A 72,089-nucleotide genomic window follows, 5' to 3' on the forward strand; every position below is an offset into this window, starting at 1 on the left:
CCATTTGATTATATGCACTGTGTATGCATTGGTGTTATGAAGAAACTACTTTTGTTTTGGACTGGGTCACCAAAACATGTACAGACACTGCCATCAAATTTAATCACTTTGCTAGATGAAAGATTCAATAAGTTAACTGAATTCACACCCGACAAATTTCAAAGAAAATTCCAAGAAAATAGTCGGCGTCAACCCTTACGAGATGCTAGTCGATGGAAGGCATCAGAATTAAGACAGTGTTTATTATATTTAGGTTGTGTGGTTTTTAGAGACATTTTAAGTGATGAGGCTTTTAATAATTTCTTAGAACTATTTGTTGCAATTCGAATACTTGTAAAAGATAATTGCTCTGAAGAATATAATAACTATGCAAATCAACTTCTTCGTCATTTTGTTTCTTCATTCAAGACAATTTATGGTAAAATTTATATGTCACATAATATACATGCACTTATTCATGTAGCTGAAGATTCAAAAAGTTTGGATCATTAAATTCTTTTTCTGCTTTCCCCTTTGAGAACTTTATGCAACCATTGAAAAAACAAATTAAAACTGGTGTGAAACCTCTACAACAATTAGCATTACGATATGCTGAAATACGTGCACACAACCACTATCTACATGACAACCTTTCATCTTTAAACAAAAATGGTCCATTTAATATAAGAAATAAATTAGAAAATAGACCTATGTTACAAGTTTTCTATTAAACTGAACAAGGCTAATAATCATGTAAAAATGATTAATGGTGATATTTTTAAGATAGAAAATATTGCAACCATAAAAATTTGAAAAAACTTGCTGAATGTTTAATGTGTGTACCAGTTTCAACGGCCACTGCGGAGCGCTCTTTCAGTACAAAGAATAGGATTATGAACAAAATTAGAAATAGAATGGGACAAGAAACTTTGCAATCCTGCATGAAAATTAGCACAGAAGGACCCTCGATGAAGATACTGTAAATGAGGTGATTGATTAGTATGCACATCAAAAGCAGCGCCGGATTCGTTTAATTTAATTTAATAAACATAATAAATATTAAAATGTATATTACTTAAGCTCATATTGGTGTATTATTAATAATATAGTATAATGTATAAGTAATGTATGTATAGTAAATGTGTGTCAATTGTGTTATATTTTTTTTTTCCATATAATTAATCAAAATTAGATTATTAATAATTTATGTATTCTTAGAAAAAAAATAATACCTTAATAACTTGTAAATTAGGAGTTTAGTTTTAATGTGTGTGTATTTGTTGTTATTGCAAAAAGTTTTTAACAGGCGCAGCCATAGGTTTAAATTTTGTCTTTTAGATCTAAGGTGGGGAGCCCAGGTAAGTCTGCGATCAAGTGTGAGTCCTAGATATTTGACTGTAGAAGAAGTAGGAATTTGAGTGACATAAATAGATACTTCAGGGCAAGGAGAGAGACGAAGTGTGAATGTTGTGTGGATAGACTTAGACTGGTTAATTTTGGTGGAGACTCATTTGCGTACATCTTAAAATATTTTTTAAATTTACGACAACTCATTTGCGCACAAAATAGTAAACAGTGAAAACCAGCTTTTAGGTACAGTTTTGGGTGTACAGGGTGTCTTAATCTGTCCAACACGTTACACGTTCAATATTATTGATATCAATGATCACCCGTTATTGGAGTATCTTCAATATAGCCTTATATAGTCTTAAAGCATAACGTGATTTCACATCAGATCTTATCTATCAAAAATGGCATTAATACTCGCCAAGTACACGAGTCGTGTGAGACAAGCTTTCATCTTTATTATTGATATTATTGCTATATCTTACCCTATTTTTGTTAAACGTTTCCGGTGATAACTGATAAACCTTATAACAAATCTCTTCTATACATTTTAGTTTAGTCTCTGGTGTAATAACAATGGACGCTATTTGTTTAACACGGAGAGAAAAACGTTGTGAAATATTGAACAAATTCAAATTTCGAGAGTATAGGGAATTAAAAAATGGAAATTTAAATTATCGGTGTACTAATAAATTTTGTAATGCTAGTATTATTGTAAATAATAATAACGAAATTGTGTATCAATCTAACGTGGACCATAACATGATGCATATTCAGATTAGGTTATTTCAAGAGAAATTGTAAGGAGCTCACTGAAAAGAAAGGCAGTACATGATCTCCATACCCGTCCAAACAAATTAATACGACAAGAACTAAAAAATACCGATATTGCTGAGAACATGGAACATGGTGACTTGAAATTAATCCGTCGTTCAATATATTATGTACGAAAAAAGCATTTTCCCACGCTACCATCAAACTTTGACGAGTCGTTAAAACAACTTTTAGAGATGAAACAAACGTTGTTGCATAAAGGTAAGCAATTTTGATTTTCAAGTGACGAAAATTCTGTTATTTTATTTAATTGTAAGAATAATTTGTAAGTGCTTTGTAATAATGAACACGTATTTGGTGACGGGACTTTTACGTATGCACCAAAACATTTCATGCAATTGTATACAATTCATGTTTACACAAATTATTATTATTTACCTTTAGTATATTGTTTTTTAAAAAATAAACAAGTATCAACATATGTGTCCATGTGGAAAACGATATTGAACTTGTCAATGCAATTAATAGGAAAAAACTTAAATGTAAAAATATTTCATGCAGATTTCGAAAAAGCTGCACATATTGCAGTTCTTCAGAGTTTTCCACAGTGTAAAATAATATGTTGTACATTCCATTTAGGACAAAGTTGGTTCAGGCGTTTGAAAAAAAATAAAATATTACTAAAAGAAAACTCAAAAAATGATTCGGAAATCGGAAGGTGGCTTAAATATTTTTTTGGTTAATCTTATCTAAACTCTGATGAAGTTCCGGATGCATTTACGGAGCTAATCTCAATAGCTCCTAGTAATATAAGTATGGATTTTCCGAACTATATTTTAAAAAATTATATTGATTTTGATGCTGATTTTGGGCCAGAATTATGGGCAAGTGCACCAGACGATAGCCCTAGAACAACAAACGGAGCTAAAAACTTTCATATGCACTTTAATAGCCAGTTTTATACCCCCCACCCTCACATTCACCAAATCATACAAATACTCATGGAAATTCAAGTCGACACCGATTTAAAAATAAACTCATTATAAAAAAATAATGAAAATACACGTAGGACAGAAATATTAAAAAAACAAAATTTTTTGAAAAAAATATATTCAGATTAAAAATCTAAAAAAATTGATCTTTAACCTATTTGATGCAAACTTTCTTCTAAATTTCTTGCTGGTAATAGCTGCATGAACGGAGATGGCAAATTTGGTACTGGCATAGCTAATGCACGCATTTGACAATCAGACATTAATATTTTTTCTAAAAGTTTTGCATTGCTGTGGACAGCTGATGTTAGTCTTGATAAAGATTCATTTATCATTATTAAATGAGTCATTATTTTTTCATCACGTGTCTTATAATATTGTACTTGGTTATATTGAATTGTATTAATTTCATCGATTTTATTTTCTATAGTTTTTAAATAATTTAAAACTAAATAATATCATATAATATAGGTTAGTTATCATATTTCAATGAGTATTATTTTATAAAAAGTATAAATATTTCAATATCTTCATGTTAAGTTTTAATTTAATAAAACTTATTAATTCATAAAATATAAGTGATACTATGTTAACTGGTTACAATTGTAATTATATAAATCAATATGCCATATTAGTTCTGCGATAGCAGTCGTCCGTTGCACACGCACTTTGCGTACGTTACGCTCCCATGCGGTTAGTTATAGCTACCTTTAACATCGTGTTCTTGGTAAATGGTGCGCAATATTAATTTTATACGATTGTTTTCACTTATAATATCTTAAGTTTAATTGTTTTTACACATGTTCCATCGCTCAAATCAAAAATTATATTTATATTCAACAACCGGCTAGTGCGTTATACTTTCGTTTACGTCGTCGCTCATCGTAGGTCGCCACGGCGACGTTGATACCATTATTGCTACACAACACCCACCGTCGCGCTATCGCTGCCTTCCAGGTCGGGTTCTGTTACCTATCTTATCTTAAAACGAATAACCGTCAGCATAGTTATTTACAATACCAATTAAAATGGTTAATCACAATAATCAAAATAAAAATAACAACACTGCTGCTATCAAAAATAAGACGGTCAGCCCGATTATACTCAATAAAATCACAACAAACTCCCCTCCAAGTGAGGAATGGTCTATACAGAGCGGTAACAAAAACAAAAGGAATCATTCTGACTCCTCTAACCCCACCTCACCTCAAGCATCGGGTAATAAAGTACATAAAAAATTATTTTCGTCTTCAAATCGATTCGAAGTTCTTTCCCAAACCTCAAACCTAGACAATAATCCTAAGGCTGGCCCGGACGTTAATCTGGGCACTATCTCTAATCACGAAGATGACCAAATGGATTCTCTTACAATTAAACCTCCTCCTCCAATTTTTGTGCGTGGAGTTGAGGACTTTCCTGAAGTATGCAAATGCCTAGTCGAAACTATCGGCGTCGATAATTTTGTCTGCAAGTCTTCCGCTGACCGTTTAAAAATCCAAACCAGCACTCCTGACGCCTACAGATCACTTATCCACTTTCTGAGAGAAAGGAAGGTAGAATATCATGCCTATCAGTTACAACAAGACAAGCCAATTCGTGTAGTAATTCGGAATCTACATCCAACAACTCCAATCAGTCTCGTAAAATCTGACCTAGAATTCCTTGAGTTTGAAGTAAGATCTGTGACCAATGTTCTTCACAAAACAAATAAATACCCTCTTCCACTCTTTTTCATTGATCTGGAACCTGTCCCCCATTCAAACATTCAAATGACATATTCAAGCTGTCGTCTCTGCTACATACTAAAATTAAAGTTGAGGAACCTTTTAAGACGAAAACAATAAGTCAATGTGTGAATTGTCAGGAATATGGTCACACAAGATCATACTGTGGCTATCCGTCACGTTCCGTTCGTTGCGGTGCCTTTCATTTCTCTTCTGACTGTCCAAATCCACCTGGTACTCCGTCGAAGTGCGCGCTCTGCCAAGGCTCTCATCCGGCTAGCTACAAAGGGCTGTTCAGTGTACAAGGACCTCCAACGTCGCCAAAAACCCACAAGTAACTTTCAATTTAATAATGTTAAGAGATAAGTCACGCGTTGTTCAAGATAGCCACCCATCAAATCGTACACATACCCATGAACCCACTTACGCGCAGGCCACATCAGGTCAAAATAATAACCCCCCTCCCCCTGCAGCTCCAGATACTAACAACTCAATGTCCAGCTTCCTGCAAGAATTCAAAGCTCTAATTAATCCTCTAATAGCCCTTCTTACCAAAGTAATATCCTGTCTTCTCGATAAAAAAAATGACTAACAACACTTTCACAAACCAATCACTCACAATATTTTTTTTTAACGCTAATGGTATAAAAAAATCATGTAAATGAGCTCCAACTCGTGCTTCACAATAAACGTATTGACATTGCGCTCATTACGGAAACACAATTTACACAACATTCATATATCTACATTCCTGGTTATAAGCTGGTGAGGGCTGATCATCCTGACACTACTGCTCACGGTGGTGTCGCCATTCTCATCAAATTTACTATAATATTTCAAACTCTTCCAAAATACTCTTACGACTACTTACAATCGTACGCTGTACTAATTTACTTAAATAGTATTCCTGTGACAAAAGCAGCCTTATACTCCCCTCCAAAACACAAGGTTTTAAATTTAAACTTCCATAATTACTTTAGTTCCCTTGGCAATAATTTCATTGTGGGAGGCGACTATAATGTCAAGCATCAAAGTTGGGGTTGTCGCTCAAATAATCCACGTGGCTGCGTTCTTCACTCTTATGCAAGTGCGAAAAACCTTAATGTACTTGCCCCTCCAGACCCTACCTATTGGCCATCTTCCCCACGGAAAAATCCTGATATACTCGATATTTTTGTCACGAAAATTCCCTCTAGTCTACACTCTTCTGCTGTTAACCTCCTGGATCTTAACTCTGACCACTCATCAGTTCTTTTCACACTCAATACCATCCCGCTAATTCGCTCTGAGCCACCTAAGCTATTTAACAACTCTACCGACCATTTAAAATTTCATAAACTTGTTAATCAGGCCATTACACTAAATGTTTAACTAAAATCTACCAACAACATTGATTTAGCTATAAATAATTTTAACAATTTGATCCAGTCTGCGGCCGGGTCATCCAATTCACACACTCATCATCCTCCAAATCAGACTTCAGTTCCATTTGATATTCGTTTTTTAATTGCAGATAAGAGGAGGGCTAGAGCCCTTTTTCAACGTAATCGCCTTCCCTCTCTTAAACTTAACTATAATAAACTTTCTAATCTCCTTAAAAAAATGTTGGCCAAACATAAAGCATTATATTATCTGTTAATTATTTAAGTGTGATAGACGATAGACGAATATTCTTATTAAACAAAAATAAAAGTTCCATTGTTTTTACCTTGGAAAATTAACCTTTAAATAAAATTAATAGAAAATATACTTAGTTAAACTTTTAAAATAATACAAAATGATTAATTTTTATAATTTGACTGACTTGGAATAAGCATTTAGTTAAATGCATTTAACTAAATGTCTAGGCGAATAGTGATATTGCATAGAATAGATATTAAATTTTTTGATTATTTGTCTAGGCATTTAGTAAAATGCCTGATTTTACTATATACCTACGACAGATATATTCCAAAAGGTTTAACTAATATACCTTGGTTTGTGTATTAAGCCATTCTTCTACTTTTCTAATGGAAGTATATTGAAAAGTTGAAAACTAATAGAAAAAAAATTTAATTAGCAGTTTAGTAGGTGATATTGAGAACATATTTTATATTATTTTAGGTCAAAGATAATCGAACGTTGTGACTTAATAAATTTGCAAATTTGTACTTACTGTGTTATTTGTTGCTTTATCCGCCATACGCTTGGCTCGCTTTGATTGCAACATATCTTCTAATTGCTCTAACTTCTAATATTATTTTTACAACTTAGGAGTTAGTAATATACTAATATCCACGAAAAATTAACATAATTAATAATTATTATTATATAAATTTTAAGTTTTTGTCAAGGAAATATGGGATTGTGAATATTAAAACGATAACACAGCTTTTAGTATTATCATAAAGAAGCCAAGAGCAGCTATCATGAAGTTTGGCGGGAAATTACAATCATGTGGTTATAGATAGGCTTATCATATAATTTTTTTTTTTTTACTTGCATATTATTTTTCTATTTATAATTATTGTTGGTTTTGTACTAAACCACATCATATTTTAATGCAAATTAATGAAATAATTTTAATTTTAAAGGAGTCAACGATTCTGGTACTAGCACCTTTTGAATTAAATGTAGTTTAATTGCTATATTAATAACATGTGTAATAACACGTTTTGATGTAAAACGGAAATAACACGTTATGACTAAAATTATGGATATACTACGTTTTGGAAAAAAATGAGAAATATGTCCTATGATTTAGTACAGGAAAAAGCACGTTTTGGAGGAAAGTGGACATAGTACGTTTTAGAAAATAAATCAATTGGAAATAACACGTTTTGAAAAAAAAGTAATAGTTTAAGCATGATTTCAGCTGGAAAATAGTACGTTTTGACAAAAAATAACGGTTTTAATCGATTTCTCGCCATTTTTTCAATTTGAATCGATGTATAACTCGATTTTATTAAAAATGGAGATAACACGTTTTGCATAGAAACACCTCAATTGTTCTCTATAGGTTGTAACGAAATAAAATAACAACCGGTACTTAAGTTTGCCGTGATATGAATCGACGGACTACTATTAACAAAATCAGTTACGTATGGTATGGGGGCACAAAAATAGTGCTGGCCAGCAAGTGGAAATAATAATAAATATCTAACACAAAATTAATACTAAAAACTAATAAGATAAAACAAACATAGGAAACTATAAATAGGTATAAAATAATTGTATATAAAACCGTGATGGCGACTGCTGGTTTTGGACGCTGAACGGGATTGTTGAACAAGACGGTGAAGTGTTCCACGGGGTGACGGTTTCCACGAGGTGACGGTGTCGGTACGCACTACACAAAAATCTGGTATCGGTGCCACGGTCAAAAATGGATCTACTATTAGGTCGGTATTCGGTACATTCGATCGCGGACTTGGTCGCGTCTGTTGTTCACGGCACACACACTACGTGGTACAGCAAAGTTGCGAGAGAGAGTATGTGTTACGGCGATTATTGGAACTCGGAAGCCCTATCAAACCGTGATAACAGTGTGTGACGACGTCGTCGTCTAAAAAGTCAGTTTTTATTATATAATACAAGCTTAGCCCCCCTAGTTTTAATTAAGCCCCCTAAGTTTTTAAATATATTCATTTTTAAATCAACCTAATACAAAAATTATGCGGGTCTGTATTGATTTTATAAATTTAGCCCCCCCCCCCCACCCCAAATCAATTCTCCAAATTGCGCCTATGTGTACGCCACTGCACCATAGTATGGTTACAATTTTAACTGTAGCACCGGGTGTGAATAAAACGGGGCACTATATAGTACAGGTTAGTAAATGTAACCCATGCACGGTTTTTGAACTGACAACTGAACTTATTAAACACGGTAAATAAGAGCACCCATGCAGGGTTTCTGAACTGACAACTGAATTGATTAAACACGGTAAATAAGAGCACCCTTGCAAAGTGTTTTATTTTACCATAGAATGTATACTGCACGGTGTCGTCCAAGTTAAAATTCGGTATTCAAATTGTCCAAAAAAACTTTCTGTGAACCAATATAGCACTGTGTCCGACACTCAAAATCGATATCAACTGAACCTTGTCTGAACTTGAATTGTTACTCGGAGTATGTATATGTTTACCAATTTAATAAAGAAATAATTATTTGTTTAGTTTCTTTTTAAATCATTATATTTTATATTGTGATTAAACAAAAATATTTTAAATTAACTAATGATTTTAACCATAACTCATTTGTACATGTAAGTAGTGTTTCATAAGTAAAAAACACTTAAGTATATAAAATACTAATAACAATTAAATAATATACAACAATTATCCGTAAGGGTAAAAGGGTAAAAAGAAAAACTTGTGATGGTACATAAAAGATGATAACGTCATAAAATATACTGTTGAAGAAAGTCTAAGCATTTTTACTGTCTTAAAAGGTGGTGACAGACACAAGAATCAAAAAATAAAAACACACATCAATACATTCATCGCTCCGCTCAGAATCTAAAAAAATCTTTTATTTGTAGGTACCATTGATAATAAATAGTATTTACTGATTTATATTATACACATCTACTTAATGAGAAATCTCATGTCCCAGACTATTTATAAAAAATATATGTCCAAATTATTTAAAATTATTTAAGAAATAATTATAGTACACTATTGTAGGGTAAAAAATTGGCTCTGTTCAATAATGTAAGATAAAAGGTTGGACAACATATATGTGTTACACTTACACACTGAGAAAGATTTATCAAAACATATATTTTAAGTGAAGATATTTTAAATATATTTCCTAAAAGTAAAATTGTAAAATATTATGAAGTAATAAAAAAAGTTATTATTTATATTTTTAAATGAGTTGTTTTTTATAACTATTTTTATATATTATGTAAGTCTCAAAAAAGCCATGTAGAAATGATAAAATACCTCTCTACCAGGCTCTGGGAATGTTATATAACTATATGCAACATATTATAGCATAGGTGCTAATTATATTTGTAATCATTATTGTGTCTAATTTGGATACCTTGAACTCAGTGCTCGAAATGGACCGGAACGCACCAGAACGGCGTTCCGGTTCGTAATATAAACTTTGCGTCCGTTCTGGTTGGTGAAAATTAAAATTTAAGAGTTCGGGTTCATAAAAATCGACAGTATCACAATTTAGAGCAGGGGTGGCGAACCTATGGCACGCGTGCCAGAAGTGGCACGCAAATATTATTCATCTTAAAAAAAAATATTATATTTTAAAACTTTAGTATGAGAAATTTTAAGAATCAAATTTATAAGTTTGTAATAAAATGTGCTTATAAATGTTATAATAAATAATATTTATGATTTTTGTACTCTTAGGCCTTGTGTACATTGGTGAGCGGCGAGCGGCGAGCGTCGAGCGGCGCGTCGGAAAAAAAATTTAAACCCATATAATTTAAATCAGAGTGTGTACATTGATTACTAGCGGTGAGCGGTAGCGGCGCGGCGCGTCACAAATCAAACATGTTTGAATTTTACCGCTCGCCGCTCATGCGAAATATTTATATTTTATATCCAATGTAAAAATAGTCTCGATTATTTAATTTCTGTCCTGGGGATGAACATCAAAACGTTGAATTTGCTATTTAAAGAATTGTACTCAGTTTCCCAAATAATAATAATATGTGTTCAGTGGATTTCTGTTATTGACTTGTTGACTTGTCAGATTATTATCATACAGTATAAGTTCACTGTTCAAAGTGAACACATTTGCTAATTTGTTCATTAAATGTTTTAAAATGTCCAAGGCAAATAATATAAATAATGATATGCGAGAAATTTTAATTTCGGAGGTTCAAACTAGACCATGTTTATGGAACGATACACATCCACAATATAAAAATGTCGAAAAAAACAAAAAAATATGGTCAGAAATTGGAAAATTAATTGGAATACCAGGTATGTACCCATACTTTTTGAAAAATTATAGGCATTAATTTTTTGTATATTATTAGTAGGTACTTACTTATTTTTATAAGGTACAATATGGTATAAATGCAGTTAAGTTCCCCATCGCCAATTTAATTTTTTTTTTATCGAAACTTAATCTAAAGGACGATGGTGAAATCAGAATTTGTCGCTCGGACTGACTTTGAAGTTATAGCCTTCCAAAGTTTGCGAATTTACGTTACCTACACAAGGTGGTTTTACACAACAAGTGGAGGGCCAATGGCCATGGAAACTAAGTCCGAACGTCAAATTATGATTGCACCATCGTTTTTAACTTTACGAGTTACGTAAGTTTCAATAAAAAAAATTCAAAATGACGAGGGGGGACTAAACTGAATTTATTCCTAAAATATTTACAAATTATCACTAGAAATAATATACTTTTTACAACAATACAAATGTACCTATTTTTAATTTATAAAAACGTATTATATCTTATGCTTGGCTAATATATTGTGTACTTGTTCATCTGTCAAAATAATTTACTTAAATAAAATACTTGATATGGATATAGGAAACAGCTGTTTTTATTATTATTAGACATTATTTTAATATTTTATGTAGGTACCAATTTTTCAATGACAGAAAATGTATTACCCATTCATAATATGAATTAATATGAATTCATAATATTTTATAACAATTTATTTTGGTATATTATTAATTATTATATAAATATAATAGTACTTACTAACTATTCACAATATTATAATAATTAAAAAAGATAAATAACCATATTTTTTTATTATCGTAACAGTATAATTTCTTGTATTATTTTAAGATTTTTAACAAAAACATTTGTAACACATTATTGTATGTTGTTTAAAAAATAATCCACTAATAAATTTCTTATTTCTTTCGCTCTTTGGAGTGTATTTGCACCTCTTGTTGGATGATCTATACCTTCATTTTCCCAATTGTTTTGTAGGTCTATCATAACATTGCAGTAATCTACATCACTATTGCCGTCTTTCTCTCTGATAATATTATGCAATAAACACATGCATTTGATTATTACTACTGCTTTTTTGGGGCTCACTTCTATGTCTTTCCCAAGTAATCTCCATTTTGCCCGTAGAATTCCAAAAGCGCATTCAATGCACTTGCGTGCTCTTGATAATCTTTCATTAAAATATTCCAGTGCTGGATTTAGTACTCGAGATGGAAATGGACGCATTAAGTACGGCTTTAATCGATAAGCTTCGTCTCCGATCAAAACATGGGGTACTTTAATGTTTGTTCCTGGTAAATTTTTTTCTGGGGGTACATTCAAATTATTATTGCTTATTAAATTACAAAGTTTAGAAGATGCAAAAGTTCCACCATCGCTCTGTTTACCCCTGGCACCAACATCAACTATCACGAATTTTTTATCTGCATCGGCAACTCCTTGTAAAACTAGGGAAAAATATTTTAAGTAGTTGAAGTGACTTGATCCTGATTGTTTGGGACATTTAATCTGACAATGTTTCCCATCTATAGAGCCTATGCAATTTGGAAAGCCCCATTTGTCATTGTATTCTACACTAACTTTTTCCCAGTGTTCTTTTGTAGGAACTGGCATAAATTCATTTACAAGTTCTTCCCAAATAATTTGACAGGTCTCGTGAACAATTTTAGCTATAGTACATGCACCCATTCGCATTGAAAAAGCCAGGTTCCGAAAAGAAAGACCAGTTGATAAATATCTATGAAAATGACATAAAGTATTTTATAAGCATTTTTTTTGATATTTTACGAAAATTAAATTACCTAATTACAAATAATTTATTAAATTTATTTAAATTAATAAAAACAAATGGGGAACTCTCTCTACTGTATAGTGGGTGTCGAGTGAACCTCACATTGAGTAGATCACTGTGAATTGTGATTGATGTATTTAATTTGACTTCAAAGATAAATCATTATATACGAGAAAATGATTCTGAACAGAATTACAAATTTAAATTCTCGAAAACATTTTTAAACTGAACAAAAACTGGTTTTAAACAAAAATACCCGTTTTTCTCTATTTTTTTAGATTCTGGACGAAGTGATGAATGTAATGTGTTTTTTTTTTTTTGTCCGCGTACTGGACACCATGGTTTATCGAAATTATTCTTCAATTTTCATCAACTTGTAGAAAAGTGAATATCTTTGGTGCATCAAAGATGTCAAAAGTGAAAAATGACGGTTGTTTTCAAATGCGCTGGGAAAAACGGGAATTTTTATGCAGAAACCAGTTTTCGACAAAATTGATTTTTTTATTTAGCTGTTTTATTTTCAAATTATGTCGTCTAGAATTTTTTTTATAAAAGTTGATAAAAAATGTTTGGCCGATTTAATAGAAAGTTTTACAAAAGTTGATCTCAGAGTGATTAAAAAATTATTCATATACAAAGGCAGAGGTTATTTTATAAGCAGTTGAAGTTCAAAAAAAATTGACAAAATTCGTCATAACCACCAATATTTGCAAATTATTTTGTAGTTAAAAATGTATAAAATATTTTGTATTCATTAATTTTAAATAAAAGTGAAAAACGGAATTTTTTTAATGATTTTATACTCAAATTTTAGGGAGCGATGCAAAAATTAAATGGAAAAATACGAAGGATACGTTTAGAAAAGAACTACAGAAAGAACCAGTTAGACGTTCAGGTGATAGTGGGAGTGAATATAAATCTAAATGGCCATTTTTTCAAATGATGATGTTTATAAAGGACTCTTTACTTCCTAGTTCTATGTCTGGGAATTTAAGTGTAGGAGAACCAGATACAATATCTTTACATGAAGCTACTGATGAAGCCATTGAAAGTGACCTTGATGTAACGGGTACATCATTTACTGATGTGTTTTCTCCATCTACATCTACATCACATGTGACCAATAACATTGATCCCAACGTTACTTCAAAAATGAAAAGAAAGAAAAAAAATACTGAATTAAATGATACTCGTAGACTTTTACAACTTGAAGAAAAAAAAATTGCCATATTGCAACAAGCACAAGATACGGAAAATAAAAAAAATGAGGACCCACACGCTCAATTTCTTTTGAGTGTCCTGCCTTACATAAAAGAATTTGATCCTTTAGAAAAACTCGAAATCAGGAGTCAAATTCAAAATGTAGTTTTGAACGCTTATAGAAAAAAAAAGACATCGGAAAACCGCTCACAACTTGAGTCTATTCAAGTCATTCAGAATGAACATCTAAATCAGCCGTGTGTACAAAAAATGTACCGACCATACCAAGAAAGTACTCTCCAATCAACTGTAGGACAATCCCAGTGGAGTATGTCCAATAATGGTGATAATACACCAAGGATTGCAGGTATACAACAGGCTAGTGATGTTTTATTGGGTAATAATCAGTTCAGCCAAGATTTTTTTAATCTTCATCAGCAGTCATTTTAAGTATCAGTTACCAAAAATCTTATAGTAAAAATATATACGTATAATAAATTGTATGTATTAATATAAAATTATGATTTAAATATTGTATTTATTATTTTAAAATTTGCTGTAGGATATCAAAATATTACATTTTATTTTATGTTTTAATTATTTAATCAAAAATAATTAACATGTTTTTTTTTTTTTATTGGAAAAAAAAGAAACCTCGATAACGGGACCATTAGCTTATTAACATATTTTGTTATACAGTTATTATGTCAATTTTATTTTCATTGAATTTTTTTTTTAATTTTTAGTAATATTAATTATATCATTATAAAAGTTATAATAATTTAATCATTTTTACGTACATATATAATATATTGTATACATTCTATACATTATTATATCTAGGTAATACCTGTACATTTTATATGATTACATTTATTTAAAATAAAGTTGTTCTTATAATTTCTTAATAATATATTATTTAGAACATATTTATTTATAAACATTTATTCACTTACCTTATAGTTACATATAACCTTTCAGCAGGAGATATTGGTTTCTTGAAGTTAGTAATCTTCTTTCTTATACGATGATTTATTTTGCTCAATATAAAATCGTAAGTATGAACTGACATCCGTAAATACTCAAAAAATTTATTCGGTGATTTTCGCAAATCAGAATATAAATGGTGATACTCACCATACACTAATCTGCGACGATTAATGGGATGAATACCAACCCTTTTTTTTTTCAAAATTTTATTTCGTAAAATTGGGTTATCTAACAAAATTGACAGACGATTTACCGACATGATTATAACTTGGAGTATAAAATCGGAATGACACTAAAATACAAAATGCATTTATATTTTATGTATTTTATGCCAAGAGCGGCGACCGCTCTTGGATATCGAGCCAATATACACACTCTGCCGCTCGCCGCTCATTATCGCCGACGCGCCGCTCACCAATGTACACGAGGTCTTATTGCTACCATATAAGTACAAGGTACCCAACATTCGATTACGAAGTTTATTTTAAATTTACCGATACCGCGACTGTTTGCACATTTGTCAGCCGTTCAAGGTTCAAACGAACTTATAATTTAGTTACCCGTCGGCCGTCGTCAACTATCTTGATTACTGATAATTAAACAAATACGAGTATTTTATTAATATGTCACTTTTAAAAAAAATGAAATGTTCTGATGAATCAACGAGTCGAAACTTTCAAGAATGGTGGACATTCAAATGTGGTATGATATTCAAAAATAATAAAGCGTTATGTGTACTGTGTTCAGAAAGTGTTGTATGTCGGACTCTATCTGTCAAACGTCATTTTGAAACTATTCATAAAACACTGTTAACAAAATCTGCCGATGAACTAAAATGTTTTATTTCACGTGCACTGTCAAATAAAGATGCACAAAGTGATAAATTAATTAAATTTATTAAAAAATCTGATAATTTAGTGTCTACCAGTTTTGATGTTGCAAAGTCTATCGCTGTTCGGGGAAAACCGTTTAGTCAAATAAAAGGCAATTTAGTTTATTACTAGAAGATATAAATTATATTCATAAAGGACTCGTGATGTACAATAATGTTCGATAGTTTAGTAGAGGCAACCTTTTAGAACGATTTGTAGAATGTTTACACGAAATTCGTTTATTTTTGATTGAAAACCAAAAAAATTACACTGAATTAACAGATATAAATTGGTTGTGCAATTTAATGTTTTTTACTGATTTTTGTTTGCATTTAAATGAACACAATTTAAAATTGCAAGGTACCGGAAAAAATTTAGAGTTCATGTTTAGTTTAATAAAAAGCTTTGAAACAAAATTAAATGTATTTATACGTGATATAGAAAACCATAAATTTAAATATTTTCAACATTTAAACAAATTCCTGAGTGAAATTGAAATCAACGAGACTCCTAAATTAGATGAAAATATAAACAATTTGTTATGTATCATAAAAGAAACAATTCAGCAGTTCACTAACAGGTTTATAGATTTTAAAAAGTTTGAATGTAATATTAAGTTCCTCAAATGCCCTGATACTTACAATTACGATAAATTGGATTTAGATTATTTTGAATGGATGAATATAGATACATTTGAATTTGAGTTAATTGATCTTCAATCCTGTAATACGTGGAAACAAAAATTCATTGACTTAAGACAACTAATCGAAGAAATAGAAATCAACCGACTTCAAGCAAACATAGTAAAAAATGCAGATACTGAAATTCTTTAAGTCTGGAATTCGCTTCCAAACACATTTAATACATTAAAAAAAGTTGCTCATTCTACCCTATCAATTTTTTCGTCAACTTATGCTTGTAAAAGTTTATTCTCCATAATAAATTTAATAAAAACGAAGCAGAGAAATGATGAAACTAGTGCTGCTTGTGTTTCACTGAAAACTACCAACTATACTCCAGATATTAAAATTTTATCTTCTAAAAAACAACAACAGAAATCACATTAATAAATGAAATAAAACTTTACATATATACTATTTATTTATTATTTATTTATTAAATTATATAGTATATTATACCTAATAAAATGTGTGTAATTATTGCATGCTTTTTCTTTTCATCTTACCTAGTAAAATTCATTTTTTTTTTTGGTGGCACGCGAACATATTTCAAAAAACTTGATTTTAAATTTTGGCACTTGACCCAAAAAACGTTCGCCAACCCTGATCTAGAGGATTAAAATTATAAAATTTCCTTTCGACAAAATTTAATATACTTAATAAAGAAAGAAGTTCAATTTTTTGGTTTTTGGTTCAACTCTAAAACAAATGACCGTAGGTACATGCAATTTTGACTGAATCTTTATATTAGCATTTTCTATACACCATAACATTTTCCAAATATTTTGACTTATTTTGAGCTGTTTACGGACATTTTCAGTTTTCATTTTTCTATAAATATAAATAAAATTGTATTTCTGGGTAAAAAGCGTGAAAATGTAATGCGAGGCTCCTGATATATTGTTACAATAACGGTTAAAAAATATTAAAAATACATAGGCACAATTATTTTTTAAGCATTTATAGTTCGAATTTTGTTATACAGTGGAACCTCGATTATCCGGGGTAATGATGGGGAGGGGGTCACACGGATAAATGAAAATCACGGTTAATCGAGACTTTTTATAATAATGAAATTTTTATTTAATTTTAATAAGAAATACATAGGTACAATTTTATAATAATGAAATTTTAAAAATTTGATTCAATTATAATTAGAAATATGTATACATACATAATATACATACAATAATTTTATATAACAAGTTATTAGGGCTTAAAATATAAAGTTATCAGTCTTTGTTTTTTTTGGTTTGAAATAATTTTCCTTACTTCACTTCTAATTTTTCTTAAGCCAATAATGTCATGGAAGTCAAAATCGATGTACAATATTGCTTATCTTCATATTATTATCGTCAAAAATGTCATTAATATAATTGTCGATATCGTGTATTATGTAATATAAAATGTTCGATTATAACTACATATATATTTACAGTCCATACTTATTTTTAAATTTTTGGAAGAGTGAGCACGGTTAATCGCAAACACGGATAATCGAGTCACGGATAATCGAGGTTCTACTGTAGTTTCAAATTTCAAATTTAATAATTATTTTATAGTTAAAAATTTATAAAATGCTCAACTTTTATAGCTAAGGATTGAAAATTTAAGACAAGGTTAACCTTGGTAAATAGGTTATATATAAATTACTTTATTCACAATAATATCATCAAATATACTTGGTAATGTCATAGGCTGACTGAACGTTTTCGTACATTCCTCTGTTAATTTCGGAAGTTAAATGATATGGCTTATTTTCATGTTATTTTATTTTTTCACAAATCATGCTCCAATTGTTTGAACCTTCTGTTGCTAATGGTTGCTTTTGTGCTTCAGGAGTCCCAAAAAGTGTACAACTAGTACAGTACATTTTATCATTTATTTGAGAATATGATAACCAGAGGCGTTTTACTTTTATATGGTTTATAGTTTTATAGTAATAATGTTCATGAAATTATCGATTATTAGTATAAGGAAATTTTTTTCCTGGTAATTCTATAGGCTTTGGTTGGCAAGGGCCAATTGTGGCAAGTACTCGTCTGTATTCTTCTGAAATGTTTGTCAGTTTTGCAAACACTGCTGAATCATTTGATATTGTTGTTTCCAATAACTCTATATAACATATAAAAATAAAGTAATTTATTACTTAATATAAACAATAAATGTAATTACTAACTATTATTTTATACTATAATTGAGTCTGAGCTAACCTAACCTATTCGGGTACTATATTAACGATTTATTAGTGCACATTTGTTGTATGTCACAAAGTTAAAATTGATCAGGGAAGCAAATTAAAGTTTCAAATTTTTTAAATTCTTCTAACTTAAATTTAACATTAAATTTTTGGACTCATTATAAAGTGATAAATAAATTTGGATAGTAATGGACTTGTAATAAACACGTGGAATTATATCAGAAACTTCTTTTGAAAAAATTATCATTTCAAAACATTAATATTTTTGATCTTCAATATAATATTAGGTTCAATATAAAATAAAAGTAAAATTTTACTATAGTTGAATAAAACAGTTTCCGTTTAGAAAATGTAATATATCTGACTTATATTTAAAATTACAAAATGTAAAAACAATATTTTAAAACTATCAGGTAGGACTATATGAGTCAAGCGCTTATTTAGCTTTATTTCAGAGAGGGATGATGAAAATAAATACCTACCTAGATAGTATTGTATAAGGTTGTATAATACCAATCATGTTTAGAAGTCAGAAGAAAAAAATGTTCATCTACTTCTCAAACTACTTCTTTTAGAAGAAATTAACGAAGAAGAAGCAATAATTGATCATTCAATAAAAATATGTAATAGGTACAAAGAAAATTCACAATTTGTTTCTTACTAGAAAAATTGAAGGATTTTACAGCATATTAATTGAAAAACATTTATTTGAAGATGAGCAAAAATTTAGAGAATTTTTTAGATTGAGCTGGGATCAATTTAATTACGTCTTAAATATTATTGAAGAAGACATCAAAACTAATCCTTACAATCGAGTCAAACAACCCATTACGCCAGCCGAAAAGTTATCAATTACACTAAGGTGAGATGTCAATTTTTTTATTTAGAATACTAAAAAACATTCGCATAATAACAATGTATTACAAAACGTCTTGTTTATGTAATCATTTTAAAAAAAGTCTATAATTATCTTTGATAAATAAACAGAAAAAACATAGATTTAGTTAATGATATTTGTATTCAAATAAAAATGTTTAAGCAATGAAACAAAAGTAAAAATTTTAAAATAATCGAAAAATACAACATAATTATTAATTACTGTAATATAATATTAAGAATATAACTAAAATAAAAAATATCTGTGGTTGAAAAATATGAAAATGAAAAAGTAATTGCTGCAATATTCTAACGGTCTGATTTAATTTTACTTATTTGATGGAAGGAACCATATTCCTCTATCCATTTTCTATTGTCATGCTTTATCACATCACAGTATTTAGTCGGTTGTCCACCATTATACCCAAGGGTTGCGTGTTTTTAATTAAAATGAATTGTGGAAGTTCAAGTAGTTCATCGGGTTGGGAAGAGGAGTTGGAAGCTGTAGCTGCTTTTGTAGTTCTTGATGAAGAAGAAAATAAGTCGTCAAAAACAAGAGAATGGGTCCATCCAATAAATAAAAAAAGAGAAACATTGGGGAGTTTCGTAGACTTGTTCAGGAATTAAAAAAAGATACGAAACGATTTCATATGTATTTCCGGAAGAGTTTGATTTTTTACATGAACTCATTAAACCAGACATATATAAACAATTTTATTAAAATTATAAATATTTTATTTAACCATTAACTACTAGAATAGTATACAATTTTTTAAGATACAATTTTTTTATGTAAAATATTAACTTCTGCTTAATTATAACAAAAAAAGATAAATACTAAATTTATTGGTACTGTGATTGAGGAAGAGATACCATTTAAAGTACGGTCATTCTGTTGTTCGTTTCGGGATTCGTTGAATATTCGCCACTGGAATATTCTTGACTTAGTGCTGGCGATGGAGATGAGGCAAATGATTGAGGTTGTATAGAACAGGGATAGGGAGTCGACGAAAATGATTGTTGGTTGCATCTTATTTCTGCAGATGATACAGAATTACTCAACTGAAGTTTAATTTGGGATTGCTCCACTTTTGGCAACTGCTTCGTCATTCTTGACATGCTTAAAAAAAACAAGTCAGTATCATCAAGTGTATCTAAAACACTAGCTGGCTTAATTGCAGCCTGAAATGTTTTTTTTCTTCGTGTTGGCGTTTCCTTAAAGCCGAAGCCTTTATAAGTTCCACCAATTGTCCTGCTGGAGTTGTATGTTGTTTTTGTTATTTAAAACGTTTTAACGTTTCTACTGGTTCGTTGCGTTTCTCAAGAATATCAACTTCGTTAAAAGCTGAATGGAAATCTGAAGTTTGGTCGGCTTGAGAATCTTGTTCGTTTTCTCTATTCAGTAGACTAAAAGATGCGAGATCTTCTGCTTCAGACTCTTCAGATAGATTTTCAGGTTCAGCAAATAAGTTAGACTCGTTCAAATTTCCTTGCGTTCTTCAAAAGAAAAATATAGATTATAATATAATATAATATATAATAACAAAAAAAATTTGTAATGTTGATGGAAATCTCAATATCAATACAGAAACCCTCCCTTAACGGACACCTCTAAATAACGGACAAAATTACGGCGGCCGAGAGTGTCCGGTATTTAGAGGTCTCACTGTACTTACTTTCTGCTTTCTAAAAAAGGTATGATAAATGACATTTGCTGTTCAAATTTCCAAGATGATTTCTTTTTGTAAGCTGAACCACTTTTTGATTCATCACGACGTCTGTTTCTTGCATTACAAAAAGATCTCCTTAAGTTTTCCCAACGCTAGATTTCCTGAATAGAAAATATAAAAATTATATTATTATTTATCAAACTATTTTAATTTATTTTCAATATTTTTATATTTAGATTCTAAAGTTAAAAATTATTTATATGAATCCTCTTTTTTCAGATTTTTAGCAACAGGAAATAGTTTTAGAAGTATTGGATTCAACTACAGGTTGGGATTCAGTACGGTTCGAGAAATTGTAAAAGAAGTCTGTGATGCAATATGGAATAGATTGGGACCAATCGTAATGCCACCACCAACAGAAGAAATGTGGAAAAATGTTGCAGCAAAATACAAAAAAATGTGGCATTTCCCAAATTGCATCGGTGCTATTGATGGCAAGCATATTAATATCCAATGCCCCATTAATGCCTGATCTACTTATTATAATTATAAAGGTAGTCATTCAGTTGTAATTTTAGCACTTGTTGATGCAGACTATAAGTTTATTGCAATTGATGTCGGTTTATATGGACGGAACAGTGATGGTGGAATTTTTTCTCAGTCAGTAATTGGTCAAAAGTTGAATAATAAGACACTCAATGTTCCAGAGCCATCCCCTTTAACAGAAAACGGAGATCCTCAGCCTTATGTCATTGTTGGAGACGAAGCATTTCCATTAAAGAGTTATTTGCTTCGCCCATACAGTAAAAACTATTTAGGGGATAATGAGCCCAATAAAATATTCAACTACCGATTGTCACGAGCAAGACGCGTTGTCGAGAACGCTTTTGGAATATTGGCCGCTCATTGGAGGTGTTTCCGTGGGCACTTAGAAGTACAACCAGAATTTGTAGATAAAAGTGTGCTTGCATCGTGCTGTCTGCATAACCAGTGTTTATTTCAGACCTTCTATCTGGGGGGGGGGGGGGAAATCGTAAATTTTCAAGGGGGTATAGGTATGTCTTAGAAGTAAATAATTAAGAGAAGTAAAAATATTATTTTAAGCTCAATTTATTGGTATCAGATTGATACTTAATAATTTAAGTTATTAAGGTATTATTTTTTTTCTAAGAATACATAAATTATTAATAATCTAATTTTGATTAATTATATGGAAAAAAAAATATAACACAATTAACACACATTTACTATACATACATTAAATATACATTATACTATATTATTAATAATACACCAATATGAGCTTAAGTCATATACATTTTAATATTTATTATGTTTATTAAATTAAACTAAACGAATCCGGCGCTGCTTTTGACGTGCATACAAATCAATTACCTCATTTACAGTATCTTCATCTAGTTCTGAGGGTCCTTCTGTGCTAATTTTCATGCAGGATTGCAAAGTTTCTTGTCCCATTCTATTTCTTATTTTGTTCATAATCCTATTCATTGTACTGAAAGAGCGCTCCGCAGTGGCCGTTGAAACTGGTACACACATTAAACATTCAGCAAGTTTTTTCAAATTTTTATACCCAAAATTTGCTTTATAAATTTATAACAATGGATTGTTTACGTTTTCATCTACCAAACTATTTGCAACATACTTAAATGAATTCAAGTCTATCCAAACATCGGCTGGTTCAAGACTAGGAAAATATAAACATATTTTCAATACATTTTCTTCAGTGATTGTAATTAAAGATTCAAATGATTCAAATAAAGCACTTAATTAAATTATTTCTAGTGATTTTTCATTAAAACGTAATTGCATTTGTTCTATCATTGTATCAACAAATTTTTTAGCTTCTTTTAGACTTTTTATTTTATTTTCATTTTCAACTATTTTTCGTGAATTACTAAAATTTTTTTGCGGCGGCCGTGTTAATTCGGAATTTTTTTTTCGCGTTTTTTTTTTTTCGGTATTTAACTTTTGCTATCGCTTCCGCCTTATCGTGATATTTGTATTTAACCAACATTTTGCGTTTTTTTTTCAAAATTTGAGTTCTACGCCTATTGAAGACGTCGGACCTCCCCGTTGATGACTTATTCGCGTTCCCCGTCAGATTTTGAGTACTTTTTTGCCCTCCGCGGCCGAGATGACGCGCTTTACGTCCGCCGCCGTTGCGCGCGTTTTTTGCCTTTTTTTAAAAATATTCGAGTTTTAGCCCTTTTCGAGGGGTCTGCCCTCCCAGTTTGCCCCTTATTCGCGATCCCCGCTAAATTTATAGGCAGCGCGCCACCGTACTTTCTCCTGTACGAGTCCCGGGGCACCAGTTTCCAACTCAGTAGGTAAGGCGTTAGTGCGGATGACCCGGTGTCGTGGTTTCGATGCCGGCCGCCGGGATTGAAGTTAATTTGTAGCGCTCGTGTAATAACGGACCTCTTTTTTCGCCTTTTATAATTCTGACTCCCCGTTTGACCGATTGACGTCGCGGTGAGCGCATGAAAATAAATAAATTAGACTTGAATATATGCGACGAAGAGCATTTTTTTCACGCGATTTTTCAAATATATGTATATAGATATACATATCATATACATCATGCTTAATGTTTATGTAGGTCGTATAGGTTCTTATTATCCTACACGTGTATCTGATAAAAGACACCAATATACTAAACACGTATATCGTATGGTAACTTAATAATATTATATCATGTACCTACATAATAAATATATAAACATAACGGTTACGATGTTTTCGTTGGGTCGGTACCGAATGTCTTGATACATAATAATTATTATAATAACTATTACTTCAAGTGTAGGTATACCTATTTGCGTTCAATTGTACACTAATGACGTAGGTAAATATAAGTACGTTAGGTTAGGTGGTTGTTTTTTCTTATTATTATTGTGTGCGTACATACCCACAATACAATAATAGGTAAGTGTTTATGCATGCGTGAGAAATATTAAAAGTGGACCATCAATATTATACAGTGCACAATACTACGCGCGATAATACAGTACGACCGTTATTATACGCAACATTATACGCTTGTAGTGGGGTGGAGTGGAGCCGTGGGGGGACAACTTTGGCGACGCGAAACGCGCCCGTGTCAACCTGCCTCATCTCGTGACCGGCGCTCTTGCAACGTACATCAAATCTCACCGAAAAGCCTAATACGTTGTATTATTTAATATTCAGTGCTTTTCTTTGAGTTTTGTTGTTCTGCATTGGGCGCTTTTCACAAACCGGTGAGTAAACTTTTATATCTACTACTACTATATTATACTATTTAGATAGATAAACTACAGGTGTATTCGTGGCGGCGCGTATCGCCAACGAACATATTTTCACCGCCTACGGACATCGTTCTCCGCTGCTCACGGCGCATTTCGAGTTTTTTTCGTACACTTTGAATACCTACAACGTTTATTAAACCGCATTCGTATTAGCTGAATACGTATTAGACGTGTAAGTCCGTTGGCCGTTTCGGCGCGTTGCCATTGCGGACACGTGTTTTACGTTTAATTCATAATATTGTGCTACTGCGAGCTGGGTATGTAATTTTTCGTATTTTTCTATTTTTATGTGCATCATGTAAGCCGGTGTGTACCTATTAATTCTAAAAATAACACACGATACTCATACATCACCGCTGATAACAAACTGTATCAGTCGTTTTTTTTTTACCACGAGTTTTTCATAATATTCAGTATTTACTTTTCACTTATTATTATTCCTATTATTATATGTTCGTTGATGATGATGTTTTTAGGCTATACAAAATGGTCAAACGCTGTGCTTTATGCGGAGTTGTGGACAACATCGATGACGTTTCCGTACACAGGTATTTCACACAACACGTTGATACATATCGATATATATTATAATAAATAATGTGTCGCCTCTTAGATTTCCAACTGCCGTACATCGTCGTATTGAGTGGGTGGCATTTGTGGTGGACCATGGTTTTCCCGTGAACCAAACATCTCAGCTGTGTTCGAATCATTTCGTCCCCGGTGTCGACTACGCTGTGGGAAACGCGCGGCGCACAGTGTTTTAAAATCGAAAAAAGCTGGCCGAAATTAATTATTCCTAAATTGTGTACCATAACAAATCAAAAAGTATTGAATCGTGATTTGTAAAGGTCCTATAACTCAAATCTGTTATCAGCTTTATAATACACCCCTTTTTGGGGGGGGGGTTAAGGGTTTTTTTTCATTTAATGTAATTGATAGTGTGGCATATCGATATATATGTTATTGAGGTTCGAGAACCCAAATTTGATATAATTTTATATTTATCATTAAAAAAATAATTTTGTAGAACAACTTACTATACTTTTATTATTACATTTTTTTATTTATACCTATATTATAAGATTAAATTAATTATTAAAAAAAAATTATAATTTTCACAATTTTTGATTTGTGTATAAAAATAATATTTTAATTGCCCATTTAGAAAGTCTCTTCTTCCTCGTCTTCATCTGAAGTACTATCTGGACTGTTTACTTCTTCAAATAATTCTTTTACATTATCGGGAAAGTGCCTCATTCTTCTTTTCACTGTGTGAAGTTCACTTATCTTCGGATCTGACGATAACAACAACCTATTAAATAGATCTCTATTTGTTTCTATTCGAGACGATTTTCTCGTAAAATGTTCTCTATATTTTTTTAAATCTTTGTTCCTAGATTCTTGGGCTTCTTCACTTAACTGGCCAATAGGTAATGCAAATGAAGCTACTATGGATGGTCCATGGATTAATATTTTATGCACACTGGGAGGCATATAAAACCATTTATATAAATGTACATATAATTGAGCAGTACTCCAACAATAGTCTTCGAATCTTTTTACGTGCAATTGTTGTCCACTTGATAAGCACTGGAGAATGACCCCGAAACGAATAATTAGTGTTTCGTCAATACCGGTAATTTCAGCTGATGTTTTGTAGTCCTTGAAAAACCTTCTAGCAGTGTTTCCATCATTGCTACTCCCAAAACCTGGCTTGGGGAAGTCGACAAACAATCCTAATTTTTTTTTGAAATCATTTTGAATCTGTTTTTTCCGTTTTTCCAACAATTGATCAGTGCCATTCTTTTTATTAACCTACAAAAATACAATAATAACAATTGAATACGTATTTATGAAATTTATTTTATTTTATTAATAACCTTCCACTGTTTAAAGTCTAATCTATACGACACGTGAAGCAGACATTCAAAACATCTTATGTATGCATGCAATGTCGATAATCCAAATCTGTAAAATAATAAAATAATAAAATATTAAACAATAACTTTTAAATTGACTTTGTATAATTACCTATAATTTGATCGATCTACAACTACATTTTTCATTTGTTCCAAATTATTCAATTGTGAAATTTTTAAGTTGCAAATATAACAAGTCATCGAAGAAGTCTCTGTCACTGCATTACATACCTTACCATCAATCATGGTAAAGTTCATCGAAAACTTAACTGCACCTTTATCGTGTATATAAGGAGTGAGTTGACTAATTTGCTGACTTATATACATTTCCTCGTTTAGTGACAATTCAGTAGTTTCCTTAGCATATTGCAGTCGAATTGGTCTACAATATCTAGTTGAAGAACACGCAGGGTTTTGCCATATAACATGGTTATCAACTTCATTGGCTAAACATATTGGCAACATTGAAGTCACAAACAAACTACTATCACTTGAACCACCTAACGTAGTTTGTTTATACTCTGAAAATCCAGAGCTACCGTCAAATCCCCATTTACATTTCAAAATATAATTGCCAGTATTCAATTCATTAGAAATATTTATAAGTAGTCTCTTAACGGTATGATCAAGTAAGGCTTGTAATTTTACCTCACATATTTCTTCTGTAATTGAGATTTCATCAGGATAAGAATCGTTTTTTGCAGCTAACACTTTATTATATGCAGGATAAATGTCATGGTTGAGTTTTAATGCTTGCTTTCGAAGAAGTTTGTACTGGTGCACTGATAATGATGCAGAAATTATCAATCCAAGAGCTTCATCTGTCGTCATTTGTGTGGGCTCCTGTTGACGTTTATGTGTTTGCCAGGCATGGCGTATTTTTTTACCTCTAGTGGGGGTAGTATTCGATATTTCCATTATAATTTTTGCATTGTCTTCATTCCCATCTTTTCTTTGGTTCATTGCTGCACTAAACATCAATTGTGATGTACTAAAACATGAACGGAGATGTTCAGTTTTTGTTCTTTTAGTTCTGTCACTGCATAGTTCGAAATCAACCGGTGGTCGACCGGTATTATGGGTAGAAGTAGAACCTATAATATTTATATTATAAAATAATTAATAAACGATAATATAATATAAATTTATTATAATTAAATATTAGGAGTTATAGGAGCTAAAAAGGAAAAGTATGCATGCAAATACGATGTATACATTTCTTTTTAAATATACATAAATTGTTAATTATTATCACCAAATGTTCAAAATTTGGTGGAAAAAATTAAAATAGAAAAATATATGGACTACCTGAAGATGTACTAGCAATAAATTTGTACGCAATGGCTGGAAAATGAATTTCAGTATTGAGCCACTCGGAATTTTTGTCCATAAAGCGATCATTTGTTCTATTTGATTGCGACCATTTATCAAAAAATCTAATACCATAAACATTACATTCTAATTATAGTAATACTAGCTGAAATTTTATATAACAAATTAAATCTTACTTGTTAAAAAACTTTGTTTGAAGACATATTTTAATAGCGTTAACTGCTTCTTGAATCTCTAGACACGTGTTATTTTTGTCGATTTGTAAGCGCGAACACACATAATTTAGGGCTATTTTCTTTTTATCGTCATTAGAATTAGCACCAATATTTAAATGAATGATATTATAAATATCTTTCTTTAAAATTATTTTTGTAGCTGCCATAATAGTGATTGAAGTATTAGAAAATTATAAGTACAACAACGACCGCGACGCAAACACTGTTACTGCACATAAACGATAAAACTATGACTAAAATTGGCGTACAATATATTACTTTTTGAGTCGTAACCAAGGAGGGGGCAGATACGGGCAGAAAAGTTGTGCACTATATTAAAGTGGAGATAGTTACTATCTATAAAATGTGACAATGGATGGGGAACACAGGGGATAAGTGTATTTTAATCACTTTTTTCCTTTATTATAATGGTTGTTATTACCGATACCGTTATTAAACGTCAAATTTAACACAAAATATAAAACCACTATTGGAAATAACACATTCATACAAGTCTTTAACAAATATGCTATTAAATATTTAACAACTATTTGGTGATTCATAACATTAGAATTTACTTATTAATGATTTACAAACGGGGATAACTATTCGAAAATGTTTACATTATGATACTTTTTCAAATTAAAATAGTAATTTTAACAGTAAAAATTTTTTTATTTCGAAATTTGTTTGCAAAACACAATTTACCAACTAATAAACTTAAATATTTCTACCCTTTTATTAAAAAAAAAAAATAAAAAAAATAGACTTTCGGCCAGCTTTTTTCGATTTTAAAACACTGTGCGGCGCCGCCGTCTGTGGCCCACGGCAGTGCCTTCTTTGGTGAGTGTGTTCAATAAATATCATTTCATTGCAGTACACCATGACTGTATGCCCTTCTGACTGGACTTCTAATACTGTTGTATACTCTCGTGAGTTTGATGTACCTACTGTGTATTTCAAACCTAACTTAATTTCATAACTTAACTCAATGGCATTCAAGCTTTTTGTTGTAACATAATACATATGACCTCACAAAAGTATACTTCTAGACCTTATAAATACGGTTTAATACACAATATCAAGTGAATGACATATTATAACAAAATTCATGATATTACACTCATTTGGATCACATATCTTCATTATTTCAAGTTTGATCAATTTTCACAACATTTACAATTTATGCAGTGCTAATTTCATTTCATTTGTTTACGTTTATTCCATAGTATGTAATTTTTAAAGTTAAGCCAATGACAATGAGTAGTACCCAACCTACGGTTAAAATTCCTTACATGCTTAATTATTCACTGTGCTCTTAGATGCATATTATTGTTTCTGTTCTCTACTATACTACCATACTGTAATGATATGCTCACACATCATTATAATAAATAAACTAAAATCTTACAGAATAATAAATAACGGCCAGACTGTCGTTCGTAGAAATCGGTCATCCCCAATAAAACTATTGTCACCGACTAAAAGGTCTTTGCCGCCGAAGAGAAATCTAGTTCGGGGAAATACAAAAACGTTTGATAAAAACCGCCTACCTCTCTCTGGTCGGCATATCCGTGTCGTCTCTTAAATCAGTGCATGAGCACCAACCACCAAAGTAACAACCTCTCAAGTACCAAAGAAAACCGATTTCAACGAGCGACAACTGGACTTCTTATGCAAGCAATAATCAGTGCGTTCGTTAATTCAATTTGTGTATTTGAAGTAGTACTTTATTTTATCTAAAACCTAAAAATCCTACAATATTGTCTACGAACAACTGCGAATCAGGTAAGGCATTTAATATAATATTTTATATTTATTGCGTTAATACACTATATGTATTATACTATACACTATACACTTTTTACATAAAATTACATTGTATGGTGTATTTGATCTAATTCTCGAATACACGACCTCGACAGCCCTCCGAACACCTGGAGGAAGGTAATAGCTTAATTTTACTATTTTAACATCTATTTTAATATAACTATCGACAGGAGTCGTATTTATATTCGTATTTTTATTTTATCTTATTTCTAAGTTATTACAATACTATACTGGCTCGGTACAACATTCTTGAAAACTAAATGTCTATTTTATCATAAAACTTTCATTCAACTTATTATATTATAATTAAATTGTAGAATAACTTGAACGACATTCAATTGTGTTACTGCTGTTTCAGATTTCAAACACTTTGCTTACCAAACACTGGGTCAAGCTTATTTTACCTAGATTAACTCATAACTATACTAATATATCAACTTTTACTATAGGTTTATTGACCTAAACAGAACACTTAAGGTTTTCTCACATAAATTTACATTTTCTTAATGTTACTACTACACAAAGTAGGTATTACTAGAGACTCCTAACTAACCTCTCCTTTTTTTGTGAACTGTGTACTGGATAAGTGTTTTATAATTTCACACATTGCCGTACTGTTAGCAATGTTAAGATTATTTTAATACTTTCTTTCCTTTATTTATACAACTAACTTTGTTTGTACTACGGTGTAACATATTTACTACTGATGTGTGTTATATCAATACTTAGTGGTGATAAATATAGGTGTGCTTGATTTTATCACATTGAAGACTCTTTAAACAATAACACCACATATATGATTTTATATTCAACCTTACATTCAACTTATCATATAATGATTTCACATGAATGCACTTATTGCATACGAGTACCTACACTTACTGTTATAGAGTGCAATACATTTTTTAAATGTAAGTCGTTATTGTTGTTGTTACAGTAATACCTAACCAACACAAGATTGAACACACAATCATTAAAATGTTTTCTTTTTATTGTTGTAAGTTAAAGTTCTGTATTAAATAACACATTTTTTTTTCTACTATTACTACTACTACTACTTACTACTGAACTAGGCCATTTGTAAGTTGTGTACTACAGTACGCATCACGAAAACGTGCGGATGACCGCCGCGCGCCCGTGGCAATTTCTTGTTGGTGGTGGCCAAACTGTTTCGCGCCAAATATAAAATTTAAAACTCGTATTTTTATATAAGTCAACAAAAGACAGGGACATTTTTAAAGGTGCAGGTTAGTTGTTTATTTTTATATTAATAAATTATGTGTATGTATTTAATGATATTAAAGTCAACAAAAGACAGGGACATTTTTAAAGGTGCAGGTTAGTTGTTTTTTTCAAAACGTATAGTACCCGTCGCGCCAGTGGCGCGCACCTGTGATGGATCAAATATTGAGGCCCGCTGGTTTACTGAAAAACCGACACACGGCGCGCTGCGGTCATCCGCACGTTTTCGTGATGCGTACTGTAGATAAGTATTTTATTAGTATTTTATTTTAATACTTAATACAACATTGTACTGATGTTAGGATGGACAGAGCTTAGATTTAGGCGTAGTCACACACATTATTTTGTACAACTCTTTGAAAAATGATTTGGACTACAACATGTATACTTTTATACTTTTATACAGTGCAATACAGTTTTACAACGTTTCAAAGTTATTGTTGTTAGAAAGATTATTAGTATGTATGAAACAACTTAAATATTCTTCTGTGGATTTCTTTGTTCTATGATTGGTACTTGTAAATACAACAGATATCTTAACCTAGAGCATTGTACTGATGTTATTTAGGTAGACCTTTTTCTCTTGAAAATCTCTTAACAACATTTATCTTATACTATCTATATTGTTGTATTGATGTTTTACACACCTTCAATGGCATTTAGTAGTATTATACATGTTCTACGGTTACAGTTAGTTATTATATTATTATAGGCATTTGGAATGTTTTCTTACACAGTTAAAAAAAAAACATTTATATTAACATACATGTGTGCTTATATATTGTATACATTTGTAACAATGATTACAGTAACCATGCAATATGTTCACATATCTGATATTGTATACTTAATATTGTGTTTATACAGTTGAGTGAAAGTAATAATATACATTCTACTACCAATAAACAAAATACTTTTCTCGCACACTTCTTAATATTACCCCCACCACATCACTATTTACTACTGACCTAGGTTTACTCTCCTTCATTTGTAAGTTGGGCACTAGATAGGTATTTTATCATTTCACATGTGATACTCTTAGACTTAGACTCACTCTAACTACAACATGTATGCTTTTATTTGTGTGACATAAACCTTATTTCATATAAATATTCACTTATTGCATATTATAGGTACCTACGCTTACTGTCATAGATAGCAATAATTATTGTTGTTATTATTATAATTATATAGAATTATCAATACAATTGTACCTACTCTAAACTCAACCTAACTTTTAGGTGCTTGGGGATGTCGAGATGGAAGAAAGGGAGGACGTGGAGGGTGTGGAGTACGAGGAAGTCGTTGGCGTCCCAGTGGATATAGGTGATGATGTGGAAAGAGTGGAGGTGGTGGAGGACGTGGAATTTGTTGAGGAACAGATGGACGGAAGGGATGACGTGGAAGTGGTAGAAGTTCAGATGGACGGAGGTGATGACGTGGAAGTGGTAGAAGTGCAGATGGACGAAGTGCAAGCGGAACTGGAGTTTGTGGACATGCTCGACGAGTTGCAGCCAGACGTCGACGAAGAGGTCAGTAAATATGTCTTACTTATAAAAAAACCATAAATAAAACTTATCATTTAAATTGCAGTTCCGACCACTTGCCGTGGGTGAACAACCCCGAGGGCGTGCGCCAATAATTGACAGGCAGGCAGGCGTGACACACCCGCTTCCAGAGCAGCACAACGCGGGCGCGTTAAACAGAATCTGCACACAGTGTAACGCCCGCCACTTCGAAGGCGAGGTTGTGGGCCGGGATGCCAATAGGCACTTCTCCACTTGCAGTAACAACGGTCAAGTGACCGCTGCAAGACAACACGCGTTGTTGCCCGCCCCTTTTTTACTAATGAGTTTGTTGATTGGAGATTCACAGGATGGTCGTAGATTCCGAGACGACATTCGCCGGTACAACAACGCCCTGGCATTCGCTGCGTTTAGCTGTGGCACAGACGACAGGCGTTTGCGAAGGCGTGGACCGCGAACGATGTGTATCCAAGGCCAAACTTATCAGGGGATAAATAATGACGTGGCCGTTGACCGAGTAGATGCCAACTACTGTCAGTTGTATTTCCTCGAGTCCGCAGAGGCCAACGCCCGCCGCGTTGGGATGGCTCTGCAGAGAAATCATCGTGAACTGTCCGTAGTTGTGATGGGACTATTGGACAGTTTTCTGCGGGACGTAAATCCGTACGCAATGGCTTTTAAGTAAGATATAAATTTATTGTATTTATTAACATTAGGAATATGAATTGCCCCTTAGAGTAAATTTCTTTTACAGATACCTATCTCAAAGTAGACAGAAAAAACAAAAAAAATTACACACTGTAACCAATAAACTAACTATGTTAACTGTCAAACTAGATATTACGTTGATATTAGACACTCACAGCTACCAATATACTGCAGTTATTACTTAATGTTCATTCAAAATAGTATACAAAGCAAAAAATTTTCTTACCTTTATTACTTAAATTATATTAAATATTATATGTATTTTATGTGTTTATTATAATTTTACTCTGCTACCAACAGAGTTATATGTACTTCTGAATGATACAGGTAACATTAAATATAACTTAAGGCTGGGACGTTTTTATATTTTATATGAAGTATAGGTTTTATTGTTATTACCTAACCTATGTGGTCTCCTAAGCTTACTACACTTCACACACATTTATAATATATATATTTATTATTATGTATTATGTTAATTATACAATTATAGAGTTAAATGTACTGAATGATTTATTTATGATTTCTACATGGAGTCTGTCCAAGTATAAAAATATACATGTCTTATTTGTTCCAGGAACATGCGTGAGGTGTGGCTGGCAGAAAGAGACCTAGCCGACGCCGATCCCGCAGGTGTGCGACCTAGGCCAGTGACGATGCATTTTGTCCGAGATGCGGCCCGGGACGACGGGCGAAACAACCTGCCTACCGCAAACGAAGTTGCGGCCGTGTTCGTAGGCGAAGGGGGTCGTCCGCTAAGAGACATTAATCTGGTCATCTACGATACGAATCCAATCAACCCGCAACACAGGATGCAAACCATGCCATCGGGTTAGTTAATAATTATTTACTATAAACACAATTTTTTACACAGCTGTCTCAAATTGTTCACTTATATTCACTATATTTATTGCACATTAATATCAACACCATCAAATAGAATCATAGTTTTTTTTGTACAGTAAAGCTGACACTGCGATTTTAAATTTACATCAAGTATACACTACATTTTGGACATTCTTTTGAATGAATCTATTAAATTCTATTACTTTAACAATCTGAGGTACAATTATTTTAATAATCTTTACTGATATTTTGACAAATCATGCAGCAGTCTCCTATTTTTTTTTTGGCGAAATAAACAGATGAAAGACTATGAAGGATAATTATATTATTGTTCGCATTTCCGACAATAAGTGTCGTTCAAAGATTTATCAGTGATTAGAATGTTAGATAGACAGGCCAGGAATTCTATTCAGGACATAATTTAATCATAATAGATCAGGTATTGCTATTCGAGCTAGGGGACCTATGTATACATAAAATATTAGATAAAGTTAAATTAACAATATTAAATTCCTTACAACCATATTCATTAAAAATTATATTCATCTTGTAGTGATAGTATGACAATAAGTCGTGTTATGATTTGTATGTAGTGTACTATATAATTTATCAATAATCAAACATAATATAGTCACATTACTTCGGTGCTTAATTTCATGATTTGTTTGGACTTCATAACAGACATCACTTACAAATATACACTATAAATCCTTGGAATACAAAGAGATCAGAGTTTATATTTTTTTTATACATTACCTTTCTTTTGCGGTTATGTACTTGCTATACTCACAACACAATCGCAACTCCATCCTCTAACCCCCAGCTACTACAAATCGTTGATTTAGCAATTCACTTTAAATAATATATACCATTCGTTACATTTCACAAGGGTCGTGTCACTCGGATCCGATGTTGTATCCGCTGTTTTTCCCGTACGGCGAGGCCGGTTGGCATAACGGGATGTTGCAAGCGGGCAACCGACGAAACAATGTCCGCAATCGCAACAGTATCAGAGAGTTTGCGTCCTACCGTTTGGCTGTTAGATATCAGGGAAATAACGACCAAAGGCATGAACTGTTTAGTTTATTACATCAAGGTCGGTTCTTGTTGCAGATGTATGTGTGCGACCAGTATGTTCGAATGGAGTCGAACAATCTGAACTACATCCGTTTGCACCAGAGGGATCTCCTCGCCGAAGCGTATCAAGGGCTCATGGACCATGTCACAACAGCTCCACATCGATCCCATGGCGGTCGGGCGTAGGATCATATTGCCGTCGACGTTCACGGTTAGCGACCGATTCAACAAGATGAATTATCAAGACGCCATCACCGTAGTGCGTACCAAAGGGAAACCCGACCTGTTCATAACGTTTACGTGCAATCCCAGGTGGCCAGAGTGTTCAACAGGAAGCTACAGGAGCTAATAGGTGACATAACTGTAAATCGTGTGTTTGGTAATGTCGGCGCTTACGTGTACACTATCGAGTTTCAGAAACGTGGTCTGCCCCATGCGCAGATAATCCTGGCGGAGGACTGTAAGTTCCGCACGGCCGAGGACGTGGACGACGTGGTTTGCGCCTTCTTGCCGGACCCCGCAATCGACAGGCGCTTACACGCCTGCGTCAAGTCTCACATGATCCACGGGCCGTGTGGAACAGTCAATCCACAGTGTCCGTGCATGGTGGACAACAAATGCTCCAAAGATTTCCCGAAAGCGTACGCAGAGGAGACTGTGTACGTTGCGGACGGCGGATATCCAAAGTACCGCCGACCGGATGACGGCCGGGTGGTACTTGTGAGAGATCGTGAGGTTGGTAACGAGTGTGTAGTGCCATACAACCCTTACCTTCTGGCCAAGTATGACGCGCACATCAACGTCGAGATATGCACGTCCATAAAGAGTGTCATGTATATCTACAAGTATATATACAAGGGACACGACCGTGTGACGTTGGAAGTTCAGGACCAGGATGAGATTGCCAAGTGAGTCTTAACTTAATTTTATAATTTACATATTTCTAAATTTAGGTATAATGATTATAATAGTATATTGTATATATTGTATATGTTTATTTAGTGTGTTTTTTGTGTAGGAATTATTTACTACTTTTAATGTTCAGGAATTTTAAATATTAAATTGGACAATTTTTAAAATTCACATAAAAATCTTAAATTTAAAAATTCTGTTACTTAATTACATTTGTTTTTATTCCATTGTATTACTCTTGTTTTGTTTTTAATTTTAAATATGTACGTTTCAGTTTGAAATAATAAAATTACTTTGGTTTGACATTGGCTAAAAACTAAAATTTTAATGATTAAAGAACTTTACTTTTTTATGAAAACATTTCTACATTTTAATAAGAATATTCAGTTGGGCAAAACTTTAGGAACTTCTACATTTATAAACTATTATTATTATTATTACATTTAATGCGTTATATCATGTTTTTTCATTCAAACTGTGTATAATAAACATTCTATTGCATACAGTAATAAACATCAATTGAATAAATAGTTAACTAATAAATCATTTATTAATTTTTAATAATTCCCATCAATAGTGTCTAAGATTTTTACAATTTTATATTACATTTAATCCTTTTTTTCATGTGTCTTCATTCAAGCTGTGTATAATAAAAATTCTATTGCATACAGTATTAAACATAAATTAAATAAATAGTTAATTAATAAATGATTTAATAGTGTCTTAAGATTTTTATAATATTATATATTAATTTTATAATTGTATATTACATTTAATCCTTTTTTTCATGTGTCTTTATTCAAGCTGTGTACAATAAACATTCTATTGCATACAGTATTAAACATAAATTAAATAAATAGTTAATTAATAAATGATTTAATAGTGTCTTAGGATTTTTATAATTATATATTAATTAATATGTAGGTTGTACCTTATATTATGTACTTCTATACAGAGAGTTCTATAGGTGGTCTACATTATTATTGATAGATTTTTATTATAGGTATTACATTGAAAATTATTACCATTCCATCATTATTAGCATATAACAATATTTTATGCATGTGTCATTTTTAGCAGTGTGTCCAGTGTGTATGAATTATTTTACTCACTATTTTTTAGGTTTTTAGGGTAGTTGTAATCGTTTACCGATAACTTTTAGTTTTTTTTACTATTGTATACTAGCTATATTATATACTTAACATTTAATGTGTGTTCTTTAGGTATTATTATTATTACATTAAATTTGTTATTTTATGCTTTTTCATTCAAGTTGTTTATACACATTACATTGCATACAGAACTAAACATCAATGACATTAAGTACACCAATTAACTAATATACCTAATAGATATAAATTTTGGTTTATAACCTGATCTAAGTTTAACCGTGATCACATAATATACTGTCTCAAATTGTAAACTTTAACACCTCGGCAATGTGAAACACGCTTTTATGGATTGTTATTTTCGTTGGCATAAATTAACATTCCTACAGCAATGCCATTCTTAAATAATATTATACAGTTATAATGTACTCCACCTGATACAAATTTTAAAAATAAATTAAAATTAAAATATAATATAATATAATAATAATAATAATAATAATTTAAATTTTGAATATTTTATGTGTAATTTTCACAGTACAAAATATAAATCGAATTAAATACACCGATTGTACACTGTTATCACCTTGATCACCTAATATACTACTAATATACTAATACCAACTCTGTAAATTATAGATTAAATTGTATACTTATATAAATTAATTCATAACATTCACTAGACGTCCACTATGATTATATTTAGCTACTCGAGTTGACATTAACAATTTGATTTCACGACATTTATTTATCAAAACATCATAATATATCGTTCAACGGTTGTAGGGATTCTTCGTCATATGCACATTGTAATGCAATGCTTTGTGTCTACAGAACAAAAAATAAATTACATTTACTTGAATTATATAATAATAATAATAATACCAATCACAACACCAGACGGTATCATCTATAGAGCCATTGTTAGTTATCTTTTCAATATTAATTTTCAGTTACGTAAACTCAAGATATGTCAGCCCACCAGAAGGCATCTGGCGGTTGTTTTCGTACAAATTGCACGGCAAAAGTCACACGGTCGTCAGACTTCCTGTCCACCTGGAGGGTCGTCAGAACGTGTACTTTGCGCCGGGCCAAGCAGAAGAACGGCTACAGAACCAAGCTGTGCGTAGTACGAAACTCGCGCAGTTCTTCGCGCTCAACACAACAGACGTGAATGCTCGAAAATACTTGTACCACGAAATACCGACGCATTACACCTGGCAGATGCCACGTAATCAAGAAAACGTACTCGTAAGAAATGTCACCCAATGGTTGCCGCGGCGGATTCGGATGGCAAACGTTACGTTGGCTCGGATGTACATAGTAAACCCACTGGACCGGGACCGTTTCCACCTGAGATTGCTACTTCTGAACCGAAGAGGCCCGAAGTCCTTTCAAGACATAAGGACGGTGGACGGAGTCGTTCACGAAACATTCACGGCGGCTGCCGTTGCACTCGGATTATTGGAAGACGACCGAGCGTGGCGGGATTGCTTGACGGAATCGGCGACGTTGGACACACCGCTGCAGCTGCGGTATCTGTTCGTCACTATACTGGCTTTCTGCGAGCCCTCAAACCCGCTGGCGTTGTACGAGGCGAACGAAGCAAACATGATGGAGGACTTCAACCGCCATCTCCAAGACGTCGACCGCGCGAGGGCCGCGTGTCTGGCGGCCATCGAGGATCTACTTCGTGTACACCGGAAATCGCCGGGCGACTACGGTCTGCCCCTCGCTGACCCCCGTCTACTGGAACCGCTGCAGGACGACGCGCTGTTCCGGGCAATAGACGCGGCGGCACGGTGGGCCCCACAAGTAGACGCCTTGAACGCCGAACAGCGAACGGTGTACGACCGCGTGATGGCGGCCGTCGACGAACAACGCGAGGTGGCGAAAACTTTCTTCGTCGACGGACCCGGGGGTACCGGAAAAACAACGCTGTACGGATGCCTGATATGGGCGCTTCGGCACCGACCTCCGCAGCGGGAGGTGTTGTGCGTGGCGTTCACCGGTATCGCCGCGTCGCTCATGGACGGCGGCATGACCGTACACTCGACGTTCGGACTGCCTTTCGGCACGCTGACCGAAGACTCGACGTCCAGCGTCACCATGCAGTCCGAGCGAGCGCAGAAGATACGCAACGCGGCGCTCATCGTCTGGGACGAAGCCCCAATGTCGCCGGGACTGCAACTGACGGTGGTGGACCGCCTGCTCAGGGACGTCATGGCATCGGAATTACCGTTCGGCGGTAAAACCATGCTGTTCGCCGGCGACTTCAGGCAGATATTTCCCGTGGTCCGGAGAGGGACGAGAGCCGAGATCGTCATGTCGTCGATCAAGGAAAACGGTCTTTGGCGCGTCATGGAGCGCTTCAATCTGGTCCAGAACATGCGCGCGGACCACGACGTGGACTTTGCGACTTGGTTGCTTGAGCTCGGCAACGGCTGACTGCCCGCGGTCGACGGCGTTCCGAACACCGTGCAAATCTCGCGGCAAATGGTATGCGACGTTGATGATTTGATCGATTTCGTGTACCCGCAACAAATGTCGTTGGCCAACGTCGACGAATTCGCTCGGAGAATCGTTGTGTGTCCCACCAACGAAGACTGTAGAGGTGTCAACAGGGACGTGCTGGAGCGCGTCGACGGTGTTCAGATGAGCTACACCGCCGTCGACACCATGATGGCGGACGATCCCGACGAAGTGGCCAATTTTCCCACGGAGTTCCTCAACAGCTTGGAACCGGACGGCCTGCCGCCGTACCGGCTGACGTTGAAGGTGGGGTGCATCGTGATGTTGCTCAGAAATCTCGATCCGAGGAGACGACTGTGCAACGGTACGAGGTTGGTGGTCACCGAACTGCGGCGTCACAATTTCAAGGCTAGGATTTTGGGCGGTGAAGCACAGGACGACGACATCGTCGTGCCCAAGATACCGCTCACGTCCAGCGGTGAGGACGACCTGCCCATCTTACTGCGGCGCCTTCAATTCCCGGTGAGATTGTCGTTCGCCATGAATATCAACAAGTCGCAGGGTCAGACGTTCGACAGGGTAGGTTTGCTACTGATGTCGCCTGTGTTCACGCACGGGCAGCTGTACGTAGCGTTTTCGAGGGTGAGAAACGCACAGTCCGTGAGAGTTGGCATGTACGCCGATGATAGCGGGCGATTCGTCACCAAAAACATTGTGTACAGGGAAGTTCTGTAATGCATTATGTGTTGACAATGGTAAGTGTAAGTCTAGCGGACGCTCGATAATCAAGGTTGGATGACGCTCGATGTTCAAGTCTAGGTGACGCTCGATGATCAAGTCTAGGTGACGCTCAATGATCCAAGTCTAGGTGACACTTGATGTTCGAGTCTAAGTGATGATAGATTATCAAGTCTAGGTGACGCTCGATGTTCAAATCTGAGTGATGCTAGATTATCAAGTCTAAGTGACGCTAGATTATCAAGTCTAGGTGACGCTCGATGATCAAGTCTAGGTAACGCTCAATGATCAAGTCTAGCGTCACACCAGATGTTCAAGTCTAGGTGACGCTCGATGATCAAGTCTAGGTGACGCTCAATGATCAAGTCTAGGTGATGTGGAGAGAAAGTTTGACAACCTCCACGTGGTCTCTCTGGATGCGAATACTCAAAGGTGTATTCGTAACTAATGTCAAACGGTTTGTTAGGATTTTATAATATTGTACAGTCACACATACATTTGTCAATAATTAATTTACGCTATATCAATAATTATTTATTTATACCTACTTCAAAATACATGGTCAATGTAATGAAATGTAAAAAAACATTTAAATAATATTATGTAACTTTCTAACGTTAGTTTAAATTATTTGACCTTTTTATATGTTTTGTTAGTATTAATATCATACAATGGATTTGATATTGATGTCTGTATGAGTAACTTTTTAAATTAGTTTTTACTTTTACTTATATAATATTAAATTTTAAACACAATTTGCAATAACTTTTTATATTAATCTAAATATCTGTTAATATAATATTATTATAGTTGAAATTGCATTCACAATCCTATACTGTGATTGTATTTATATTTGTTATACTATGCTATTATGAAACTTTTTACATTTGTTTTTTACTTTGTACCATATAAGATAATTTGGTATTCAACCACTAATTGTTATTATAGTACTCTAGCTTTATATTTAGCTCTCTATAACTTTGCTATTCATGTCTGTATGAATAACTTTTAATAACAATCTAAATATCTGTTATTGATTTGTTGTACATATATTAATATATTAAGTAACTTTTTACATATGTTTTTACTTTGTAATGTATAGTTAATTATATTCAATATTTTATTGGTATTTGACCACCAATTGTCATTACAATGTTTGTATAATATAATATAACCTTTAAACGCCTATGTCAAGAACTTTGTGATTTATATCAGTATGAATTATTTTAAATAATAGTCCAAATATCAGTTAGCTTAAAGTAGACTGTATTGTTATGTTTGTATTGTTTTTACTGTGATAGGTAACGTTTTAATTGTATCATCAATATTTTACTACCTACCTTATTATTATTATTACCTACCTATTACACTACTATTTGACACAATTCAATACTATAAGCTATTTTACCTCTCATCACTTAGAATTACTGGTAATTTGTAAATAATTTGTAACGTCTATGTAAGAATAAAAATAATATTGCAAGGCGACTCATGACTTATATTTAATAGCCTAAAGTTTTATTTGTATCGTCACCGTATTATAATGATACATCAGTATTGGTTGGTGTTCTTTGTATTACACTGCCTATTTTTGTGATACACATCTACCAATGGCACAAACTATTCAAATACATAATTACACAAGTAAACATATCACATCAGACCCCTAGAAATTGTACATCTAACACATAGGCTACTCATATTATTATACTCTAATATTACTACTATTAACTAATGTGTTAACCATGATTATTATATTAAGGTAAGAAATAAAAACAAGACATGTGAAAAAAAAAAAGTTTTTATTCATGAGATCTGAAAAATATTAGAGGAAAAAATATTGTTAGGATAATGGCATTACAAAAAAATTATTTAATTGACAACTTACGGTGTTGATATGATCAGCGCCTCCAACTGCCGCAACGCCGATTCACACGTGCCACCAGCCATCGATTCATACAACGTCTACAATTTATATAAACAAATTAAACATGGCATTAAAAGGTATTCTCAAATTCACAACTAACTGTGGTCTCTCCAATACCACATGTGTGCATTCATATCTTACAATTTTGTATTTATTTAGCACTATTAGGATTAAAAATATTACTTACGGTTGATGCCATCGGGGTTGATGTTCCGATAGGTTGGGGACCGGGAGTCTGAGTGCGTGTCGACCTTGCACTCAGACTCCGCGGCGGCCTTATCCTAACGGAACTCAACCCCCCACCACGTTGTGTGGCTGGTGCTCTCCTAGGTGTTTGGGGGGCTATAAATATAACAAACATTATTAATTTTATTTTTATTTTATTATGAAAATGCGATATACACTCACCGAGGCATTGCCGGACATTGTGCCCGTAGTTATTACATCTATAACATCCTGAAACATAACTATTTTCTGATAAATGTTGAAAATTATTGAGTGGTTGGACAGCCAGTGGATAAATGGGTTGTTCAGGAACTAAATATTTTTGCTCTAAATCGGTCATCAAAGCAAACATTTTGACTTTTGCCTCAATTTTCCCAGCACTTAGTAATTTTTTAACAGTTATGGCTAAAGTTTTAAAAAACATGTCAATTTCATCAAAATTATCTTTACTTTTTAACAATTTTTCATTTTGTTCTTGAATTAGTTTAATTAACAAGTTCGTTTCTTCTGATCGTTTGGTTAATGAATCTGCAGTTTTGTTTGCCTTTAAAAAACTACGTTTTTTCGTTGCTGATTGTTTTGGTTGGCTGAACGTTTCAGGTGAGTCGTCCTATATTTCATTTGATGTATTTTCAAGTGCTCCTTCTTCGTGTACAATACCAACAGGTTCTTGTGATTCATTTCTGGGCACGTTAGAAGTCGACCTGATAATTAAAAATATATTTAAGAATTGAATATAAGAATATACGCATATAATAGTGTACAGTACGACACTGTTAGTGTAGTACAAAATCAGAATAGTGCAATACAAAATAAAAAGTGAGTTTATTATTTTAGTGTTACTTATGGTAACGTTTAGAATTTAATCATGTTTAATATTTTTTTTTTTTTTAAAGTATCAAATTTTAATATTAATTTTAATCTGCGGTTAACTTTGATAAATTAATTATGAATAAATATATATAGGTATCTGTGATAATTAATATTGATAATATCACCAAATAAGAAGGGAATTTTTTATATTGCAACATTATTATTTCTAGTTAATTATTATAATTTATAACTAATTAAGGTATATGTCAATGGATATCCAAACTAACATACTGGATGACGATTTTTTGTAAAAATGACGATGTTTATTATTATATAAGTTTTTTTAGATTCTGAACGGAGTGATGAATGTATCGATTTTACAATGATGTGTGTTTTCATTTTGTATTTTTTTTTCAATTTTACGATTACGATCAGGATTACAAAAGATTATAAAATAGTGTGGTACGGAGTTTCATTTATTTTAGGCCCTGGACTTGTAGTCAAGAATAGATCGATAAAATGTTTCAAAAATCATAAATAGATTAATCGTATTAATATACATTTCCATATTTGACCATCAGAAGAATGAAGTCTATATGAATATTTCACTTATCTGTGTTTTAATTTATAACTTTTCATACAGTGGCGGTTTGACAATTTTAATTGATCGGATCAAGTCTAAATCTACCTAATTAAACAAACTGCTTTACAAAATTAATATTTTCAATATTCAATGAAGATAAACGTTTTAACAACAATATCTAAAAATACATGGATTTTACTCCGTTTCCAAATAGACCTATTTTTATAATAGGTTCCTAGGTAGGTACCCACTAAATACTAATCACTATGATAATATTATATTAATAAAATATTCTTATAAGTTATGATACAATATTGTGCTACTCAAAACTTAAAAATATATTCTGGTTAGGTACTGGTGTTTAGGTTGATTTATAATAATAAAATTATCAAATAACAAATCTATTGATAGTAACAGTATTGAGATAACATCTCTTTGGTCTTTACGTCTCGAGAGTTGTAATAAAATATTAAAATATCTCAATTCTCAAGAGAAATAATGTTATAATATGGCTATTTCAAAAAATGTCAACATAATTAACGAGACCACACCACCGCCCACCCTAAATTTGGACAGGGGCAAGGCTTAAGATCTTAAGATCTGGTTGTGATAATGCATGTGTTTGACGTTGAACTGGTGGAGATAATGAATGTGGTGTTTGATGTTGATTATAAACTGCAGAAACTGTATGTTCACTTAATATGCAACTAGCTGCATTTATCATTTGAACTTTGTAACGCCTTTTCTGGTCTGGGGTCATCAATTTCATGTCTGGCAACAAACTTTTTAAAAAGCATAAATCCATGTCTTCTTCAGTATCAGTTTTCTTCTTCTTGAAAAAGAACTCGAGGGCAGCCTTGTTGACATCTGATAAAAGAACTGGCGCGAGTTTTTTTTATTTTTATTTATATTTATATTAGCACTAGATGTAGATGGAGAATATAAATTATCTTCCTTTGAATTTGGATCAGCCAAATTATAAGAGCTTTGATCAGCCAACTCATATTCATCGGTGGCTTGGTCATCGCTGTTTTCAAGACCATTATTTTACTAATCCGTTTGTTTACGTGATTTTGTAAATGGCTCTAAAAAATTCAGATACTCTGCCAAGTAGTAGGGTCTTTTAGGTTTTGCACCAGACCCAGATGGTAATTTATGTTTTAAATGTCTGGTATAACATGCCCGAAGATTCTTCCACCTTTCTTTACATTCTGATGCTTAAAAATATTTACAATATTTTATGAAAATTTTCATCTTGTATTAATATTAGATTCTAAGCGTATGTATTGATTTTACAATGATGTATTTTTTTTATTTTTTATTTTTTATTTTTTTTTTTGTGTGTATCATCACCTTTTACTTTTTAGGACAGTAAAAATTCTTATATTTTCTTCAACAGTATCTTTTATGATAGGAAAGTGATTTTAGTTGGTACTTATAGGGGAGTCAAAAGTTATTTCCCAGTAGTTTTCAAAAGCAACGGGAAAAACAAGAAAAAAATTAAGGAAAAATTATATATAATTATATTAGAATTTATAACATACATATAACATAAAACATTAATAAAATATTTTGACTTGTTTTGAGCTGAAAAATTGGAAAATTGTTTTATTATTTAGATACTTTACTGGCGAATCATCAATGAAGGCTATTTCATACTATTTTTTAAGAGGTGAAACTACTGTGAGAAATATAGTGGAAAATATTAGTGAATCGTTGTGGAGTGTATTACAACCGTTATACATGCCAGTTCCTACTAAAGAAATTTGGACTAATGTGGCTGAAAGATATCAAGAACTGTGGAATCTACCCAACTGTGTCGGCAGTGTTGACAGCAAGCATATAAGGATTAAAGCACCGGCCAATTCAGGATCAGCATTCTATAATTATAAAGGATTCTTCTCTATAGTTTTAATGGCAACCGCAGATGCCGATGGAAAATTCATAACAATAGACGTTGGAGAATATGGCCGCAATAGTGACGGACGTGTTTTAAAAAAATGTGCTTTTGGTCAACAATTGCTGAAAAACAAACTCGATTTGCCTGAACCATCAACTTTACCGGGAGAAGAAAATGAACCACCATATGCATACTATTTTGTTGGTGATGAGGCTTTCCCTCTAATGAATAATTTATTGAGACCTTACCCAAGGAGGCAATTAACAAATGCAAAACGTATCTTTAACTACAGGTAATTTCAATAAGTTATAACTATAAAAAACGGGGCAAGTAGTAACCGTTCTACTGCTCAGTTGGTGTTATTTGGTTCCAATATAACTTACTACTATTCTTGTATATAACTTTTAAGGCTTAATTATAAAAATTTTATAAATTTATAACTACAAAATAATATGCCCATTTTATTTATTATTCAAATTTGTACCTATATTATTATAGACTTTCTCGTGGACGTAAATCAATAGAATGTGCTTTCGGAATGATGACATCAAAATTTAGAATATTGGAAGGCCCAATATGCTGTAAAATTGAAAAAGTTGATACTTTAGTAAAAGCAATACCTATGCATTTTACACAACTTTATACGTACACACGGTGGTATTTTTTCAACTTCCACAGATATACAAGGATCTTCTATACAGGATATAGTGGTGAAACTCAATTCAACTCACAAGAAAATAGAAGTAGAACAAGACCATCTAATGTTGCAGTAGAATCGAGAGATAGATTATGCTATTATTTTTTAAGACCATACGCATCACTGCCTTGGCAAAACAATTGTGCTATTTAATTATTTAATTTTATATGTGGATAATATAAAATATTGTTAAGTCAATTATGAATAAGTATAATTCATTACAAAACGTTTTGTAAAAATACATAAATTAAATGTACAATATAATTCTTGTATAATATCTATTGTTTTTAATAATTTAGTAGTTAAACAAATTACTTACCTGTGGCTCCAATTTGTTTTCCAATATTTTCCCAAGCTTTATCTTGCGCATTTTTACACGAGTATTCTTTAATAATAAAAACAATTATGATTTTCAATGAATTCAACGAATTTTATGTTGAATTCAGGATCGTCCTTCATAATGGAACTGTTAAAAATTAATATTAAAAACAAAATTGCGCAACTTAGTAGGTTGTATGCATAGTATATTTTTTTAATGAGTATTAATAAGTAGGTACTTACTTCCTAAATAAATAGTGTATATTGTACTAACAAAAAATAACTTCTTTAAATATATTACTTCTTGTATAAATGTAAACTTGTATACTATAACTTGTATACTTAAAAACTTTGTACACTGTACGTCGTCACTCCGTCGAGCGCAATTTGGAAATTATGCATTTCCATGTCACAAATGACAAAAAGTAGCGCACGCACTATTTTTTGAGTGACAAGCAACAACAATATTTAAACATTAAATTACATGTCGATTTGATGAGCGAAATAAAGTGATTTTCAGTTGTAATTGTAAACAAAATTATATGAATGACATGTTACTAACACGTCACTTGTCATTTCACTCGTCAGATCACGCGACATGTTACTTTGGTGATCGCTGCCCCTAAGAGGGGAGGTGTAACGAACCCAATAATATGCATGATATATTATTATGATCGTTTCGCCTTCGGCTACATTAGACAACATAAAGACTAGATAAATATTAGCACATAGAAATTCGGATAAATAAATCAAAGTCATATATCCTTTAGAAAACCAATGGGAATATAATGAGAGGGCAATGCGATATTGAAATAGCATTTCAAGAGGTCCTACAACTTCACTTGAATCATAAATATATGAATATAATATTTAGATATTGTTATGAAATATACATATATATATATATACTAGCTGACCCGGCAAACGTTGTTTTGCCATATAAATAATTTCCTAGTAATTTCTAGTGTAGACTAAAAATAGCTTACTTATTGGAAGTATGTATCTATGTTAGAATGTGTATATTGTATGTATGTAAGAATGTGGTATATGCGTGAAATAAGCATGGAGCGCTGTGAACGATGAGGGAATATAAAAATAACAAAAGGCAAACATTATTTTTAAGTTATTATAATTTATTCCGTAAAATTATATATCATTAATTAAACAATTACGACAGTAACACTATTAAACAATATCAATCTCTTAATGCTATAGCGTGAACAATATTTTTTGTTAGTCCATCATTAGCTAACACAAACAAACTGGATGGTTTACCCACTCGAGAGCATGCCACGTATAATTGTCCGTGTGAAAAACATGGTGTTCTCAAATCTAATCCACAAACAGACATCGTTTGACCTTGGGATTTGTTTATAGTCATTGCAGATGCCAATCTAATCGGAAACTGAATACGTTTGAATTGAATTGGAACATTAGTAGGTATAATAGGAATCCGTGGTATGAGTATATTTTCACCTCTGAACTTGCCATTTAAAATCCTGGCTTCGATCACGTTTTGCATTAATTTTTGAATGACTAATCGCGTACCGTTGCACAACCGGGCGGGTTCAAATTACGAAGCATGATAATTGGAGATCCAACCTTTAATTGTAAATTATGCGGTGGCATGCCTGGCAAATCCAGTGAGTTCAAAAACTCTGTGGGAATGTTTACTGCTTCGCTGTCGTCGCAAACCGTATCAATAGATTTATACGATACCAAGTTCTCTGGCAACAACATCTGTATCTTCAGATTTATATTGTCAACGTCTACATTTTTTGCCGCTAAAATCGCTCTTTCTGCAAGCCACTCATGATTTATGTACTGTGTGTGTACATCGGGAAATATTTGTTCAATGAGAGTATCTTGCGAATCAGCGATTGTGCAGAAATCGGTCGGTAATTTTACGTTTCCAGTTTCAATTGTACATAATGTATGTTATGTACGGTGAGCAATGCCAATAAAACGCGAAGGGGCAGATTAAAAGGAAAAATGATTAAATTACTAAAATGGCTATTAAATAATAAGGGTTGATCGTAGAAGGGTAAAAATTGAGGATTGTATGTATTTTTGTATGTTGTATCTATTATTTTTTTTTTTTTATATATATAACCAATACCTTAGCAACCATTTATAAACAATTATTTCTACCGTAAATTATCAAAATCCCTGTTTGAGCACTTCTTTTATTTTTTTATGGACAACCCTTATCACTTAGGGGTATGAGAAATAGATGTTAGCCGATTCTCATACCTACTGAATATGCACAACAAATTTCATCAAAATCTGTCAAGCCATTTCGGAGGAGTATGGCAACGAAAACTGTGACACGAGAATTTTATATATTAGATATATATATAATACACAGTATCTAAATAGTGACGGATGGCGTATAACATATATTGCAAACACGATAACAGGTCACGATTCTTGAAATAACCAGGCGTGGGAATGTATCGATAACAAATTAAACAACGTCCTGTGAAGTCCACAGATATGTCAATAGACTAGGGGGAAGAGGGAGAGCAGGAGGCCCTATAAAACCAGACCCGAAACGGCCTGTAGATTAGACGTGTTACACCGTAGTACAGACGAGCACCTTCACGAGAGACAATATAACAACTTTGTCAATTTGGACTTAGAGTATTTTATGCAGAAGAAATTTAATAAACAACTTAACTTTTCAACAAGTCTAATTATTTTGTCAAACCTACCTGAGAAATCCTTTACCAACAGTCTTGCTACCTACAACCTATAAACTAAGCAGTTAACTCAATTGCTAGTTTATAACAGTACAATAAACTTCAATGCAGAGAAAAATTTCCATTTACTTTCATATCTGTCATCTGCACCATCCCTACTCTTCACCTTTTTCATCTTTTGAAGTTCGAGCGAAACCTGAAAAGTTTTAAATACCATGATTGAATTATAATCAGTTCAATTTAATAAAAAAAATATTAAACTACTATATAAACTATTATATAATATTATTAATTATTTTTAAATTATTTATATAACAATCCACCAGCCTAGAACTATTATTATACTTTAAAAAAGGAAACATTATTTATTCGAAAAACCAAAGCTGATGTCCACTGGTCCCTTTACCTCCCTAATCATTTGGTCAAACAAGTTGTATTATTATTTCATTATTATTATGCCCACACTGGTCCCCTTAAAACTGCCCATGCATTAAAAAATATCTGTTATTTCCCATCGTTTAATAAAACCATCTGTTGTATCGTACAGGCATGTGAACTGTGTCAAAAGGGCAAATCGAAGACCACTCGCATTGCCGGTCCGCTGCAATCCGTTCTCTCAAACAAGTCCCTTGATAAATTATTAGTAGATTTTTACGGTCCCATCCCCACTGGTATTTTCCAATTCTCATATATTTTCTTCATAGTAGATAATTTCACCCATTTTGTTAAATTATATCCCTTCCGACGCACCAACGCTAAAATATGTATCAAAAAGCTAACCACAGATTATTTCTCTAAATATGGTATCCCTAAAAATATTGTGTCAGATCATGGTAGACAGTTCATAAGTAAATTGGCAAACGTCCCTCACAAAATATAATGTTCAAGTGTCGCACACCAGTGTCTACCATCCCCAGTCAAACCCAGCAGAGCGTGTCATGCGAGAACTTGGTCGAATGTTCCGCACTTACTGCCACAATCAACACTCCTTCTGGCCCCAATATGTACCCTATATAGAATGGACATTAAATAACATTCGCCACGAATCTACACATCACACTCCCTCTGCCCTTTTTCTACAAAATAGCCAACACAATCCTATTACCCAATTCATACAATTCCCCAACGAAAATTATCCATAGATTTCAATAAACAATTAATATTAGCCCAAGAGGTACAACTCTCTAAATCCGAATACCGAAAAAAATACCAACAAGAACGTCTCAACCCCAACTTTTTTAAAATCAATGATCTTGTCTTAGCCCGAACACATAAACTCAGTAATAAAATCGACAAAAAAATATCTAAATTTGTCTTGCTCTATGATGGTCCCTTTAAAGTAAAAAATGTTAATGCCTATGAATTAGTCCACCCAGATGATGACGCCCCAAGGTACTCATAACATCAGTCAATTAAAACCGTATATATACCCCATTCACGGCTCGGAACTTTATGCGCTAAAAAACAATGAAATATGTGCATACATTTGTACTAAAAAAACGCAAATATGCAGTATAATATGCATATAATATTTTATAAAATATATATATTTTAAGGTATAATTATAAAAAAAAAATATTTTATTTTTTATTTTTTATTTATATTTTTTTTGTTGATAATTTGGAACTGTTATACTTAATCTATTCCCAGAATCCTAAATTTAAAAATAATAGAATTTATCGAATACAGCGATTATTAAATAATGTTAGGTATTTTATTCATCCAACATATTAACAACATCACAAATTTTTCATAATATTTACTATAATAAAGTACTTTATTGATGCAGGTACTCCAAGGGGTTATGATTGGTTCTAGAAGTAAAGGGATCTCCGGTGCGTAATTTTTGAAAATTTGTATTCGTGATGGTGCTTTTTTAAATAATTTTTTTACGTTGGCTACGACTTTACGAACAGTACCAAACTGATTTCGTACTTCCTCTGAAACTCTATAGAGACCATGAGCAGCACATGTACCATTTTAGAGTAGAATGCGTTCAAATAGACTTCCCACATTTTATAATATACGGTACTATTTATTTGTAAATCATTTAATTTACAATATAATAATGTTTTCATTGTATACCAGTGTTAGGAATTGGTGACCCAGCTTGTGTCCTCGGTACTCCATCTAAATGGGGGGTTACCCAGTACGTACTGTCGGTTCTGACACAGTTATTGTGTGTGAGCCTCGCTCAGCACAAAAATGTGTTGCGAGTATGATTGTGAGAACAATCATCCCGGGTCATTTAATTCGTAACTTTCCGCGTTGTCCCACCCCCCTTACCCCCTTATAACCATGCCTTTTTTCTGTCTTTTATATATTTTCTTCTAGATTCGTTGTCCCCCCAGCTCGGTAGGGCCCCCCGTCGTACAGGGAGTACTGATACTACTCTCTGCCCGGCAAAGAGTCTGCGACACTCTTCTTTTAATTAAACCGGTGTTGCGGTGACGCTCCATCCCAGTGAGGGTCCGAGTTTGGTCGACCTAGTGTGGTTGCCCTTGTGGCCTAGCAGTTAGCCCCCTACCCATGCACACACACATGGCGTAATACCCAGTTGTCCCTGTGAGTGACGTGAGGTGGCGCCGGATCACACTTATCACCATTGTCTCGTGGCTCGATGATCTGAAGGGCGACTACCCAAAAGGAGTAAAGGAGCCACCAGACCCCGCCTCTTGACCGCTCTTTCACCACAACATGCAGGAACATTCTTGATAGCCCCCCTTAATAATTGTTAGGTCCCACCATGGCTTGCCAAGTGTGTAAAATTAAAATGCCCAGAGTAACCTCTACAGTGCAAGATCGCCGTTGTCTTGCCTGTACACAATAGTTTTATTTTTTTTTTTTTGTCTCCTCCCTTCCACATTGTGTTCCCATAATGTGGTTGTTGGGACTCGGTTAACTACCAGAGCGCGCCGGTTATTCCGATTTTAAAATGATCCGGTTCCTTGACACGCATGCGCAGCCCAGTGCCGGCCAACGGCCGGTTTTTCGTCGTCAATTCGTTTTATCACGGACTCTACACGTCATGCGCTACAGGAAGAAGGCGTCCGTAGTGCCGTTGTTTTTTTGTTTTTAAATCGTCACGTGTTTACGAGTATTGTCGCCATTGCGCGGTATGACATATTAGTCAAGTTTATATTGTCTATCGTTGTATGTAGTTGACGTACCACATACGAGAGTCGTCTTTTTTCTCCTCAATAAGTGCGATCGCTGGTTCGTTGTGCCGTATCGTCGCGTTCGTTGTGCTGTAGCGTCGCGTTTGATGTGCCGCCTTATAGGTTCTTACACGCTCGAATAAACGACATTCGCGTTGTAAGAACTTTCGATCGTATTCTCGCTCTCACATTCTACATGCTCGAACAGTAAAATTGGTGTTCGCATTATAGAAAGGGGTGAGTGATCGCAAGTTATCCTCATTAATTTCAATTCACGTGTGCGATGTTAGTCGCACTGGGTCAGTAGTGTCGCCGTCGTAGATCGTCACGTTCCCCAGTCTTCCGGTGCAGATACATCGACCCCGACCAGTACAGGACAGCAACCGACCGGTACCCAGGTCAGACGTATCATACCTTATTATTGTAATAGTTTGATAACCCAATATCACGTTCCGTGATTAATTATTATTATTTTATGTTGTTATGCGATGTGATAGGACTAACATAGCATTAAGTCTACGTTGTATTTTATTAATTATTATTCAAAGGGAGAGAAATAAATTATACAGTCCACTATCATTATATCCTTATTTATCTTATACTAAATTAGATAGCACCCAGCCTAATATAGTCGAGTTTTCACCCGAGTTCAAGTGAACCGGAATTCGCGACAAACATTTGGTCCTTCGGGCCGGATAGCTATCAATAAATTACTGTTAGAGTGTTAGTGTATTATTTTTGTAGGATATTATTATTTGTTTATCCTATTAGCATCCTTGTTATTTTTATTTTGTCTTGTTAGATTGTTTTGCGTTGTTAGGTGGTTAGGTACTACATCATTTACAATGACGAGAAAAAATCAACAACAAATTAACAATGAACAAAAAAGGGTCGAGTTAACGCGCGCGCGTGCAGCACGAGACGTCGCGTTACGGTCAATTAATAAAATATTGAGCATTGCTAATGATGCCGTAATTAATTCCGAAAATCGTCCTACGTTGGAAGCTCGAATTATGTCGTTAGATCAACTTGTCATTACTTTCAATAATGAACAAAAACATATTCTGTCAGTATTTGCTGAGACCGACGAAGTAGACGAGTTTATACGAGTAGATGAGGATGTCACCGAAACAATGCAATCAATGTGTGATCAAATTAATGTGATAGTAGCAAAGTTAAAACCGAATAATTCGATAGCCACGCTGCGCAATAATAATAGGCAGACTTCTGTACAATCACTTGTCTTACCGAGAATAGAGATTCCTAAATTTGATGGAAATATCATTGAATGGTGTTCCTTCCGTGATATGTTTACTTCTTTGGTGCACGTCAACGAACATTACACGGACATTGAGCGTTTCCATTATCTGTTGTGCTATTTATTAGGTCCAGCGTTAACAATAGTAAAAGCAGTCCCACTTACAGCCGACAATTATTCTATTGCTTGGAACGCACTCAAAGATCGGTACGACAATAAACGCTTATTAGTTACTGCGCACATTGAAAAATTATTTGCATTTGCGCCGTTAACAAAGGAATCTCCGGCTTCACTTTCATTGTTCGTCAACACTTTTCGGGAAAATGTATCAGCTATACAAGCTCTTGGAGTTAGTGACTTTGCTGGTTTTTTACTATTCTACATCGGTTCACGGGTTATTGATCCCATGACACGACGATTATTCGAAGCTACTGTCGCTAAAAATCAAATACCTGACTTGAACTCATTATTAGATTTCGTATCACAACGATGTAACGTTTTGGAAAACGTTGGCAGTAGTTCTGGCATTAGTTATGTAGAAAACAATGAAAGGACCGTAGGGAAGACAACGACTAAGAAGATCCAGGGCAAGAAGTCCGAGAAGACATCGTTAGCCGCGGTCACCCCGGCCAAGACAAAAAAGTGTTTGTTTTGTGGACATCCTCATGCAATTTACAAATGTTTTGGATTCCGAAAACAACCAGTTAGCAGTCGCCGTGATTTTGTCAATAAAAATCAATTATGTTTTGTTTGTTTGAACAGTGGACACATGAGCAATGCGTGTCCTACGTCTTTTACGTGCCGTATATGTTCGAGTAAACATAGTACATTACTACACTTGACAGATGATATTACAAAATCGAATACCGATAAGACAAATGACAACTCCGAACGAGCCACTACAAGTTGTAATGCAACACAGTTTTCGGGAGTTACACATACTGAAACCACTGTTTTGTTAGGAACTGTCGTAGTCAGGGTTCGTGACAATACAGGAGTTTTACAAGCAGTCAGGGCAGTGTTAGACAGTGGATCACAGGTGTCCGCAATGACAGTGGATTGTGTCAATCGGTTAGGTTTGACTCGAAGGAAGTGTCCTGTTGAGGTCATCGGACTTTCCCAACAACCGGTTACTACTGTCAAAGGCCAAACTAATTTTAATTTTGTTCCTGTACAAGCCGACGCTCCCGAATTTAAGGGAACCAACGTCATTGTCTTACCTCGAATTATGTCAACGATGCCTAACAGGGTTTTGCCAGCTGAGGTACGAGATCGTTATTGTCATCTTGTCTTTGCCGACCCTCAATTTGATCACCCTGCGCCAGTAGATATGTTGATTGGAGGAGACTTATATCCGTCCGTCATTCAATCTAGAGCTGACGTTATACACACCGAAGGCTTACCATCAGCGATGAATACACAATTAGGTTGGGTCATAATTGGTGCGTTACAGGATAACACACATACTCCGCTTACGTCTCTGTCAATTAGTACAACCCCTCCGATCGAAGAATGGATGCAGCGTTTTTGGGCAGTAGAGGAACCCACAGAGTCAACAATGCCAACTACACAAGACAAGCAATGTGAAGACTGGTTTGTTAAAACCACGAAACGAGACGCCACCGGTCGATTTTATGTTGGTTTACCGTTTCGAACAATAGTATGTTTCCCGGATACAGCTGACATCGGATGTCAAGATGAGAAATCGGTCGTTTTAGGGTCATCCAGAACTTCTGCTCTGAACCGATTGTATAATTTAGAACGTCGCCTTGAAAAGGATCCGGAATTATATACTGCCTACCGGGCCTTCATGGATGATTACAGATCGTTAGGACATATGAAGTTAGCGACCGAGCCAGGCAAATATTTTATACCTCACCATCCTGTAGTTAAACGGTGTAATGAGGAACTGAAGATTCGTGTGGTGTTTGATGCCTCAGCTAAGTCTTCATCCGGAGTCTCATTAAATGACTGCTTGGTGACTGGACCAAAGCTTCAGACAGAAATCGGTGATGTTTTGTTGCGCAGTCGACTACACAAATTTGTCTTTACAGCCGACATCACTAAAATGTACCGTCAAATATGTCTACATGAACCAGATAGAGTTTATCAACATATACTATGGCGCAATTCGCCTAGTGACGAGGTACAGGAGTATGAGTTGTGTACGGTCACATATGGCGTAAGTTCGGCTCCGTTTTTAGCGATTCGATGCCTACAACAGCTCAATATGGATGATGGACCTGAATTTCCACTCGTCCACGATGTCCTGTTAACTGATACATACGTGGATGATATTTTCGTTGGCGCTGACACTTTAGAGGACGTTTTAGCAGCAAAAATCCAAATCATCGACTTGTTAAATCGAGGTGGATTTAGCCTGAAAAAATGGGCTAGCAATTGTCCCGAGATTTTGAACACTATCGACATTGAAGACCGGGCTATGACACCATGGATAGAGCCAACTAGGGAACAGGCCGTCAAAGTTTTAGGAGTACATTGGGACCCTGTACTTGACACATTCGGCTATCATTCGACGATAAGTCAAGTTACTCCTACAAAACGGTCAGTATTATCAACTGTTGCTCGCTTTTATGATCCAATCGGCGCGTTGGGTCCGATGGTTTTCTGGGCCAAGTGTTTAATGCAGAGGCTATGGATGGAAAAATTAGATTGGGATGCACCACTTTCATCAGCTTTGACATCGTTGTGGCAAGGTTTCATCGATAAGCTGCCGGACTTAGCATGCTTGTCGTTACCACGACACATTGCAGTAGTCAACAGTCAAGATATACAATTACTAGGATTCGCTGACGCGTCTCAGGTTGGATATGCAGCAACAGTGTATTTGCGTGTGGTAGACCAGAGTGATAGTGTCCGATTGTATTTCCTGGCATGTAAAACAAAGGTTGCACCACTGAAGTCATCATCAATGGATATGTCATTAACCATACCACGGCTAGAGCTCTGTGCCGCACTCTTGTTGTCACGTCTCTTGTCTCTACGTTTGAAAGTTTTACAGGGCAGAATCAAGATCACACGTGTCCGGGCATGGACAGATTCAACTATTGTTTTATCGTCGCTCACAGCTGAACAAAGGCTATTTAAAATCTTTGTCACAAACCGAGTATCGAAAATACGCAATCTCGTACCCCAGTGCGAATGGGCTCACGTCGGTACTGCAGATAATCCAGCCGACCCTGCATCGCGAGGACTGCTTCCAGATGCCTTGGTAGCATGTTCATCATTTCTACATGGACCGGAATTTCTCCAGTATCCGGAAGAGCAATGGCCGGTTGCCATCACATCGATTGTAGATCCTGCAGAGCTCCCTGATTTTAAACGCCCATCGAAAAATGTGCTGTTAGCTCAACAGGTTGATGATAGTTTGATTCAGCGGTTTTCTGTGTTGCGCAAGATGCAACGGGTGCTAGCATATTGTCTTCGATTTGTCGACAAGGCTCGACAACGTCCAGTCGTGAGTGAACCAATCATTTGGAAGGAGTACGAAAATGTTTTGACAAAGGTAGCGAGGTACACTCAAAGGTTATATTACGCAGAGTTGCACCACCAACTAGGAACTTCAAATTCCGTCATCACCCCGAGTTCCCTCGCTCAACTTGCACCTTTTGTCGATGCTCACGGTGTGATTAGAGTAGGCGGCCGTCTACAGCATTCGGACTTGAACATAGACGCCAAACACCCTATCTTGTTACCAAAGTCGTCTCACCTTGCTTACATCATTATTCAACACTACCATCAGAACACTTTACATGGTGGATCGCGTCTAGTGGCCTCACTAATTCAGCGACGTTTTTGGATCGTTTCCAGTCGAGCTGCGATACGGCAAGTTATATTTAAATGTACAGTGTGTGTCAGATACAAGGCTGCCGCTCCCCAACCAGTGATGGCAGATTTACCCTCAGCAAGAGTCCAACAATGTCGACCATTTACAAATGTCGGGATGGACTACGGAGGTCCATTCACGGTTAAAGAAAGTCAACGCCGTAATTCAAGGACTTATAAGGCGTATCTTGCGTTATTTGTTTGTCTATCCACCAAGGCTGTCCACCTGGAGGTGGTAACGGATTTGTCAACGGAAGCCTTTATGGCTGCGCTGGATCGATTTGTAGCCCGTAGAGGAATTCCTGCACAGATCCACTCGGATTGTGGTACAAATTACATTGGAGCAGCAAGGCAGCTTAAGACATTATTTAAAGACGCAGCACTCCAAGAAGCTCTGCATGCACGAGTTCCGTGTCAGTGGCGATTTAACCCGCCTGCAGCTCCGCACTTTGGCGGTATTTGGGAAGCTGCTATCAAAAGTACAAAGTTACACCTAAAAAAGGTTGTAGGTAATCAGGTGCATACCTTAGAGGAATTGACGACATTGATTACACGGATCGAGGGTGTACTCAATTCTCGACCCTTGGTTGTCATGTCAAGCGATCCGAACGATTTGTCTGTGCTAACACCGGGACATTTTTTGATCGGACAACCGATCTTGGCAATTCCTGAACACGACATCAGTGACATTCCGCAGAATCGTCTCAAACGCTGGCAGTTAATTAAACAAGCCCTTCAATCATTTTGGAAACGGTGGAATCGGGAGTATTTGCACACGCTGCAGAGTAGACAGAAATGGTTCCATCAAAATCCCAGTCTCGGTGTCGGAGATATCGTCGTCATAAATTCACCTTCTCGACCTCCTTTGATGTGGCAAATTGGTCGGGTCATCGAGGTCCACCCTGGTGCTGACCAAGTGGTCCGTGTAGCCACTGTCAAGACAGCGGAAGGGATACTGAAACGTCCAGTGGTAAAGTTGGTTAAACTACCCACCGACAACGCTTAACTTACCTTCTTCCATTTGTTCCATCTTCCACCATCCCAAACATAAAATTTTCTTGCTGTGTATAATTATTTATGTATATATGCATTATTTTGTATTTGAATTGTCATAGGTTTATTTTTGTTTCTGTTTATTACTTAATAGTTGTACAATGATATGGTCTGACCGAGAAGTATCGGTTTTGAAAGTACCCTTTCAAAGCGGGGGAGGATGTTGGGACTCGGTTAACTACCAGAGCGCGCCGGTTATTCCGATTTTAAAATGATCCGGTTCCGTGACACGCATGCGCAGCCCAGTGCCGGCCAACGGCCGGTTTTTCGTCGTCAATTCGTTTTATCACGGACTCTACACGTCATGCGCTACAGGAAGAAGGCGTCCGTAGTGCCGTTGTTTTTTTGTTTTTAAATCGTCACGTGTTTACGAGTATTGTCGCCATTGCGCGGTATGACATATTAGTCAAGTTTATATTGTCTATCGTTGTATGTAGTTGACGTACCACATACGAGAGTCGTCTTTTTTCTCCTCAATAAGTGCGATCGCTGGTTCGTTGTGCCGTATCGTCGCGTTCGTTGTGCTGTAGCGTCGCGTTTGATGTGCCGCCTTATAGGTTCTTACACGCTCGAATAAACGACATTCGCGTTGTAAGAACTTTCGATCGTATTCTCGCTCTCACATTCTACATGCTCGAACAGTAAAATTGGTGTTCGCATTATAGAAAGGGGTGAGTGATCGCAAGTTATCCTCATTAATTTCAATTCACGTGTGCGATGTTAGTCGCACTGGGTCAGTAGTGTCGCCGTCGTAGATCGTCACGTTCCCCAGTCTTCCGGTGCAGATACATCGACCCCGACCAGTACAGGACAGCAACCGACCGGTACCCAGGTCAGACGTATCATACCTTATTATTGTAATAGTTTGATAACCCAATATCACGTTCCGTGATTAATTATTATTATTTTATGTTGTTATGCGATGTGATAGGACTAACATAGCATTAAGTCTACGTTGTATTTTATTAATTATTATTCAAAGGGAGAGAAATAAATTATACAGTCCACTATCATTATATCCTTATTTATCTTATACTAAATTAGATAGCACCCAGCCTAATATAGTCGAGTTTTCACCCGAGTTCAAGTGAACCGGAATTCGCGACAAACAGTGGTCGTTACAGTCGTTACAGTCGTGACCCCAGTAAAGGCATATACTATCTCAGAGTCCCTTCTCCCTCCCCCTGTTAGGTTTTATTGTTGTTATTATTGTTTTTTCTATTGCATTGCCATATGCCAAATTTATTATTATTATAACCTGGTAAAATACAGTAACACGATTACCTAATTTATTCTTATTCTTAATTACCCCTTTTCCCCTTAAAATAAATCTTTAAAATTCATTTTTTAATGCGTGTATCAAAACCTATGAGTTCCACTGACTTGGCCCTCGGGTCACACGCGGTGCGGCTCATAGGTCACAACCGAAGTGTTCCCCTTCGGTTGTGGGTAGTATTCTGGTAATGTAAAAACGACCAGATTCTTACAAATGTTTATGCCATAATTTATTATTAAGAGGACGCCACACCACTCGTAATTCGGTTGTAAAAACTGTTTCGCGCGGGACAACTTTTCTCGCACCATAACTATAATAGCATAACCAAAATTTTACAACACAGAGAAGAATTTTATTTTATTTTAATTTTTTTTTTTGTCGTAGCGTTTTATTTTTAGATAACATAAATATGACTAAAGTTATTGGTTTGAGAACATTAGGTTTTTTTGTATTTTTCAATTAATTAAGAAAAATTATTGGGTAGTGTTATCAAAAAAATAACGAGGTTACGACACAGATAAATTTCTTCTTTTTAAGGATGTAAAATTTTGGGAATTTTTTTGTTAATATTGAAGGAGTAAAGTTGTCACGCGCAAAACAATTTTCAGCATGTGAAATTATTGTAAAATTATTATTCCCAGAAGACGGATTCTGTAAATCGATAAAACCTGTTATCGACAACTTTCGGTTCCTTAGGCTATCGAAAGGTGTGTTATCGACAATTTGAAAAAAAAGGAATTCTGTAACTAGGTTTTCGATAGGTAATCAAAACTTGTCGTTAATAAAATCGATAACAGCCGTTATCGAGAGCTGCACTTCGGAACCCCTCGTTATAAAGTTAATGACATAATTATTCTGATTTATTATCAACCAAAATGTATATCAAATTAATGTATTATATTCTGTAAAATATCGAATTTTGAGTATTTAACAGTACTGTTATATTAGATGTTTTTAAATCGTTTGTGCAAGTTTTTTTTTAGGTATGACTCTGTTTATTTGTCATGGGAACAGATTTTTTTGGAAGAAAGAGTTTCTATAATGGAAAGACGTTTAGAAAGGAGAATTTTAAACGTACATTTCACCAGCCCCCCCAAATATAATTTTTGACATTTTTTTTTGCGAAACATTAGTGTGCCATTAGTGTGAATTTGTGTGACTATTTTCAGAATTTGTGAGATACTGGTTTAACCGTAAATTCAAAAATATATATGGGGGGCTGTAGAAATGTTCCCCAGCACCCCTCATAGAAAAAATTACAATTTTCAAAATTTTCTTTTGCCAAACATTAGTGCGTCATTAGTGTGAATTTGTGCGACAACAACCAGAATTCGTGCGACACCCGTTATACTCGGAAAAATCGTTTTTCCATTTTGAGCATTTCCCCAGCCCCCCCTCATGGAAAAAATTACAATTTTCAAAATTTTCTTTTGCCAAACATTAGTGCGTCATTAGTGTGAATTTGTGCGACAACAACCAGAATAGTATAAGTATAGTACTTGTGTACATTTTAATTGAATGACAAAACAGTTTTTCCATTTTTCAAATCAATTACCTGTATTTTCCTTTATTTCCTATGCCCATACTATTATGTACTATACTTGTGTATATTTTAATTGAATGATGATACAAATATAAAATACATAAAACGTAGGTAGTATACTATTTTATTCCTCTTTTACGTAATACTTAATATACCTTCCATTCTAATTTATTATTTATACACATTTTATCATACCTTTTTTTATCCAATAGATAATGATAAATACTTAATATACTTGCTTACAGTCTCTTCCGTGTTTGAAATTATGTCATTGATATTTGATATTAAACCATTTAATTTATTGACGTGAATGATGTGATTATATTTTTAATACCAAAATGTAAATTTATCATTTTCTTTATAAATCTATATCAAATATTTTGGTAAGAATAAAAGTATGTTTATAATATTTATATATTTTTGTATACAGTATTATACGCCACGGTTTTTTGGTATTTTACCAAGTAAATTTACCAAATTTACAGTAAAATTGGCAAGTTTTTATCAAAATTCAATTTATAGTGTACCTGTTGAATTTTTTCACAATTGTATGTAAAGAAGGCAAAATAAATATAAAATAAAGTATTAGTATTTAATTTCTTTATTAAAAATAATAATTAATAATTATTAATTATAGTAAAATACTAAAATATAAAATAAAAATAATTTTGATCTGTTTCAATTAATTCGTGGTATAACAACTGTCATTACTCATCATCATTTAAAAACAATCCTAATTTGTAAGAGTACTGATAGATAATAATATTATGCGAGTCCTCACTCACTTCTAGTTTTAGCTACGAGTTAAAACTAAAATAGCCAGTTTAGACGTAAAAAATTTATAGGTATTTGATGTCACGATCAAAACAATATTACACACGTTTACTGCAGTGAATACATGGTAAATTCGTAATATAATTTATTTGAGTGTTATTTTTTTTCTAAAAGATTAAGCCAAAATGTGATATAATTATACGAATGAAAAGATTATGAGGTACTCTTAAATATATTTGATTAGTTCAGTCGAAAGAAAATAAGTTCATTAATAGTTATTTAATTATTTTAAGTTAAACCAAAAATTAATAAATATTGCCGTGTATTATAATATTATATGGCCGCCGCCGCGGCGAACGAATCCGTAACGTCACCCGCAATGTCAAAATTTAACTTAACTAGCGAACGAATAATCATAAACAAATTTTAGTTGTATCATTACCTTAGTTAGATTATATTCTAGGTATTTGTTATGGTAATAAAATAATTATCGATTTTAATTATATTTTATAAAAATATATAAAAAAAAATTATTATCAGTTGTATTGTCCTTTAAACAATCTTAAAATATGTAATACTTACTGTTTTTGTCCTGTATTATTTCATTTTTAAATTTGATTATTTAATAATTAAAAATATTAATATTATAAACATACTTTTATTCTTACCAAAATATTTGATATAGATTTATAAAGAAAATGATAAATTTACATTTCGGACTTTTGGTATTAAAAATATAATCACATCATTCACGTCAATAAATTAAATGGTTTAATATCAAATATCAATGACATAATTTCAAACACGGAAGAGACTGTAAGCAAGTATATTAAGTATTTATCATTATCTATTGGATAAAAAAAGGTATGATAAAATGTGTATAAATAATAAATTAGAATGGAAGGTATATTAAGTATTACGTAAAAGAGGAATAAAATAGTATACTACCTACGTTTTATGTATTTTATATTTGTATCATCATTCAATTAAAATATACACAAGTATAGTACATAATAGTATGGGCATAGGAAATAAAGGAAAATACAGGTAATTGATTTGAAAAATGGAAAAACTGTTTTGTCATTCAATTAAAATGTACACAAGTATAGTACATAATAGTATGCGCATAGGAAAAACGGATTTGGTCGTGTTTGGGGGGATGTACAAAATTTAATTTTGGTTGTACAAAATTGTACAAAAAAAAGTACATAATACTGTACAGTTTAAAATTGAACTTTTTAGATTTTCGACATTGGCAGTGCTGGGGAAACGTTTCTCCAGTACGCGCATAAAAAAACCAGGTTTTCTCGGGTTAGGAGGGTTGTACAAAATTGTACAAAAAAAGTACATAATACTATTACGGTTTGGTATTATGATTCGAAAGTGGCAGTGCTGGCGAAACGGACCTCGTTGACACGCTACATATTATACGCGTCCCAAAGCAGTATTGTTTCATCGCTGGCTTAGTGGCTATCTGGTAATCGGTGAAGTAAAATATATTATAACATTACATTCAATTTCAATTTACCTACATTAAATAAAATTGTATTCGGTTCAACTCAGTGTCTTGTCAAATACTCAAATGTTTTAACCTTAAACTATAACATCAACATTATAATTGATTGTACTTATCTATATAAGTATCTTCATGATACACAAATCTCAAAAAATCGTATTTAAAATTATACTGAAAGTACAATAATGTTAAGTACAAATTCACACTAATGACGCACTAATGTTTGGAAAAAGAAAATTTTGAAAATTGTAATTTTTTCTATGAGGGGGGCTGGGGAAATGCTCAAAATGGAAAAACGATTTTTCCGAGTATAACGGGTGTCGCACGAATTCTGGTTATTGTCGCACAAATTCACACTAATAACGAACTAATGTTTGGCAAAAGTTAATTTTGAAAATTGTAATTTTTTCCATGAGGGGGGCTGGGGAAATGCTCAAAATGGAAAAATGATTTTTCCGAGTATAACGGGTGTCGCACGAATTCTGGTTGTTGTCGCACAAATTCACACTATTAACGCACTAATGTTTGGCAAAAGAAAATTTTGAAAATTGTAATTTTTTCTATGAGGGGGGCTGGGGAAATGCTCAAAATGGAAAAACGATTTTTCCGAGTATAACGGGTGTCGCACGAATTCTGGTTGTTGTCGCACAAATTCACACTAATGACGCACTAATGTTTGGCAAAAGAAAATTTTGAAAATTGTAATTTTTTCCATGAGGGGGGGGGGGGCTGGGGAACATTTCTACAGCCCCCCATATATATTTTTGAATTTACGGTTAAACCAGTATCGCACAAATTCTGAAAATAGTCACACAAATTCACACTAATGGCACACTAATGTTTCGCAAAAAAAAAATGTCAAAAATTATATTTGGGGGGGCTGGTGAAATGTACGTGAATTTTAAGAGATAGTCAAAATCCTTTTGAATTACCAAATGACGAGTACAATTGGAGCTATTTATTAGATAGCTTATTGATTGTATATACATATACTTGCACCTCCGCAACATGAAGAAGCATATGTTAACCATCATGGTAAACATTCACTGAATGTGCAAACAGTAAGACTACTTTTTTGAATCTAATAAAGTGGTTTATATAATTATATATTTTTTTAGATTGTAAATTCTAAACTAAAAATTTTGAATATGAATGCAAGATACCCCGGGGCCAGATTATTTTTTATTTTTATGTTTATATTCTATTTATCATTAAGACAGAGTAAATATCAAATATATATTAAATATATATAAACAAATAAATAAATAATCATAAATAATTCATAGCATTGTTCAATAATTAGTAATTATTAGGCTATTCACTTACTATTATTTCAAAATCATAATGTAAAAAGAAGAGTAAAGAGAAGGTAGGTAGACAGGTTAGAATTTTTAAAATAAAATATGTATAAATATTTTAAACAATAAAGTTTTAATAAAATGTGCATTCTAATGAATTTATAATCATAATATGTAGTAATTTATAATCTTGTGTAATATTGGTACTATTATAATACAAAAAAAAAAATAAAGCTTAATACATATTTTTTTCTAATGTACTATATTGTAAGTGTAAAAATAATATTTATAATATATAGGTAATATACACCACATAGCACTTGAATAAGTGTTCCGAAGTATGTCTCGATAACAAAAAATAAAAACAAAATAATATTTTTTTTTTGTTCCCGAGATCGATGTTTGCAAAGGTGTGTTCATGGGTGTATTGATTTGCGCAGTTAAATCACGAGAAGGATCAGCGTTTGAAGCTGCAATCTCAATGTCTGGTGAATCTTCTGTTGGATTTTCATCATCCATAACCATAGTATTTTCGAGTGAAAATAGTGAAATATTACCAGATGTTCTGAAATAAAAAAGTGATAACTGAGGAAGTGGGTTAGATTGGGTGGTATCGAAAATGTATAATTTTAAAATGTCATTGTGTATTATAAAATACCTATACGTAAAATCTATATATATAAAAAGACTTGTCCTGGGTGATTCATCATCGCCTAGCCGGAACTGCTGAAGCTATGGATATGAAATTTTCAGTAAATGTATTTATTACTATGTACAGGCGCACTAAGAAAGGATTTTTCGAAATTCGCATTTTAAATAGCTGCTCAAACAGGAACATTGAGGTTCAAGATGGAAATTGGAAATTTTATTTTTATTTATTAATAGTTGCCATTGGTTACACTCTACAGTAGAAATTAGTAATTATTTATTATTGGTTGCCATTGGTTATTCGGGCGGATCAGGTACAATAGCTGGCATCAATTCGAATTATATTATAATATCAAAATTAACTTGGTATAACTTCGATAATTTAGAGTTAAATCCTACACTTACGTACAAACAGCACTGGGTCCGCGACCTACCACAGATAAATTGCCTACCTGATATTGCTTACCCTATTGCCTATACTGCTGCGAATCAGAATTTTTATTCCAGGAAACAGAAAAGTTAAGATACATTTCGAACACCATACACCGAATATTAAATAACGAATTGAACAAAGTTTGAGTCATATAGAGTTGGTACATTTAACGGACAAATTCGCATTTTAAAGGGTAAAAAGAGCATAAAATAGTTAATTTAACGGTGGTTGAGGTTCGCGGTGGCTAGACGTGGCCGCCCAAATTTCCCCTTCCGTGTCACCGCCGCGCCACCGACCTGCTTAATACCGAACCGAAAATAAACCGAACGACGAGCAGATATATAGATATGTCTCGGATACTCAACACTATCGATAACACATATTATTAATTTCGATTTTAAAATAACACGGTGGCATGTATCATTTATGATTCTATTATAATTTATAACGCTTGCCATAATCGACGATGCACTAGGAGTAGTAGAGGGGGGGGGGGTAGGCATGCTGAGAGTTGTTGGTATAGATAATAATGAATGGTTGTGTGTAGATTAGACCTCTGGGAAGAACATAGGCTAATTTAAAAAGTGTTAGATTTGTTTTTTTTTATATTCATCGGATTTTAGTTCGGTTGCATTAGGCTTTTGTATTAATTGATTATATTAATCCTCCGTGGGTGGAATTAAGTAAAAATGACAAACTTGGTACAATTTGTATACTTTAGAGTTAAATCATACACTTACGTACAAACAGCACGGGGTCCGCGATCTACCGCAGGTAGATTGCCTACCTGATAAAATGCTGCTGCGAATCAGAATTTTTATTCCGGGCAACAGAAAAGTTAGGATAAATTGTGAACACCATACACCGAATATTAAATAACGAATTGAACAAAGTTTGAGTCTTATAGAATCGGTACATTTAACGGGCAATGAAGTGCCAGCGGGATCAGCTAGTATATTATAATATATTACATTTTTGCCAAATTTAAAGTTCGAATGTGTATAAAAAAAGTTGTGCAAAAACGTTTTCTTTTTTATTTTAAATTTTAGCATGACATAATATGAAGAATCTCATATTACATTTTCAGCTCTTATATATAAAAACAAAAAAAAAAATAATAAATTTGTGACTCAAAATAATTTGCAAATTTTAGCAATTTTGACGAAAATTCTCAAAATTGTGACTTCAACCACTCAAAAAAAATGCCGAAAAATGCTCATGTCTATAGAAAGATCAAATTAAGTCAAAGTATTTAGAACATTTTATCATGTATATATAGTATATAATCTAAAAATTAATTCTATATAGTAGGTATATTTTGTACCTTAAGTAGGCTAAACATACTGTCGAACTGTAAATGTAGGTTTTAAAAATGACAAAGCATCGTAATTACAGTATTTCGGTTTTTTTGATGCTTGAGAACCAGATCTATCATACTTGGTGTGTTCTTTTCTGAAAGCATCTCGTAAACTCTTCATTTCTTTTGTAATTCTTTAACTAAAAAAATATGAATTTTAATTAAAATTGCAAGCATAATCTAAGATTTAAAAAAAAAAGTTTTTATGACATTCTAACTCAAAATAATTTGAACATTTTCGTGATTTTTAGTTATTATGTCAAAATTTGAACTTAAAATGCTTATAAAAAAAATTGTGACTATGTATTTTTAATATTATTCGACTGCTATTGTAACAATATATCAGGACCCTTGCATTAAATTTTCACGCTTTTTTACCCTACAAATAACATTTTATTGATATTTATAGAAAAAAAATTGAAAACTGACAATGTTAGTAAATAGCTCAAAAAGTGTCAAAATATTTTCAAAATTTTATGGTGTATAAAAAATGATAATATAAACATTCAGTGCAATTTTCAAGTATCCACCGTTATTTCTTTTTGAATTACAACAAAATAACAAAATCGCTACAAGAGACATCGAGTGGATATCCAATCTTGTAAAAAAATGAACTTTAAACGCTCATAAAAATTTAATTTGACTTTCTTGTAGACATTTTTTTTTTTTTTTTGATAAAGGTAAACAACTTTATGAGGAATCTTGTATTATATTTTAGAATCTTAAATTTAAAAACAAAATTTTTTATGAATTTCTAACTCAAAATATTTTGCAAATTTTCGTCATTTTTACGTATTTTGTCAATATTTAAACTTTAGATGCTTATAAAAAAAAATTGTGACTATGGATTTTAGATTCTGAGTGGAGCAATGAATGTATTGATTTTACAATGATGTGTGTTATTTTTAGTTTTTTTGGTTTTTTTATTTTTGTGTCTGTGTACACGATTAGTAGTCGAAATAATGCTTCGATTTTCAACTTCAGTATCTTATTCGATGGGAAAGTGAATCTAGTTGGTACTTTCGGATATCAAAATTAAAAATTCCCAAGTTTTCAAAGCGCCCGGAAAAACAAAATAAAAATTAAGAAAAAACAGGAATTTTTACGCTAAATTAGTTTTTGACAAAATCGAATTTTAGTTTTTGGCGTAACTTTAAAACAAATGAACGTATAATACATGCATTTTTCACTGGTTGTTTATATTTGCATTTTCTATATACGATAAAATGTTTAGAAACATTTTCTGGTTTCAAATTTTATTAGTCTTTTTTTCTATGAATGTCAATAAAACTTTATTTGTTGGGTAAAAAACTTGAAAATTTAATACAATGCTCCTACTATATTGTTACAATGATATTTGGAAAATATTAAAAATCCTTAGTCACAGTTTTTATTTATAAGCATTTACAGTTCAAATCTTGACAAAATACGAAAAAATCACGAAAATTAGCAAATTATTTTGAGTTAGGTTAGATCTAAAGATTTGAAAATGTAATACAAGATTATCCATAAATTTGTCTACCTTTATCAAAAAAAAAAAAAAAATGTCTACAATAAAGTCAAATTAAATGTGTAATACTCACTTTAAAATTAAGATCCATAGTTCTTCCAATATCTTCTCAATCTTGTAATTTTAAATCACGGTTTCTGTAATCCGTACATGATGTAGAAAATTATGTAATGTAGAAAATTATGTTAAATAATGTATACAAATAATTTGTATTACATTTTAAACACAATTAAAAAATTAATAATTTTACTTACCTTAGTAAAGGTATAATACTGATGAACAAAATTTGATATAGGTACCTACTTATTAATTACCTATCCGTAGATCAGTGCCGCAACAACCGGGGGTGGTAGGGGTACAAAGAACCCCCGGGCTCCCTGTAAATCATAACAATGGGCCCCGGGGCCAGTTGCCGAACTATTTGGAACTTTTTTTCTTTTAAAATATTTATTTGTTATTTAAAAATAGAAAGTAATAAAATATTATTAACTTATGAGTATGTTTAACAGCTATCGCAACCCGCATCGCCAAGACACGCCATACAAGACGTCTTATTGAGTGTATTATATAGGTGACATTTCCAAGAACAATTTATACATGCACAGAAAAATAATGGTTACAGTCGTTGCCGGATAAATTGAGCAGTCATCGGCGGTGGCGGTGCGATAACGAAAGACCAGAGCCCAGGGGTACGCAATTGTGGTGCGCCACGCGGTCAAAACACACCGCGACTAGTTTGGGATACACCGAAAAGTACCGACGCCGCCGACGCCGCCTGCTCAATATATCTGGCAACGACTGTACAAAACATATTTTTCCTATTTATAGATTTATAGGAAATTACAAAATATTATTGATAAATCCCAATTTCCCATAATAATATAATCACTATAATCACAACCAGCCGAACTGTCTTAGCATATTCTACGCTGCGTACACTGTGACAAATGACAATATAAAATTATTATTATATCAGTAATATTTATTTATTTACCATCGATTAACTTGTTTTTTTTTACTAATAATTAAAAAAAATCTATAATGAGCTCGAAAGTTAAAAGCAGCGCTGAAAAGCGGCGTTTAAAAGAAAAAGAATTATTTGAAAAAGCAGGAACTAATCCGAAGCAGAAAAAACTATGGTCATTTGTAAAAATCAATGATGAAGTTGAAGTAAGTATACATATTTCCCGTTCTGTCCTATACAATTCTACATAATATAAGACAATTTATAAAATTGTTTTATAGTGCAAGATTATAATTAATATTAATTTATAAAATGTTATTATGATCGTTGAATACAATAGGTATATTAATATAGTGGTTTATTTGTAAAAAAATAGATAAAAACAAACTCAGACAATGCTCATGATAGTATTACAGCAATTGATCCAAAAGTGCCCCCTTCGACTTCGGCAAAATGTGAGCTAAGTCTATCAGAACAAGACTGTGAATTAACATTGGAGTCAACAACAATTTCAGTATGTATATTAATTAAATAAGTAAATAATAATAATATTATTATAACCAATAAAAGTTAAAAGTAACTTATATTTGAAGATAAATAACTAATTGTATTTAAGTTGTTTATAGATGTTTATTTTTATTAATAGTTTTTTTTTTATTAGTCGATGAACTTTTAATACGTTTTAACTAATGAATTGAAAATGTATCAAACATATAGTAAGCAAGTTACTACTTAACAACATCATTGTACAGACAGGTACATAATTATATTATACTGTAATTTAGCTATACTGTAATTCGGCATAACTCGGATATTAGAAACGGAAATAGGATTTCCTACTATAAGGAGACAGGCTCACTGAATAATATAATTACTCGGGGAGTCCTGTGAACGACAATATTCAAATATAAAAATATAAAATAATAGAATTATTATTTTAATTACAACGCTGTACGCGACGATATTCAATATAGAAAAATATAAAAGAGTAGAATGATTATTCAATTGAATCATAGATTAGCATTTTAGCAATACGTAGAAATATAAGGAAGTCATAAAATGCGTGGGCCGGAACGATGAACACACAAATCACATCCGTGAGCCGAGATACAGTATCTATAGGCAAGGGGTACGGGGAACTTCATATATAAGGGAGCCCGAATCGGCCTGTTTTCAGACGTGTACTACCACCCATTAGTGCAAGCACCTTCACGCCACTCTGTACAACATTATTTTGGACTTAGAAAATTATCGAACAATATAATAAAATTCACAATAAACAACATCTGTCTTTTATTTATTCATCAACCACGACTTCAACATCAAATAAAGTGTCTGCGACCTGCATCTATAATATCTTGGCAGCCACTTATCTACTATTAGAACTACGATAGTAGGTACCAAGCTCCCGAGTATATTACAAACATAATAACTATGAACTTAGGTACCTAACTATTAACTTAACTAGTTTATATACAAATTTATCCTTGTAATTTGTTTCCATAAATACATTTTAATGTTGTGTGGGTAAAATATTAATATTAGTATATTTTGGTGTAGGAGATTGAAGTCACTACTTTATTAAATCATGATAGATTAGCAGCAGAGGTGGATTACAATGAAATCTTGTCAAATGAAGTAGATGGTGGTATGTAAAATTGTATTACTACTATTTATTTATTTCATTGAATAATAGAATATTGTTTAAATACTATAAATATTAAATAGTATTATACTATTATACAATTCTACAATTTGGGGACTTTTTTATCTTCAAAGTTAGTAAAATGTTTAATCGTTATTGTAACAATGTTAAAATAGTTAACTCTTATATTATAAGAAACAATCTGTACTAAATTAAAAACAAAGTACCTACTAATATTTTCACAGGATTGGATTTGAATTTAGATTTTCCAACTGATCGAGGTAATTTTCCAGAGACATTAACCAGTTCCAGTTTAAAAAAAACAAATTATTTTGTATGGCCCATGTAAACCTTCAGATAAATATGTATTCTGCTCAAAAT

At 33.3% G+C, this 72,089-nt stretch overlaps 4 protein-coding genes and 2 pseudogenes across 4 annotated transcripts; 5 read left to right on the top strand and 1 right to left on the bottom strand.

Annotated features, from left to right (window-relative positions):
• Positions 1–2,588: 2,588 nt before the first annotated feature.
• Positions 2,589–3,146, top strand: LOC132943414 (uncharacterized; annotated as a pseudogene).
• Positions 3,147–21,091: 17,945 nt separating this feature from the next.
• LOC132943422 (uncharacterized) lies at positions 21,092–22,572 on the top strand. Its single transcript, XM_061012414.1, has 4 exons — positions 21,092–21,104; positions 21,318–21,524; positions 21,585–21,989; positions 22,484–22,572. The coding sequence occupies exons 1-4, from the start codon at positions 21,092–21,094 to the stop codon at positions 22,570–22,572; spliced, it is 714 nt and encodes a 237-aa protein (XP_060868397.1).
• Positions 22,573–32,135: 9,563 nt separating this feature from the next.
• Positions 32,136–39,502, top strand: LOC132943432 (uncharacterized). Its single transcript, XM_061012427.1, has 7 exons — positions 32,136–32,408; positions 32,470–33,083; positions 33,688–33,941; positions 34,846–35,071; positions 35,136–35,292; positions 35,346–35,941; positions 38,008–39,502. Exons 1-7 carry the CDS (start codon positions 32,136–32,138, stop codon positions 39,500–39,502), a joined length of 3,615 nt encoding a protein of 1,204 aa, XP_060868410.1.
• Positions 39,503–39,550: 48 nt separating this feature from the next.
• On the top strand, positions 39,551–40,261 carry LOC132943436 (ATP-dependent DNA helicase PIF1-like). The gene has a single exon (XM_061012440.1). It carries the CDS (start codon positions 39,551–39,553, stop codon positions 40,259–40,261), a length of 711 nt encoding a protein of 236 aa, XP_060868423.1.
• Positions 40,262–44,374: 4,113 nt separating this feature from the next.
• LOC132943443 (uncharacterized) lies at positions 44,375–46,868 on the bottom strand (annotated as a pseudogene).
• Positions 46,869–53,600: 6,732 nt separating this feature from the next.
• LOC132943452 (uncharacterized) lies at positions 53,601–58,697 on the top strand. Its single transcript, XM_061012463.1, has one exon. The coding sequence runs from the start codon at positions 53,601–53,603 to the stop codon at positions 58,695–58,697; it is 5,097 nt and encodes a 1,698-aa protein (XP_060868446.1).
• Positions 58,698–72,089: the final 13,392 nt, after the last annotated feature.

Source organism: Metopolophium dirhodum, chromosome 1, assembly GCF_019925205.1.
Source record: "Metopolophium dirhodum isolate CAU chromosome 1, ASM1992520v1, whole genome shotgun sequence".
Classification (NCBI taxonomy): domain Eukaryota; kingdom Metazoa; phylum Arthropoda; class Insecta; order Hemiptera; family Aphididae; genus Metopolophium; species Metopolophium dirhodum.

Coding starts and splice junctions, on each gene's coding strand:
- LOC132943422 (XM_061012414.1), top strand. Junction 21,525..21,584: donor TTGCATCGGTGCTATTGATG/GCAAGCATATTA, acceptor ATAATTATAAAG/GTAGTCATTCAGTTGTAATT. Junction 21,990..22,483: donor ACCAGAATTTGTAGATAAAA/GTGTGCTTGCAT, acceptor ATTTTCATGCAG/GATTGCAAAGTTTCTTGTCC.
- LOC132943432 (XM_061012427.1), top strand. CDS start 32,136: ATGGAAGAAAGGGAGGACGTGGAGGGTGTGGAGTACGAGGAAGTCGTT. Junction 33,084..33,687: donor CCGTACGCAATGGCTTTTAA/GTAAGATATAAA, acceptor TATTTGTTCCAG/GAACATGCGTGAGGTGTGGC. Junction 35,293..35,345: donor ATCAAGACGCCATCACCGTA/GTGCGTACCAAA, acceptor GTGCAATCCCAG/GTGGCCAGAGTGTTCAACAG.
- LOC132943436 (XM_061012440.1), top strand. CDS start 39,551: ATGGTATGCGACGTTGATGATTTGATCGATTTCGTGTACCCGCAACAA.
- LOC132943452 (XM_061012463.1), top strand. CDS start 53,601: ATGTCGTTAGATCAACTTGTCATTACTTTCAATAATGAACAAAAACAT.